The sequence below is a fragment of the Gossypium hirsutum genome, chromosome D11, assembly GCF_007990345.1.
Source record: "Gossypium hirsutum isolate 1008001.06 chromosome D11, Gossypium_hirsutum_v2.1, whole genome shotgun sequence".
NCBI classification, from domain to species: domain Eukaryota; kingdom Viridiplantae; phylum Streptophyta; class Magnoliopsida; order Malvales; family Malvaceae; genus Gossypium; species Gossypium hirsutum.
In genome coordinates, this window is record NC_053447.1 from 68,499,051 (window position 1) to 68,571,139 (window position 72,089).

Below are 72,089 nucleotides of genomic sequence, written 5' to 3' on the forward strand. Positions count from 1 at the left end.
GAAGACAACACATTTAGAAAAGTATTGCTGGTTTAGGCCAGATATTCAGTGTAGAAAGTGCAAGCAGTTTGGCCATGTGGAGAATGTGTGCAAGGGCAAACCAAGGGAGGCTGCTCTGCAACAAGCTAGACCTGCTGAGGACATTCAAGCTCAGGAGGAGCATGTGTTCACAGCAACTTGTTTTGTTGGCACAACCAAGGCCAGCAATGATTGGCTACTAGACAGTGGTTGCTCACACCATATGGCAGCAGACGAGAAGCTGTTCAAGGGCCTAGACAGAAGCTTCCACTCGAGGATTAGAATTGGAGATGACAAGCTGATTGAGGCTAAGGGTAAGGGCAGTGTGCTGGTTAGCACTGGTTCAGGTAACAAGCTGATCACAGATGTGCTTTTTGTACCTGATTTAGACCAGAATTTGCTTAGTGTAGGCCAATTAGTTGAAAAGGGCTATACATTGGTTTTTAAGGATGGTTGTTGTACTGTTCAAGACATGAATGGTCTGGAGTTAATCTCAGTCTCTATGACTGATAGATGCTTCATGTTGGATGTTAGCCAAGTAGAAAGAAAGGCATACACCAGCCTTGCCGATAACACTGATTTGTGGCATAAGAGACTAGGCCATGCCAATTTCAAATCTCTTGATTTGCTACATAGGCTGAATTTAGTTAATGACATTTCAAAAATTGAGGTTAGTGGGAATGTTTGTGAGGTTTGTCAGCTTGGTAAGCAAGGTAGACTGCCTTTTCCTGCTGACAGTGCTTGGAGAGCTCAAAACAAGCTCGAATTGGTGCACTCTGATGTTTGTGGCCCTATGAGAACACCCTCAATCAGTGAGAACAGGTACTTTGCCCTGTTTATAGATGATTTAACAAGGTTGTGCTGGGTCTACTTCTTGAAGCTAAAGTCAGAAGTGTTTGAAGCCTTCTGCAAATTCAAGGCTTATGCTGAAAATCAGTCAGGCTGTAAAATTAGAGCCTTGAGGACTGATAATGGCTCTGAATATGTGTCTGAGAGATTTCAGAAGCTTTGTGACAGTGCTGGGATTCACCATCAGCTCACAACAATCTATACTCCTCAACAGAATGGAGTCTGTGAGAGAAAGAATAGGACTGTACTGAACATGGCCAGGTGCCTCTTGTTTCAAGGCAAGCTTCCAAGCCAGTTTTGGGCTGAGGCAGTCAACACCTCAGTGTATCTGCTCAACAGACTGCCAACTCGAGCAGTCAAGGATAAGACTCCTTTTGAGGCTTGGCATGTAGTCAAACCTGTGGTAACACACTTAAAAGTGTTTGGCTGTGTATGTTATGCACTTATTCCAGTAGAGAAGAGGACCAAGCTTGAGAGCAGAGCAACTCCAGGAATCTTTGTTGGCTACAGCAGCAACAAGAAGGGCTATAGAGTGTATGATCCTACAGCAAAGAAGGTCTTAGTCAAGAGGGATGTAAATTTTGATGAGGAAAAAGTTTGGAATTAGAATGGTGTTGAAGCTGACATGTCTGAAATGGACCAGTTAGACTTGGTTGCTGAACCCATAGAAGAGGGACCAGGAGAAGATGTTGTGGATGACATACCAGTGAGGGGCACTAGAACTTTGGCTGATGTCTATCAGAGGTGTAATGTTGCTGTGATTGAACCCTCAGACTTTGAAGAGGCTGCTAAGAACAGAAGCTGGATGAAAGCTATGGAAGCTGAGTTGGAAATGATCAACAAAAATCAGACTTGGGAGTTGGTGAGCAGACCAGAAAACAAGAAGGTCATAGGAGTTAAATGGGTGTACCGGGCCAAGTACAATGCTGATGGCTCACTGAACAAGCACAAAGCCAGGCTTGTGGTGAAGGGCTACAGTCAGCAGTATGGTGTGGACTACCTAGAGACTTTTGCTCCAGTGGCAAGACTGGATACAATTAAGCTGCTGTTTGCTTTAGCAGCTCAGAAGCAGTGGAGAGTTCACCAATTGGATGTCAAATCAGCATTCCTGAATGGTTTTCTCAAGGAGGAGATCTTCATCGAGCAACCTGAAGGTTTTGAAGTTGTTGGACATGAAGACAAAGTGTACAAGTTGAGAAAGGCCCTCTATGGTCTGAAACAGGCACCAAGGGCCTGGTATGACAGAGTTGATGCTTACCTGACCAATCTTGGATTTGTGAAGAGTCTTAGTCAGCCTACCCTGTATGTTAAAAGGTCAGAACATGAAACCTTGCTGATTGTCTCCTTGTATGTGGATGATTTGCTTGTGACAGGAAGCAAAGTTGAGCTCATTGATGAGTTCAAGGTCCAAATGCAGCAAGTGTTTGAGATGACAGATTTGGGGATCATGACTTACTTCCTTGGCATGGAAGTGCACCAGTCTGATCGAGGTATCTTCATCAGCCAACACTCATTTGCTTTGAAGATCCTAGACAAATTTTGCATGCATAACTGTAAAGCAGTCAGCACACCTGTGGCTCAAGGAGAAAAGCTGACTAGCAGTGATGATAAGCAGAGGGTTGATGAGAGGCACTATCGAAGCCTAGTTGGTTGTCTGTTGTATCTAACAGCAACCAGGCCAGACATCATGTTTGGTGTCAGCCTGTTATCGAGATTCATGCATTGTTGCAATGAGGCACATTTGAAAGCAGCAAAGAGGGTCCTTAGATACATCAAGGGCACTGCTAGTTTTGGTGTAATGTTTGAAAGTGGGAATCAACTGAAACTAGAAGGCTACTCTGACAGTGACTGGGCAGGATCCCTTGATGACATGAAGAGTACCTCAGGATACTTCTTTACACTTGGATCGGGGATGTTTTGCTGGAGTTCAAAAAAGCAGCAAACTGTTACTCAGTCCACAGCTGAAGCAGAGTACATTGTTGCAGCAGGAGCAGTTAATCAGGCCATTTGGCTAAGGAAGCTGCTTCATGATCTTAATGAAACTCAAGATGAAGCAACTGAAATTTGGGTGGATAATCAGTCTGCAGTTGCAATAGCCAAGAACCCTGTGTTCCATGGTAAGACTAAGCATTTTAAAATCAAACTGTATTTTGTTAGAGAGGCTGAACAAGCAAAGGAAGTCAGCCTTGTGCATTGCAGCTTAGGGGCACAATTGGCTGACATAATGACCAAGCCCTTAGGGGCTGCTCGATTTGAATCTTTGAGAAGTGCAATTGGAATGTGTTGCATACAGTCCAAGGAGGAGTGTTGAAAGCTGGACTGCAATGCAACATGGAGCCAGAGGCATGCTACTGTCGAGACCAGCAGCTATCGAGCTCAGCTCATTTTGCTTGGTGTGCACGAATGGTTTTTGGACCAAATGAAGCAACTGACATTGCTGTTTTGTTTTGATGTAATTTAGTTCAGTTTAATTGCAACTAGCTTTAATAGTTAGTAAGATTAAGTTAGTGATTAGATAGCTGATGTAAAAGCTGATATGTTAGCTCATTTTGTATTTGACTTAAGCTTACATTGGTTGTAAATTAGTGGAGGCAGTTAGATTAGTAGGTAACTGTCAAATGAACAAATTGTAAATCCTTTTATTTCAAATTTTGAATGAAAAATGTAATGTTCAGTTACAACTTTGCTGAGTATTCAATTTTGCTCATTTTTGCTTTTCTTTGCTTTTTCTTTGCTTCGATTCTTCTTGCTTCAGTCTTGCAAACACTGTTTTGTAACTTTGTTTGATGATTGCTGCTGCCAATGTTCCAACACATTGCCCCATGACTTGAGCTCTATTATCAAAGCTCGAGAATTCCCTGCAGGATAAAAATGTGACTCTTCGATTAAGATACCGCTACCTATCAACCTTCGGAAAGATAGTTAATGGATTGGAGTTGCTTGTTGCTGCATTTTTGTCAATAATGATGCTTCATGCTATGACAAGAAAATCTGTTATGGAGCATTTATCTATTGTGGAAATTCTGAACAAGCCAGTCTTAATGGATCTATTTTTCTAGGTAGACATCGTCGATAGGTTGATTGGTAGGGCTATATTTTGCTGACGAGTAGGAATCAGCCCATAACGAAAGATCACCTTTTTCTTCGTTATTGGTCGCGTGATAAATTATTTCCATTTTCATTGGAGGATAAATATGGTGACTGTAAGCTTGGTGTCTTTCTTACATCCATGTAAAGCCAATGCTAAGGTGAAAAAGTGTGGTGTCAGAATAATGTATGAGAAAGATTTGGAAGAAATAAAAGAGTTGCAATGCCATACCACTCTATCTTCTCCAAGTTTTGAACACATCCACCAACACTCAGCTCACAACCATAGATCAGTAGGTAGCACTTCTCACATCAAACAGAAACTGTAAGATCTACGAGGAAGCAGAGGAAGAAGGGCCACAACCAAAATGGATGCAAAAAATTTTCAATTTTATGATGGGCCAATCGGGGAAGAAGCATTAATTGTGGTAAAGTACTTAACCAACCATGTACTATTACCAACCAAAAAAATTAATAAATAAAATTATAATAAATAAATAGGTCCACTATTCACCTAAACTCAATTCAAACCCAAGTATTCAACCCAACCCAATTACCCAACCCAACCCAATCATAAAAATTACAAATAATTTAATAAATAAAAATAAAATTCTAAAACTAAAACTAAAACTAAAACTAAAGTCTAAAAATTTAAAAATAATTTAATTATGTAGTGATTCAATTCGATTAATTCGGGTAATTCGAGTAATTCGGTTAATTCGGGTAATTCGGTTAATTTGGTTAATTCAGTTAATTTTTAACCAAAAATAAAAAAAAATATAATTTTCGGTTAATTCGGTTAACTGACCGAATTAAATGAAAAATCTCGGTTCGATTAACGGTTAAAAATTTTAAAAGGTCAGTTAGTTCGATTAATGTTATTTCGAGTCGGTTAACCGGTCGGTTAACCGAATGAACACCCCTAGTCATTATGTGCCCAGTATGATGATCATTATTTTATTTTCTAAATACTAATTAAAAGGGATAATACTTGATATGATATCAAATGTATAGGTTTATATAGTCGCATTAAAGTATATTAAAAGAATAAAAGAATATAAATATAAGTAGTGCTTACTTTATTATATTTGAGCACGTCTTCCACGTGTTTAAGATTCCATAGTCGACTACACTTACCAAGGGTTTTAGATTCTTGACAAACAATGTCCTTTCCCATCTCTTCAAGCGTATCATGCATATAAATTATATCTGGACGTCTGAAACTGCGCATTGTAGAATAACCAAAATAACCAAGAGAGAAATTAGTAGAAGATGAGACATTGATGAGGCATTTGTCAACCAATTTGTTTATTCCACACTCTGCACCCTTATAACAACCACTTAGAATAAGTTTTGTTCTTTTTATGGGTTCCCCTTTAAAGAAGCATGCAATGTCAAGAAATATATTCTGCTCTACTAAATCTAGCCCATCATAACTACTTTTCAAAGCCTCTTTGAAAAGTCTTAATCTTAGTGGTAACAATTTCATCACCATTCCTTTGGCTCTTACTCAACATTCCGGGCTGCAATCGCTTGTATTGTCAGATTGTAAGATGCTTAAATTTTTGCCTGCGCTATCAACAAATAAACGAGTGCAGATAGATGGTTGTTCTTCACTTGAAGTAGTTGCAAGTCCATCAAAAGTATTCAATTTAGTGGGTTGTGACATTCTTGCCATTAACTGCTTCAAATTGGCTGAGAAAATAAAAGCATTAACACTGCTGAAAGAACATTTTAAGGTCTATTAATCTATTTTTTCTCCCTTACAAAATCTCATACTTGAGAATTTATGGTTTTAGTTACTAGACGACTTGTGTTTTATTTTGCAGGCACTTCCAAATTCTAGAAAATGGTTTGATAATGACTTCTTTGATATTATGATGCCCGGAAGTGAAATTCCAGAATGGTTTACTGTTGGTGCAACAGCAGAATCAAACAGACTCAGCAAGTATCTTGTCGAGCAAGCCTCGAATCTTGTTGAGCAAACAAACAATTTCGAGTTGAAGAAAGAAGAAAATAAGCTGAGGAAATTTGAGAGAATATTGATGAACAAAGCTGATTTCATTCATATGTTGAACAATGGCATAATGCCAATACATAAACCAAGCAATTTGCTTGTCAAAATCTGCATAATAATACCTAATCATCACCTACTACCACTAATACATTGAAACTTGAAAAACTAAGCTTACACACTTAAACAAAGCTGACTTAACAGCTCAATTGTCATCAAAATTACATCAATCATAAACCTAACATAGTTCTAAATGAACTAAAGTACATTACATTAACTTAAGATTACTAGATGAACAAAATAGGAATAGTTCAGCTCGTTCCAGCAGCTCCTGCACGACTTGGTCTTCATGGCCTGCATGCTGTTGAGTTTGCTGCATGCTGAACCAACTTCATCACTCCTCCTTGGTTTGCATGGAGCAAACACCTAGCTTCTTTCTTAGATATTCAAACCTTGTGACATTAAGAGCTTTGGTTAAAATGTCAGCAAGTTGATCTTCTGAATTATAGTGGATCAGCTTTACTTCCTTAGCTTGCTCCATTTCTCGAACAACATGCAACTTGATGCTGAAATGTTTTGTTCTTCCATGGAACACTGGATTTTTAGCAATTGCTACTGCAGATTGGTTGTCACAGAAGATCTCAGTAGCTTCCTCTTGATGCACATTCAAGTCAGCCAATATTTTTCTTAGCCATATGGCTTGGTTGACAGCACTTGCTGTTGCCACATACTCTGCTTCAGCAGTAGATTGAGCTACTAGACTTTGCTTCTTTGAGCTCCAACAAAACATGGCTGAACCAAGGTTAAAAGCATACCCTGAGGTGCTTTTCATGTCATCTATCGAGCCAGCCCAGTCACTATCAGTGTAGCCAACCAGCTTCAGATTTCCTTCTTTGCTGTACTTCAAACCATAGTTTAAAGTGCCTTTGACATATCTCAGCACTCTCTTTGCAGCTTGGAAATGCTTCTCATTGCAGCAATGCAAGAACCTTGAGAGCAATCCTACAGCATACATAATGTCTGGTCTAGTGGCAGTCAAGTATAGCAAGCAACCAACTAGACTCCTGTAGGTTGTTTCACAAACTTTCTTAAAATCACCTTGGCTCGATAGTTTTTCTCCAACAGCAACAGGTGTTTTAGTTGCCTTGCTGTTTTGCATGGAGAACTTGGTCAGAATCTTTGTGGTAAAGCTTCTCTGGCTTAGAAATATCTCATTCTGTACTTGAGACACCTCTATTCCAAGAAAGTATGACATCTCCCCAAGATCAGACATTTCAAACACTTCCTGCATCTTGGTCTTAAAATCAGCCAGCACTACTCGATCTCCTCCTGTCACCAGAAGATCATCAACATACAGGGACACAATGAGTTGTATTTGTGTCCCTTGTTTCTTGACATACAGTGTTGGCTCACTCTTGCTTCGATCGAATCCTAGACCAGTCAAGTAGCCATCAATTCTGCTATACCAGGCCCTTGGAGCCTGCTTTAATCCATATAGGGCCTTCTTCAGTTTGTAGACCATATGCTCTCTGCCAGCTATTTCAAACCCTTGTGGTTGTTCAACATAGATGTCTTCATCTAAGAAACCATTCAGAAAAGCTGATTTCACATCAAGTTGATGGATCTTCCATTCAAGCTGTGCTGCTAAGGCAATCAGCAGTCTGATGGTGTCGAGCCTGGCCACTGGTGCAAAGGTCTCCAGGTAGTCCAAGCCATACCTCTGACTGAACCCCTTGACAACTAGCCTTGCTTTCAGCTTGTTCAAGGTACCATCAGCATTCTGCTTGGCTTTGTACACCCATTTCACCCCAATCACTTTCCTTTTGACTGGCCTTTCAACCAATTTCCAGGTCTGGTTCTTCTCAATCATGCTGATCTCCTCAGCCATTGCCTGCTTCCACCCTTGCTGAGCCTCAGCCTCTTCAAAGTTGCTTGGTTCAGCTATGGCTACATGAGCCCTTTCATAAATTTCAGCCAATGGCCTTGTTCCTCTGACTGGTTCATCATCAATATCCATTTCAGGGACATCTTGGTCTGGCTCAGCTTGGTCTGCTGCAAGTTCTTCAAAAACTTCTTCAGGTTCATGTCTTTCCCAGTTCCAACATGACCTCTCATCAAATACCACATCCCTGCTTACTGACACTTTGTTTGTTGAAGGATCTAAAATCCTATAGCCCTTCTTAACAGTGCTATAGCCCACCAAAACACCAGGTCGAGCCCTTTCAGACAATTTGTCCCTTTTAACAGCAGGTACATGTGCATAACAGATGCATCCAAAGACCTTCAGATGAGCCAGTGATGGCTTGAAGCTAAACCAGGCCTCGAATGGGGTCTTTTGATCCAAAGCCTTGGTTGGAAGTCTATTTTGAATGTATGTTGCAGTGTTAACTGCTTCTGCCCATAGTGCTTTAGGCAGATTCTTCTGAATCATCAAGCACCTGGCCATATCCATCAAACTCCTATTCTTCCTTTCACTTACCCCATTCTGCTGAGGTGTATATGTGTTGGTAAGTTGATGTTTGATGCCTGCCTTATCACAGAAGGCTTGGAACTGAGCTGAGGTGTACTCAGTCCCATTATCAGACCTTATGGTCTTCACCTTGCAGCCTGTTTCAGTCTCAGCAGCAGTTTTGAACTTCCAAAACACAGTGGCCACCTCTGATTTCTGTTTTAAGAAGTAAATCCAGCAATATCTCGAGAAATCATCAATGAACAGTATGAAATACCTGTTTCCACTCAATGACTCAGTCTTCATAGGTCCACACACATCAGTATGCACCAGTTGGAGTTTTTCAGAGGCTCTCCAGGCTTGATTCGAGGGAAATGGGAGTCTGGCCTGCTTTCCTAGCTGACATACTTCACATACATCATCATGGTCTACTGAGTTGATGAAGTTTTCAGCCAGGTCTTCTCTGATCATTCGGGCCATCGATCTGAAGTTGGCATGTCCCAGTCTTTGATGCCACAGCTTGGATTCATCTGAAGTGGCTGTGTAGGCAATGTCTGACTTTTTTGTCCAGTCAACCACAAAGCTCTTATCAGCCATAGGGACTGCCATCAGTTTGGATCCACGTGGATCACTGATTTGGCATTGGTGGTCTTTAAACACAACTGAGTAACCTTTTTCCAGCAACTGAGCTATGCTGAGCAGGTTTCTGTCAATTTCAGGCACCAACAGAACATTCGAAATCACTTTGGTACCTGTAAGGGTGCATATCAGAACATCACCCTTGCCTTCAGCTTGAATAAAATGACCATTTCCTATCTTGACTTTAGTTCTGCAGCTTCTGTCTAAAGACTTGAAGATTGCAGCATTAGGTGTCATGTGGTTGGTGCATCCACTGTCTAGGAGCCAACCAGATGAGGACCTTTCCTGAGCAGCTGAGCATGACACAGTAAAGACTTGCTCCTCTTGGTCACTGTCCTCCTTAGCTACTCGAGCCTCAGCTTTCATCTGTTGAGACTGATTGCGCCTTGATTTGGCCTTGCTCTTACAGACTCTCTCAACATGACCCTTTTTCTTACAATGCTGACACACAGCATCTGGATTAAACCAGCATTTTTCTTCTGAATGACCAGCCTTTCTGCAGTGCTTGCAAGTCTGACCTTCTCTCCTTGCAGCATCATCCTTTGGCTTGTCTCTCCAGGCCTTCTTGCCTTTGTAGGCAGTATTTGTTCTTGCCTGAAAGGCACCTTCTTGGTGCTCCTCCAGTCTGCTTGCTCTCCTCTGCTCTTGAGCATATAGAGCATTGATCAACTCTGTCAGGGAGATGGTGGACAGGTCCCTTGAGTCCTCGAGAGATGAGATTTTTGCCTCATACCTCTCAGGCAGAGTTGCTATAACCTTCTCCACTATCCTAGCTTCATTGAACTGCTCTCCAAGGAGCCTGATGCTGTTGACCACAGCCATAATCCTGTCAGAATATTGCTTGATAGTTTCTTCTTCCTTCATCTTCAAATTCTCGAAATCTCTCCTCAAGTTTAACAACTGTTGTTGCCTTGTCCTCTCAGTCCCTTGAAACTCTTCCTGCAACTTGTCTCAGGCCTGTTTTGGTGATTCACAGGCCATAATCCTTGTGAAAATCACATCAGACACTGAGTTTTGGATGCAAGACATAGGCTTGTGCCTCTTGGTCCTTTCATCAGCATGCTGCCTGATCTGAGCCACTGTTGGATTAGCTCTAAGTGGCTCTGGTTCAACATCAGAGTTGACCACCTCCCACAGATCGAAAGCCTGCAGGTAGGTCTTCATTTTGACCACCCATATGTGATAGCCTTCTCCATTGAAGACTTGAGGTGCAGCTGGTGAAAAGCTTGATGAAGCCATGGATTTGTATAACAGGTCCCTTAAGAAATAAGCTCTAGATACCAATTGTTGGTGCAACAGCAGAATCAAACAGACTCAGCAAGTATCTTGTCGAGCAAGCCTCGAATCTTGCTGAGCAAACAAACAATTTCGAGTTGAAGAAAGAAGAAAATAAGCTGAGGAAATTTGAGAGAATATTGATGAACAAAGCTGATTTCATTCATATGTTGAACAATGGCATAATGCCAATACATAAACCAAGCAATTTGCTTGTCAAAATATGCATAATAATACCTAATCATCACCTACTACCACTAATACATTGAAACTTGAAAAACTAAGCTTACACACTTAAACAAAGCTGACTTAACAGCTCAATTGTCATCAAAATTACATCAATCATAAACCTAACATAGTTCTAAATGAACTAAAGTACATTACATTAACTTAAGATTACTAGATGAACAAAATAGGAATAGTTCAGCTCGTTCCAGCAGCTCCTGCACGACTTGGTCTTCATGGCCTGCATGCTGTTGAGTTTGCTGCATGCTGAACCAACTTCATCATTTACCCAACAAAAAAGTGACTCTTCAATTAAGATACCCCTACCTATCAACCTTCGGAATGATAGTCAATGGATTGGAGTTGCTTGTTGCTGCATTTTTTCCAATAATGATGCTTCAAGGAATAAGGAGTCTATCAGCTGTGATGGATCTATTTTTCGAGGTAGAAATTATCGACCAATTGATTGGAGAAACCGGTGGGTAGGTCGATACTTTCACAAGCCCATAATGAAAGATCACCTTTTTCTTCGTTATTTTCCGCGTGATAAATATGGTGACTGTGAAACCAATAATTTATGGACAACAGATTGCTTAGATCAAATATGCGATGAGCCTGAGTTGTCTTTCAGTGCCTTTTTTGGACCAGATTACCGTTGTGTTAAGGTGAAGAAGTGTGGTGTTCGAATAGTGTATGAGAAAGATTTGGAAGAAATGAAAGAGTTGCAGTGCGATACAACTCAATCTTCTCCAAATTTTGAGCACATCCACCAACACTCTGCTCGCAACCATGGATCAGTAGGTAGCACTTCTCACATAAAACGGAAACGTAATATCTATGAGGAAATGGAGGAAGAAGAGCCGCAACCAAAACGGATGCAAAATTGTTTCAATTTTGTAAAGGGCCAATCAAGAAAGAAGCATTAACTGTGGCAAACTACTTAATCAACTTTGTCCAACCGACTTTGTCATATTAATTTTTTCTTTTTTACACATCTTGTACTTCATTTAAACAATTATTCTAGACTTGTTTTGCATATGCGTTATGAGCCTTCCATTATATGCCAAAACATGTATATATTAAAATTTTATACCATTTAAAATTTTAGTCACTTAATTCATTCCTTTTTACATACCGAAATGTGTATATTTTGATTAATTTTACCTTTTTTTATTAAAATTTTATTTCCACTATATATATTCACTTACATATATATTTTACTTATAGGTTGAAGATGAGGCAAATTAAAACAAAATTGTGAGACAAAAATGGAGACGAAGCAAGTAATGGTAAAATGAGAATCCTTTAATAAGGATCGATCATAATTTCAATTGAGTTAAAAATCATTTTATTTTTATTGGAGACCAACTTATGTGTTGGAGTTATTTAACGTGGCATTTTTGACATTGATGGTGTTGACACCATTTTTTTGATAAAAACGGGGTCAACTTGGATTTTGAAAAATGAAAACGAATGTGGGAGTCAACACCGATCTTTTTTTGATGAGGTGTGATCCTTTTTTGAGTGGGAAAGCTAAACTGTAATTTTATCATTATAAATTTAAAATTTTAGGAGTCCTCAAAGGAAAATTTCAATTTTAGGGGGTTGGTGCCATCTAAAAAGAAAATAAAATATAAATAAAAAATAAAAAAACAAAAAACAAAAAACCATGTAAGGCTTAGTCCTCCTCATTCATTCTGTAGGTTAATCTCTCCTTGCTAGACCTCAGGTCGAATGATTTATTTAACCATCAAATTTTATAAAAAATTTTTTTTAGTTATTTATTTAATTTTTTATTTTTTTTAGCTTTTTTTAACTTGTGTTTTATATCAATTCACTCTAAAATTTAATGGAAAAATTAAATTTTTTAAAATTTGTTGATATAACATACATGTAGATTGCCACATGAATGACATATCATCATTTAATTAATTTTTTAAAATTTAAAAAAATAAAAAAAATATTTAAAAATTAATTAAATACTAACATGTTATTCGCATGGCAATCTACGTGTATACTACATCAGCAAAGTAAATAAACATTAATTTTCCTATTTATTTTAAAGTGATTTGACAAAAAATTTAAAGTAAAACACAAACTTAAGAACACTTGCAATTATTGTAGGCTCCCTTTTATCAACTCCCACCTTCTTGGATTCATATGCATTACTCATTTATGACCCCCCAATTTCCACAACTACTCTCATTCATTTGGAAAATGAAAAGGTTATAGAGAAATTGCTTAGAAACCACCTTTATTCTTCCCTGGAAATTTGATCTGTTTCTAGTTTCTTTCAGACGTATTGAGCGATCAATTTTCTGATTTTCAACACTACATCCACATTTTTTTTCTCTCGCTCATCGTCATGTCGTCATTACCTTCAACTTCTTCCTCCATTTCTAGAAAGAAATATGATGTTTTCTTGAGTTTTAGAGGTGAAGATACCCGCAACAACTTTACCGATCATCTCTATGATGCTTTATATATGTAAGAGTGGGATCGTCACTTTCAGGGATGATCCAAAGCTGGAGGCCGGCGAAGAGATCGCGCCAGAACCCTTTACAGCAATTCAGCAATCATGGTGTTCGGTAATCGTTTTTTCACAAACTTATGCCTTTTCAAGTTGGTGCTTGGAGGAGCTTGCTGAGATTGTTAAACAACATAACAACGACGGTCATAAAGTGTTTCCAATTTTTTACGATGTTGATCCATCTGATTTAAGAAAACAAAAAGAGAAAGTGGAAGAAGCCTTTGCTAGACATGAAGAGAGATACAAAGAAGATAGTGAGAAGATCCAAAGGTGGCGAAATGCTTTAATTCAAGTGGCTGGAATCAAGGGATGACATTTAAATAACAGGTAACTCTCTCTTTTCTTCTCTATTTTCTACTTTTTCGGATATATATGTATAACATTTTTCTTTCTTTCTAATCCTATGTGTTTAATTGAAAAGTGTATTGGTTCTTGTTTGCTTCCGAACTATATTATGTTTCATGATTCATTGAAAAAGAAAGTGCATTTGATAATATGAAAAAAAATTATTCATATATAAAATTAAAATTTATTTTCTTGTAGGCATGAATCAGAATTTATTAGAGAGATTATTAAGAAGATATCAGCAAAACTATGTCACCCAGTTACTCATAGTGACTTGGTTGGAATGACTGAACGCTTGGAGGATTTATATTTGAAAATAAACATAGGGGAAAATGATGTCCGCATTATAGGGATTTGCGGAATGGGTGGTTCGGTAAAACAACACTCGCAAGACTTGCTTATAATCAAATGTCACATCATTTTGAAAGTAAAAGCTTTATTGCTGATATTCGAGAAGTTTCAGACAAATGTGGATTAGTTTCTTTACAGAAACAACTTCTTTCGGAGATTTTTCATGATGAATGCTTCAAATTTTTCAATGTTCATGAAGGGAATGATATAATTAGTCATATGTCGCGCCCGAGAAAAAGCGGCGTACATAATCCTTCTCATGACAAAATAAGCCAGTTAGTTATAGTGGAAGAGGATGCCTATGACCACTAACTCCACTTAGACTTTATACTTACGATTTAGAGGAACCTGACTCTAGCCAATCCTCACTTTCGTGGGACCGTCTTACATTAGATCATCATTTCTCAATGGCGAATGCCACGCCATTTTGTCTCTTGGGCTCAACAACCTTTGACGCAGTAAGTTAACAAACCGATTGTGCAACCTTTCCAAAATATACAAAGAGGTTACCTTTGCACAAGATAAAAAAATCAGTTTTAGAAGATCATGGACAGAAGCATCAGTCCCATAATACAGAGAAATGATGAATACTCGTTGAGAATGTTAAGTGCGGGTCCTAAGCCTCATGAACCTTTTTTGGGGAATCTCAACAACCTTTGGCTAGATAATTTAGTGGCTCATGCTTTTTGGGAAAACGAAGTAAGTTTAATGGAATGAAATTTTATTGGGAAATAAAATAAAAGGAACAAAAAGGCTAAAGCCTTAGGGGAAATGAGTGTTTTACAATAATTGATGAGTGAATAATTATGTCACTCCATCCTCTATTTATAGTAAATAAAAAACCTAGTTTGTTCCTATTTAAACTCTAAAAGATAAATAAAGATAAAAGTCGAATTTAGATCTAAATAATAATCCTAAAAAATTCAAATTTAAATAGAGTCTTATGTTTATAAATCTCTTCTTTGAATTTTTACCCCCAAGTCTTTCATAGTTTGTATTTTCGGCACCATTTCTTTTCTATTTTGCATGCTAACCTATTTTGTCTTTAAATTCACGCTTTTTGTCCCTAAATTTCCTTTTATCTTCAATTTAGTCCCTACAAGATGAAAAACATTTCCTTTTGTCTTCAATTTAGTCCCTACAAGATGAAAAACCATAAACAGCCCAAATTAGTAGGATCATGCTTAAAATATATATGTAATTAATACATAAAAATATGCCACTCAATCTTCTCCAATTTTTGAACCAAGGATTGATCAGTAGGTAGCACTTCTCACATAAAACGAAAACGTAATGTCTATGATGAAGTAGAGGAAGAAGGGCCCCAACCAAAACGGATGCAAAAATTTTTTAATTTTATAATGGGCCAACTTTGTCCTATTAGTTTTTTTTTACACATCTATGTAAACCTATTTGCTTATGAGATATAATCCTTCTTATATATAAAAATTTTTTTAATTTTTTTTATTTGTACTCATATTCAACATGAACTCAATGCATATCCAAATGTTGATAACATAGTATTTTTAGACCATTTAAAATTCTTCTTTATGTTTATGATTTTTCTATTTTTAAAAAAATTTATGTATTTTAATATTATATAACTTTTTAAATTATGATTGATTTTTTTGGGTAAACTACAAATATAGTCACTTTTGTTTCACTTAGATTAAATTTTAGTCACTTATGTTTTAGTCACTTGCGTATCGTTTTGTTACGAAGTGGTCACTCTACCATTAAGTTCCGTTACCTCCCTAACGGCAATTCTATGTGGCACTCTAAATAGGTTTTAAATGCCAACTTGGATGTCTAATTGGTACGACAATAGGTTTTTAATTAAATAAATTTAATTAATTAAAAATTTTAAATTAATTACATGTTGAACTGGAAAAGAAAAATCATTCATCTCTTTTTTCTTTTTAGTTTTCCTTTTCATTTTAACTGAAAAAATTATTCACATCCTAGTTGAAAATCCAAGTTGTCATTTAAAACCCATTTAGATTGCCACGTTGGATTGTCATTAGGGAGATAACTGAACTTAACTAAAGAGTGACTACTTCGTAACAAAACGATAATGTAAGTGGCTAAAACATAGCATTTTAAACATAAATGATTAAAATGTAATTTGCGGCAAACAAAAGTGACTATTTTTATAGTTTACTTTTGTTTGAATTTTAGAGTTTAGGTTCATTTTGTGAACTCTTTCTTAGAATCTTCGTGGAGAGAACATCTATCATCCCCCAATTTCCACACCTACGAGCTTGAGGGCAATGAGGTTGTTGTTTTGAGAGGTTCAAAGGTGAGGGGGAGCTGTTTGGGATGGTGGTCGGTAATGGAAGATGAGAGTGATGAAGCCCGGGTGTATTGGTGATGTTGGTGGTGAAGATGGGAGCCTCGAGTGATAGAGAGAGAATGGTGAAAAGGCCCCTGGGTTAGCTCAGAGATGAAATTTTCTGCTATTGTTGCCTCCAAACACAGAATTGCTAACCTACCCCGCTTGAATTTTGTAGATTGATTTTATTAACAGAAATCAGTGGAGCATGTTGTGTGTGCTTGCAGTGCAACAAAAGGAAATGGCATTTTGTGCTGCGGAAGATACCTGTAGGGGCTGAGGCAGGTGTACGGTGCAGATGGGTGGCCATTGACTGGCTACCACCTGTCCCAAGCTATTAGAAACACATTAGGATATTCTGTTTGTAAAGTTAATAAAAATTTGGGGACTTTTATTCAAAATTTTAACTTTTGATTTTTTTTTTCTATTCTTCTTGTATTTTTTTTGTAAAAAGCATATGGTAAAATTTTTTATACATACATAAAAATAAAAAAATAAAAAAAAACCTAAATGAGTGAAAAGTCCAAAATGTACTAAAAAAAGAGAAAAATTGGCCAAATCAAATTTAGCTTAGTCCAATCAACTTAAAATTATATCAAATTAGTAAGTTTATGATTTCATATTTTTTCAACATGTAACTCCAACACCAACATTAATTCGAAACATTTAACAAGTTAGTTAATTCTTAGAATTTTAAGCTCAACAATTAAAATCGAATTTATCAGAAAATAGTTATATGTATGTTACATAAGAAACTAGCAGTTAAGCATGTAAAACACAATTACTTAATAATTATAATGTAAAACACTTGAATTATTACTTACAATTATTGTAGGCTCCATTTTGTGGACTCTTTCTTGGATTCTTCCTGGAGACAACATCTATCATCCCCCAATTTCCACACGTGCCCGCTTTCATTTGGAAACAAAGGATTGTACATTAGGTGATGCTTATATCATTAAAAGGGACAAGTTTAATGTTCATCAATGCCTCAACATTGGTTTTAAGATTAAGGAAATGGAAAAAATCACTATGCTTATTACTTAATAATAATTGTTCATATACTTAATAATAATTGGTTTTATATGTGTAAAAATATTGCATATATACCCCCGAATTTCCACACCTACTCCCTTTCCTTTTGTCTACTCTCACCTTGTTGGAGTCCTTCCGGAAACATCTATAACCCCGAATTTCCACACCTAGTCCCTTTCATTTCGAAAAGTAATGTTTTTAATTATTATCTTTCATTAAGTACATAAAATGCAAACCGTCCAACATTTTTAACTCTCACCTTCATGGAAAGAACATATCACCCGGCCCTCTTCTATTTTTCATATGTTTTTCCTCATATATTCATTCTTTTCTGATTTTGAACACCAGATTGAAATATCCTTCTCCTTTCATACATCCTCATGTTGTCGTTACCTTCAACTTCTTCCTCCATTTCTAGAAAAAAATATGATGTTTTCTTGAGTTTCAGAGGTGAAGATACCCGCAACAACTTTACCGATCATCTCTATGATGCTCTAAGTAGGAGTGTGATCGTCACTTTCAGAGATGATCCAAAGCTGGAGGCCGGCGAAGAGATCGCACCTGAACTCTTTAAAGCTATTCAGCAATCATGGTGCTCGGTAATCGTTTTTTCCCAAACTTATGCCTTTTCAAGTTGGTGCTTGGAGGAGCTTGCTGAGATTGTTAAACAACATAACAACGACGGCCATAAAGTGTTTCCAATTTTTTACCATGTTGATCCATCTGATTTAAGAAAACAAAAAGAGAAAGTGGAAGAAGCCTTTGCCAGATATAAAGAGAGATACAAAGAAGATAGTGAGAAGATCCAAAGATGGCGAAATGCTTTAATTCAAGTGGCTGGAATCAAGGGATGGCATTTAAATAACGAGTAATTCTTTCTTTTCTTCTTTATTTTCTAGTTTTTTGGATATATATGTATAACTCTTCTTTTTCTTTCTAATCCTATGTGTTTAACTGAAAAGTGCCATATTTCAATAAAAGAGCAAACTTTGTATTCTGGCTCCGCAACAGATCTTCCTTTCTTATTCTTGGTTCTTGTTTGCTTCCAAACTATATTATGTTTGATGATTCATTAAAAAAGAAAGTTTGTTTGAAACATATCAACAAAATTTTATTCAAAAAATTAAATTTTCCTCTGTTTTTTTTAGGCATGAATCAGAATTTATTAAAGACATTGTCAAGAAGATATCAGCAAAACTATGTCAGACATATCCAGCTACTCATAGCGACTTGGTTGGAATTAGTGAACGCTTGGAGGATTTATATTTGAAAATAAACATTGGGGAAGATGATGTCCGCGTTATAGGAATTTTCGGAATGGGTGGTATCGGTAAAACGACACTCGCAAGAGTTGCTTACACTCAAATGTCATCTCATTTTGAAGGTAAAAGCTTTATTGCTGATATTCGAGAAGTTTCAGACAAATGCGGACTAGTTTCTTTACAGAAACAACTTCTTTCACAGATCTTTCATGGTGAATGCTTCAACTTTTTCGATGTTCATGAAGGGAGTTACATAATTAGCCATAGGTTGTCTCACAAAAAGGTTCTTGTTGTTCTTGATAATGTTGATAACATACAACACTTAAAATGCTTGGTTGGAAGGCACGATTGGTTCGGATTAGGAAGTAGAATCGTTGTAACAACAAGAGAAGAACATTTGCTTCGATCTTGGCCAGTTGATGATATGTATGAGCCCACAACATTGAATCCCAAAGATGCGCTTCAACTTTTCAGTCTGAAAGCTTTTCATAGTGATACAGTGCAGAAAGATGATTTCATTGAGCTTTCTAAACATGTTGTAAATTATGCTGGCGGACTCCCTTTAGCTCTTGAAGTTTTGGGTTCCTTCTTGTGCGATAGAGATAAGACTCAATGGAGAAGTGCAATTGAAAGACTTAAAAGAGATTCTAATAAAGAAATTTTCGATAAACTTCGAATCAGTTTTGAAGGACTGGAAGAAAGGGAGAAGAATATATTTTTAGATATAGCATGCTTCTTCAATGGGGAGAATAAAGATTTTGTAATCAAAGTATTAGATGGTTGTGAGTTTTTTCCTGATATTGGAATTGATGTTCTCGTTAAAAAATCTCTCGTAAAAGTTGATAAACACAACAAAATTTGAAGATGCATGACTTGTTACAAGAGATGGGAAGAACAATTGTTAGAGAAAAATGTATTGATGAACCTGGAAAATGTTGCAGATTGTGGGAGGAAAGAGACGTCCATCATGTCCTAACAAAAAACACAGTAAGTCATTCAACAAAAGTTACATACTATTTATTTTTTTATCCTGCATTATACATTATTTATTTTATTTTCTTATTTTATGTTCTTGATTTTTTTAGGCTACAGAAATGATTGAAGGTATGATCATCAATAATAAAAGGTAAGAAAACACTCATAATAAATTTATGTATACTGTAAATAATTACCATAAATAATTATTATTTTTAAATATGATAATAAACTATAGCAAAACCTTTGATACTCAATATTTCAATGTTTACATATAAAATTTATTTAGCAACATATTTACTTTTTCAAAAGAATCAAAAGGGAAATGTATGTATTTTTAAAATATTAATGGTATACTTTTTTTTGTGAAAATTAATGGTATATATTTAATGCACGTGTATATCAATGAATTATATTGTAACATGTCATCAAAAGTTTTTTTTAATGAAAATGGTTTCATTTTTAATTACGTGTCATTGTTCGGTTCATTAACTTATATAGAATTTGTATTGTTTGCGGACCAAATATAAATCAACATATTAATTCATTTTTTTAGGATTAGGTAATTTAAACTCGGATGTGACTGATAGATATAAGTATGTCTTTAATATGAGTATATTCAAAAAAAAAATTAAATAGGTTTTTTTCATGTATTTAAAAAGTTTTTAAAGGATCATATCTTAATACCCATATATGGATGTGCATTAGATATAAGTATTGGATAGGAGTACTTAAAAAACAATATCGATGCAACATAGCTTCTAGATATTAAATGTTTTTGTATATTTTGAAGCTCATTTTTTTTTTGCTCATGATTATTAGGGAATCGTGCAAGATACTCAATTTGAGTGCAGATACCTTCTTGAAGATGAAAAATTTGAGATTACTCAAAGTGCTTTGCTTATCAAATTGTGATGACCTCAAATATCTTTCTAATGAACTACGGCTTTTAGATTGGACAGGGTATCCTTTAAGATACTTGCCTTCAACCTTCCAACCGGACAATCTTGTCGCACTTCTTTTACCATGTAGTCACATTCAACAATTATGGAATGGAAATAGAGTAAGAATTAACTCAATATATCTTATCCTTGTGTTTTAGCTTATTTTAGTATAAATTATTAAACTTTGATTAAGGTAAAACAAAATAACAAAATTGAGCATTATTATGTTTTCTCATTTGTTTCTAATTTATTATGGTCTTCAACAGCCCTTGTTTAACTTGAAAATAATGAACCTCAAAGTGTCCCAAAACCAAATCAAGACACCAGACTTCACAACAGCATCAAATCTTGAAGTTCTGATTTTGGAAGGTTGTACCAAATTAGTGGATGTTCATCCATCAATTGGAGTGCTTAAGAGCCTTAAACTTTTGAATTTAAGAGACTGCAAAAGTCTTAGGAGTCTTCCAACCAAAATTGGAATGGAATCTCTTGAAACATTAGTTCTTTCGGGTTGCTCAAGTCTTGTAAGGTTTCCAGAGATTGATGGGCAAATGGAACGTCTCAAAACTCTTGATCTTTCCGGTTGTTATAGAGTGAAAATTTTATCGGAGAATTTGCAGCAAGCAAAGTTTTTGGAAGAGCTCGACTTGAGTGAAACAGCCATAACAGAACCACCATCCTTCATTTTTCAATTTAAAAATCTTAAAGTTCTGTCTTTCAGTGGGCGCAAGGGACCATCATATAAGTTACTACCAAATTTGCCTTCTCTTTTCAAGGTAATCCAAGGAAGAAGGACGAATCCCATGGCTCGGATGTTGCCTATGTTGTCAGGTTTGAGTTCTTTAAGAGAGCTAAAACTAAGGGACTGCAATCTTTGTGAAGGAGATCTTCCACGTGATATTTCTGGTCTATCCTCTTTGTGGCGTCTTGATCTTAGTGGTAACAATTTCATCAGCATACCTGCATCTCTTACTCGACTCTCAAAGCTTGCAGATCTTATATTGTCAAATTGCAACATGTGCACTTTTGGTGAAGCAGATACTGATAGTGATATTTCTGGTCTATCCACTTTGCGTCATCTTGATCTTAGTGGTAACAATTTCATCAGTATACCTGCATCTCTTGCTCGACTCTCAAAACTTCATGTTCTTGACTTGTCAAATTGCAACATGTGCACTCTTGGTGAAGCCGATATTCATAGTGATCTTTCTGGTCTATCCTCTTTGGTACATCTTTATCTTAGTGGTAAGAATTTCCTCACCATTCCTTTGGCTCTTACTCAACTTTCCAGGCTTAAATTGCTTAAATTGTCAGTTGCAAGATGCTTAAATCGTTGCCTGAGCTACCAACAAATATAAGAACTGTGACAATAGATGGTTGTTCTTCACTTGAAGTAGTTGCAAGTCCATCAAAAGTATGCAATTTAGTGGGTTGTGGTAAAATTAGTGCCATTAACTCTTCAAATTGGCTGAGAAAACCAATGCATTAACACTGCTGAAAGAACATATTAAGGTCGATTAATCTATTTTTTCTCCCTTACAAAATCTCATAATTGAGAATTTATGGTTTTAGTTACCAAACGACTTTATTTTGCAGGCGGTTCGGTATCCAAGAGATTGGTTTGATATTATTATGCCCGGAAGTGAAATTCCAGAATGGTTTAGCCAACAAAAAAGTGACTCTTCAATTAAGATTCCCCTACCTATCAACCTTCGGAAAGATAGTCAATGGATTGGAGTTGCTTGTTGCTGCATTTTTGTCAATAACGATGCTTCAAGGAATGGCGAGTCTATCAGCTGTGATGGATCTATTTTTCAAGGTAGAAATTGTGGACCAATTCATTGGAGAAAGCGGTGGGTATGTAAACAATTTAACAAGCCCATAATGAAAGATCACCTTTTTCTTCGTTATTTTCCGCGTGATGAATTATATCCATTTTCTTTGGAGGATAAATATGGTGACTGTGAAACCAAAAATTTATGGACAGCAGATTGCTTCGATCAAATAGGCGATGAGCTTGAGTTGTGTTTCAATACCAATTTTAGACCAAATGACAGTTGTGTTAAGGTGAAGAAGTGTGGTGTTAGAATAGTGTATGAGAAAGATATGGAAGAAATGAAAGAGTTGCAGTGCCGTACCACTCAAATCTTCTCCAAAATTTGAACACATCCACCAACACTCTGCTCACAACCATGGATCAGTAGGTAGCACTTCTCACATGAAACGAAAACGTAATATCTATGAGGAAACGGAGGAAGAAGAGCCGCAACCAAAACGGATGCAAAATTTTTTCAAATTTGTAATGGGCCAATCAAGAAAGAAGCATTAACTGTGGTAAACTACTTAACCAACTTTGTCCTATTAATTTTTGTTTACACATCTTGTATTTCATTTAAACAATTATTCTAGACTTGTTTTGCATATGAGATATGATCGTTCCATTATATGCCAAAACATTTTAAAAAATTTTATTCATATTCATATTCATATTCAACATCTACATATCTCAAATGTTGATAACATTGTTTTTTATACCATTTAAAATTTTAGTCACTTAATTCATTCCTTTTTACATAATCTAAATGTTTACATTTTGATTGGTTTCACTTTTTTTTAATTAAAATTTTATTTCCATTATATATATTCACTTACATCTATATTTTATTTGTAGGTTGAAGATGAAACAACTTGAAACAAGATTGTGAGACAAAAATGGAGACGAAGCAAGTAATAATAAAGTGAGAATCCTTTAATAAGGATTAATTATAATTTCAACTGAGTTAAAAATCATTCTATTTTTGTTAGAGACCAATTTATGTGTTCAATTTAATTAGTCAAAACTGTTTTTATATATTTGGAAGATTAAATATAAATCCTTAATGGTACTTAAATAGATTTAATCCCTTCTAATAAATAATCATTTAAATCCCATGGCTTGAAGTACAAATTAAATAGGTTTTCTGTCGAAACAGATAATAATAAGGTGAAAAATCCTTTAACGAAGATTAGATCATAATTTCAATTGAGTTAAAAACATGTGTTAAATTTAATCCGTAAAGATTATTTTTTACATATTTAGAAGATTAAACATAAATACTTAATAGTATTTAAATAGGTTTAATTCCTTCTAATAAGAGTGCCATTTAAAATTTATAGCTTGAAGTACAAATGATATTATTCCAACTCTTCATTTTATATTTTTTTGTAAAGTATTTATATTTATACATTTATTTTTAACACTTGCTCTTTTAATTAATTGAATTTTGTTTACAAATTTCAATAAATTTTAAAACTTTTACTCCACATAATATAAATAACATATAACATAATTATAAAAAAATAATATTATTATATTATCAATTAAAATAATATTCCATTCATTAATTTGAATATGATATCTCTGTCACCCATTGCTGGTGCATATAGAATAGCGCGGTGTCTGATGATCTTCAACCATGGCATAATTGCAACTTACTTGAAGGAACATCAGTATGGAAATTCGCTCAAAGTAATAAATGGTTCCAATGATTAATTTATTAATGGATTCTTGAGACTATTATATATTAACTTTTAATTTTATTATAACATTAAATTAGAACTATTCATTAGTCAGGCTACTTGCTCAAATTCGAAGGTTCGACTGAAATTTGAGAGGGTTTGGATAAAAATATTAGGCCCAAAAATGGACTTGGACAAAAAATTTAAGTTTATCTAAAATATAGGTCAGGCTCGAGCTTGAATCCGGCTCAGCTCGGCCAATTTTTAAGTTTATAATACTTTATATTTTATAATTCAGAACACATTAAAAAAATAAACCTATACTAAATATATAATATTATTCTAATGTAAACATTAAAATAATGTTAAGATAACTATAAAAAATTTCAATAAATAAAAAATGTATAAAATTATTAAATATTAAAATAATATAATATAAATATTTTAAAAATAAAAAATTATATAGGCAGATCTAAAATGGGCATGAGTTAGTCTTTTGCAAAAATGGGCGGGTCTTGAGTAAAATTTTAAGCTCATATCTAGGGTTGGGCAAGGTTTGAACAAGCATAAAATATGTTACTATCATGCTTAGGCCCGACCCGAACTCTTCCTAATCCGGCCCATCAGCACCTCTACATTAAATAAACAATAATTAATAATTAAACAAGCAAGTCTTTTAGGATTTAAATAACTCTTATAATGCCTAATTAGTACTGATTAATGTGATAATTAATATTTTATAAAACCATAATAATATATTAACTAGCCCTTATAGTACATGGAATAATTTAATCCTATCCCCATAATAGAGTGACCTCCCTAGTACTTTCATCCTGTGTGTCTTGTCCTCTAATTATTTTATTTTCTTAATTACTATTAAACTACAAAAATGATTGAATGTATAATTATTAACCGTAAAAAAAGTAAGAAAATATACATACACATTTATCGATGTCTATTATTAATATATATATATATTTTGTTATGTTCAAAGATTCAATAAAAAAAAGTCAAAAACCTTTAGAGCTTCATATTTCACTAATATCTTTATGAAATTTATCTAGCAATATATTATCCTCGAAAAAAAAAACATTAGAGAGATGTAGGTCTTTACAAATTAAGGGCTTATACAATGGTGAAATTAGGGGCTGACAGAGGTCTCGGCCACCTTAAAATGAAAAATTTTTCATATGGCTCCTTTAAAATTTTTAAAATTTTAAATTAGTAAAGGTAAAATTATGCTTTGGTCCTTTTATAAAGATATAATATATTAAAATGGTGAAATAGCATTTTTTTCTATCGTAAAAATTACAATTTAATTTCGACCCCTTAAATTTTTTTCTGATTTTTCCCTTGAGACTATACTGATATAAATTAAAACATTATTTGGTTCATTGAAAATATTTAAAAATACGCATTATCAATGCCCTAAATATAAATTAAAATATTAATTTTAGTAAATTTAGGTTTATGTAATTTAAAGTAAATTGTGAAAATGTTTTTGACATGATTATGTCTAGTTGTTCTTTTTTGATGTTCATGTATTTAAAAAGCTGTTGAAGGATTGTATTTCAATATCGAATGTGGTTATCCATCAAATACAAGTATTAGATATATTGAATGTTTTTGTATATTTTAAAGTTCAATTTTATTTTGTCTATTGTTTTTAGGGAATTGAACAAGAAGTTCAAATTGAGTGTTGATACATTTTCAAAGATAAAAAAGTTGAGATTATTCAAAGTCCTTTTTCACTCAAATTGTGATAATTTCAAATATCTTTCTAATGAGTTACAACTTTTAAATTGGAAAGGATGTCCTTCAAGATCATTGCCTTTAAACTTCCAACCAAACAATTTTATCGCATTTCTCTTAACATATAATGACATTGAACAACTATGAAAGGGAAATAAATTGAGAATTAAATTCATTTGATCCTTATGATTTACCTTATTTTAATATACGCTATTAAGATTTGAATAAAAAAATATGAATAGAAATGAGCTTTCTTGTGTTTTCTTTTTCCTCTTCAATTTATTATTGTTTTCAACATCCCATGTATAAATTGAAAATGATCAATCTCAAGGGGAATAATAAGATTAAATATATGTTAGGATCGACCCGATTAAACAACAAGTAAAAAATAGCGGAATAAATTGAGAAATTGAACACACAAATTTAACGTGGAAAAATCCCTCCAAAGAGGATAAAAAACCACTGGCAAATATAATTTTACTATAATGGCAAAAGAACGAAGAGTACAAAAGATGGAGATAAAAACTAAACCCCAAAAACCCAAAAACAAAGAACCATAAAAAACGTAAACAAAAAATTCTCTAAATGTGTTATGAGTTCTAATCTGTAATGGGTGTAATTTTTTAAGGTTGTAAAAGAACCTATTTATAGGCTAAATTAGTAAGTCAAATAAACTATGCTAATAAATGTTAAATATATGATACTAATAAATACTAAATCTTCTAAAAAGAAATTATATTTTGTTTAACTTAAATTGCAAGCAGTCTCTTAGAATTTGGATGACACAACTTTAACAATATATATATATATATGTAAAATTTAATCTGTTAAATATGATATGTGTCCAATTTAATCTATTAAAATTGTTTTTTATCTATTTGGAAGATGATATATATATATAAGTCAAACATAATATTAAATATAAATACTTTATGAAAAAAAAGGGAATAATAAGAGAAAATACCATTGGATGCCTGTAATGTGTTTAGGTGTGATTCAGTGCCTGCTTCTTTAGTATTTAAATAGCTTCATTTTGTAGTTTGTATGGGTGCTGAATAGTACTTAAATGGGCTAACAGAAGTATCATTTAAACTTCATGGCTTAAAGTAAAATTAATATTATTCAAGCTAAGGATATAGTTTAGATGAGAAAACAGTAATATATGTTTGAATGTATAAAAAGTAAGAATTAGCTTAGAAGTAGATGCATTTCATTGAAAGCAACATGCACTAATTGCTAGATTTAAGTGGTAATATCTCTTCTAACGGGATTGAAAACCTTTTCATTTATCACTGATTCTTGGTATGTCTTGTCCAATGTTAGAGTTTAGGGAAACATGTTAGGGTTTTTGGTTGAGACGAGCAAGGATTTTGACAGTTGTGTTTCTTGTGGGATTAACTAAAGCTGCTCGATCGGTTTGAGGTAAGCCAAAATATCAATAACATAGATGATCTGAGTGCAAGAAAATGATCTTGGTGCTGCCTAGATCAATAAAAGCATGGAAGTTCGCTCACTTAGTGGATGCATGGAAGTGAGGGACCAACAGAAGTTGCCCAGTTGAAATGGAAGCAGACACTAAAGTAACAATAGACTCGAGCGAATTGGGGTTTCAAAAATGGGTTATGTTATTAGATAATTACTTCTTTTTAATATGTAATGTAATATAAATTATACAACTTTTTTTAATATAAAATGTAAATTCAAATAGTAATTTAAATATGACGTTTATTAAAGTTTTTAATTTGTTTAATATAGCGTATTGAATAAATTTATTAATCTTAATCAAAATTAAATGAATTAAAGTAAACTGAAATAAATAAATTAAAGGCTGCCTTCACACTGTAATTTCATTTGTACTTCTCTACATATTAATTCCATGGTGACTTAAAATCCAATGAACCTCATCATCTTGGATGTCGAGGTAGCCTCCCATAAAAAAACATGTTATTGGAAATAATCTTAGAAATCCCTAATTAGGGAATTAATTTAAAAAATAATTTTCTAACTTGGCTTAATGGTTTAAAAAATTTTCTAAGTATTTTATAAAAATCATTTAAATCCCTCAGTTGAGTCATTTAAGTAACAAAATTTATCGAATAAATTCTTTCACGAACTGTTAAATGCCAATGATTCTGCTCAGGTGACAATTATAGCTTAAGAATATTTAAATTTCTACATTTTTCATTTCACATATTCGATTGAGTTGAGTCGAGTTGAGTTAAAAATTTCATATTAAACTGAAAATTTTGACTTTTAACTTTAGAAAATGTAAACATTTATCAAAACAATATAGTTTTACTTTTTCTTATTCGGATTTTCGGATAACTTGAATTGTATAATTCATATTTGAGTTAAACCGAAAAAAATGATTTTTTTTATTCGAGTTGATCCGAATAATTCGATTAACTCTAATAACTCGAACTATGTAATTCAAAAATTAAAATTTTTATTGCATTTTTCATATCGAATCGGATTTTGTTCACCCCTAATCTCACATGTATATTTTTTATGACGTGAAAATTGTAAGTTTTTAAAAGTGTAATAGATACACTTTTAATAAATATAAACAATTACTAGATTACATGATAATTGTTGGAATTTCGATACTAAAGAAGAAATAGTTATAGAGTATAAACAAGAAATTTAGCAACAAAATTGTTTGCTAAAGTTTTTTATATATTTTACTCACAACATTTGAACAATAAAAAAAAGATATTTATAATATAAAAAACTCCTAAATATGAAAAGAAATAACAAAGATTTTATATTAATAAATAAAAAATTTATTATGCTAATAAATACTAAATCTTCTAGAAAGGAAACATAATCTATAAACATATCTTGCATGCAAGTTCTTCAAATCCAGCTCATATTCTTAGTTCCCCAAAGTAATCGGGCCGCCACTTTGTGGTAACTCGCCAATATTAGAGAGTTCGCCGATATTGAAGGATTCGCCAATATGGGGGTGTTCGCCATAGAAAAAAACTCAAACTTGATTTGATAATAATTGAGACGATCTCGGACTTGAGCTATCAATTGAACCGAATACTAGCTTAGTAATACTCCGCTTGAATAGCTCACGAGCCTTACTGAGCTTTTCAATTTTAACATACATTTTTATTAAATTACATTATTATATATATATATATATTATTAGCCTTAAGTTTAATTATCGAGTCAAGCTCGAGCTCAAGTTAGATCTTGAGTATGAAAATTGATAAACAAGTTTAATCGAGTTCGAGTTTGAGTACAAAAATTGATAAATAAACTTATTTGGATTCGAGCTCGAGCAACTAGATTATCTCTTGAGCTTAGCTTGAACTGAATATCAAGCTTTAAATTTTGAGACAAGCTCGAGCTTGATAATATTTGAAAAGTAGAAAATAATTAGAGAACGAGATATATGTAGATATGTCAATTGAGTGAATTGAGTTAATATGGACCGAATCAAATCTGGCTTTAAGTTTTTGGCATAAAGACAAATTTAGCCCTTAATATTTACTCATTTTGTCATTAAAATTTAGTCAAATTATTTTGTTTTGAATGAAAAAGTTGTCTAAATTGTCAAAATTTTAATGACATTAACATGACAGTTTACGTGACAATATGCATGGATCATTTATATTCACAAAAGAGTCAAAAAAAAAATTCTAAAAAGGAATTTTGGATAACTTTTCTTTTATTTACCCAATAAGCAGAAAACGATAATTAGAAAGGGTGAAATGTTTACAAATATCTATAGTACCCATGCTATGCAAAGTTCTTACTGACTTAATCATTCATGTTCACATTAACCTCTATCATCCTCATTCTCACTAACTCCTTTATTTTTCCCAAGTAATATATTTCTTAAAGGTGTAATAAAACTAAAAAATAGTTAGAAAACAAGATATATGTAGATTTCTCAATTCAAGTTTGAAGTTTTTTTTAAGTTATTTTAGGTTTGAGGTAGAGTTCAATTTTTATGTGATAATTCAAATCATCTTGAGTTTAAATTAGTTTAGATTTGAATCTTAAATTTTTTAAGTTATAAATTTCTTTGATGATTATGAATTATTTTGGGCTTGACAAAAATATTACATAAATGTCACTCTTAGAATTAGGTTGATGGTGAATTGAAGGTGACAGTCTGGATTTGTTCATATTTTAAGGTTACATTGTTGTTCTCCTCACCTAATGTACTGAACAACCTACTGTGTAAAGAGTGTATTCAAAATTATATTCTAATTATTATTTTCATAATCTTATAATTAAAAACATAAAATACAAACCGTCCAAGCATTTTTAATTATTAGATATAAATATGGGTATGGATATTTTTTAAAAAGGTTTTTTTCTATGTATTTAAAGAGTTTCTAAAGGATCATATCTTAATACCCATATTCTGATATGCATAAGAATCTTATGATAAAATATAACTATCGGACACGGGTACTTAAAAAACTAATATCGAAACAACATAGCTTTTAGGTTTTGAATCCTTTGTGTACTTTGAACCTCGTTTTTGTTTTGTCCATATTTTTTTAGGGAATCGAATAATATGTTCAATTTGAATGTCAATGTCTTCTGGAAGATAAAAAAAAAATTGAGATTGCTCAAAGTGTTTTGTCTCTCAAATTATGATGATCTCAAATATCTTTATAATAAATTACAGCTTTTAGATATCAGACAAGATATCCTTTAAAATACTTGCCTTCAATCTTCCAACTAGACAATCTTGTCGCACTTCTTTTACCATATAATCACATTGAACAACTGTAGAAGGGAAATAAAGTAAGAATTAACTCATCATTTTAACTTATTTTAATATAAATGATTAAACTTTGATTAAGGTAAAAAAAAAACAACAACAACAAAAATGAGCATTATTATGTTTTCTCATTTGTTTCTAATTTATTATGGCCTTTAACGGCCCTTGAATAAGTTGAAAATGATGAACCTCAAAGGGTTCCAAAACCTGATCAAGACACCAGACTTCACAACAGCATCAAATCTTGAAGTTTTGATTTTGGAAGGTTGTACCAAATTAGTGGATATTCATCCATCCATCGGAGTGTTTAAGAGCCTTAAACTTTTGAATTTAAGAGATTACAAAAGTCTTAGGACTCTTCCGACCAAAATTGGAATGGAATCTCTTGAAACATTAATTCTTTCGGGTTGATCGAGTCTTATAAGGTTTCCGGAGATTAATGGGAAAATGGAACGTCCAAAAACTCTTGATGTTTATAGAATTGAAACTTTATCAGAGAATTGGCAGCAAGCAAAGTTTTTGAAAGAGCTCGACTTGAGTGAAACAGCCATAACAGAACCACCATCCTTCATTTTCCAATTTAAAAATCTTAAAGTTCTGTCTTTCAATGGATGCAAAAGATAATCTAAGTTACAACAAAATCTTCCTTCTCTTTTCAAGTTAATCGAAGAGGAAGGACAAATTCCATGGCTCCGATGTTACCTTCATTGTCAGGCTTGAGTTCATTAAGAAAGTTGAAGCTAAGGGACTGCAATCTTGGTGAAGGAGATATTCCACGTGATATTTCTTGCCTATCCTCCTTGACAGATCTTGGTCTTAGTGGTAACAATTTCATCAACATACCTGCATCTATTATTCGACTTTCCACGCTTCATTCTATTAGATTGTCACTTGTCAGATTGCAAGATGCTTAAATCGTTGCCTGAGCTACCAAGTATAAAAGAGGTGTGGATAGATGGTTGTTCTTCACTTGAAGTAGTTCCAAGTCCATTAATATGCAATCCAGTGTACGGGGCTACCGTTAAAGCCATTAGCTGCTTCAAATTGGCTGAGAATATCAATGCATTAACACTGCTGGAAAAACATCTAAAGGTCGATTACTCTATTTTTTCTCCCTTACAAAATCTCATACTTGAGAATTTATGGTTTTAGTTGCCAAACGACTTGTGTTTTATTTTGCTGGAATTTGCAAATTCAAGAAAACCGTTTGATATTGTTATGCCCGGAAGTGAAATCCCAGAATGGTTTGGCCAACAAAAAAGTGGCTCTTCAATTAAGATACCCCAACCTATCAACCTTCGGAATGATAGTCAATGGATTGGAGTTGCTTGTTGCTGCATTTTTGTCGATGATGATGCGTCAAGCGAGATTATCAGTTGTAATGGATCTATCTTGTATAGAAAATTTGAACAAGCCACCCGTAAATTATATCGAGGTAAAATTTCTCTAAATTTTGCTTGGAGTAGTTCGTCGGTGGATAGAGGATTTCACCTGCACATAATTAAATATCACCTTTTTCTTTGTTTTTGGCGGATAAAGCATATATTATATCCAATTTCCATGGAGGATAAATATGGTGACTGTGAAACCAATAATTTATGGACAACAAATTGCTTAGATAAAAAATACGATGAGCTCCGGATGTCTTTCTCAGGTAGATCTAGAGGGTAAGGTGAAGAAGTGTGGTATTAGAATAGTGTATGAGAAAGATTTGGAAGAAATAAAAGAGTTGCAGTGACATACCACTCAATCTTCTCCCAATTTTGAACACATCCACCAACACTCTGCTCAAAACGATTATCCATCAGTAGGTAGCACTTCTCACATAAAACGGAAACGTAATATCTACGAGGAAGCAGAGGAAGAAGGGCCACAACTAAAACTGATGCAAAATTTTTTCAATTTTATAATGGGCCAATCGGGAAAGAAGCATTAACTGTGGTAAACTACTTAACGGGCAAAATACCAAAAGCTCATTTTTTTAAATTACTGAAATAGGTCCGATAAAAAATTAATTACCGGAATGACCCAATTCCCCGAAAATTCGTCCATGTCAGCACATTGTCAGGTGACAAGGCAGGAAAACGCTTCCTTGAGGAAGTGTTTTGCCCGCGCGTGAACAGTAGCAACAGCTACTTTTTTGACCGTTGGTGACCCCCCCAACGGTAAAAAAAAACTATAAAACCCCCCCTTTCATTTTTTTTCACACCTAAATCCTTTCTTTCAATTTCTCTCTAATATTCTCTCAAATTTCTCTCAATTTCCTCTCAAATTCCTCTTAAAAAAAGCAAATAATTTTTTTAATTATTTTAAAAAAAGCTTTAATTTTATTTTTTTGAATTTTTTTTAAATCATAAAAATTTGATCGTGTTAGCAATGGCCGGAGAATTAATTCGTCTCGAGCACATATCCATCGAACAAATGAAAATGGTAAGTGTTAAATTTAATTTTTAAATATTATTTAAGATTTTTTTGATTTATGCAATTTTAAATAATTTTTATTTTATTATTTCTTATAAAAGTCTGTAGATCGGATATTGCAATGCTATATTCATAATATGCATGGTCCTCCATCATCGTTGGTAGAGAATTATCTGCGGGAAGCGGGTTTTTGGCACGTGGCGGCGGTAGGCCAAGGATGCAAGTTGGACCCGAAACTCATCAGTGCGTTGATTGAGAGGTGGAGACTCGAGACGCACACATTCCATCTTCCATGTGGAGAGTGTACTATAACGCTGGAAGACATCAATTTGCAATTGGGATTGCCAGTGGACGGGTACGTAGTCACCGGGTCAGTTCAATCTGGTGATTGGGGAGCGGTATGCTACGAGCTTTTGGGCGCTATTTCGGAGAATATTAACGGAGGTTGGATCGAGATGGGCTTGTTACGAGACACATTCCCGGAGCCGGATGATGATTCTACCGAACTAGAAAGAATCCGATATGCTCAGGCATACATTCTTCAGATAATTGGAGGTTATCTGATGTCGGACTTGTCATGGAACCTTGTACATCTAAGATGGCTGCTGACACTCGTTGATTTTAGAGCAGCTGGTGAATTTAGTTGGGGGTCTACCGTGTTGGCAACATTGTACCGGGAGATGTGCGGGGCGACGCGACCAAATAAAGCAAAAATCGAAGGTTGCCTATCACTACTGCAGTCATAGGCACGGTTTCGCTTTCCATTTTTACGTCCTCGAGTGGACCACCCATATACATTCCCACTCATAACGAGGTAAATTTTATATTAGATTTTACAATTATTACGTAGATTTAAAATATAATCGTATGCTAAAAATTTATTTAATTAGGTGGAACCATTCGGCAAGTTATGCTCGATTACCTACCTCTCTTGAAGATATACGGCTTCTATTAGACCAATGGTTGGAAGCACAAGTAAGTATTAAATAAAATAGATATTTCCATCATGAGATAGTCGATTGGTATTTAGTATTTAGTATTATGTATTATGTATTATGTATGTAACTAATATTTCCATCATGTTCATATAGTTTCAATGGACACCATATGAGGATCCGGTAATTCGGGCAGTAATTCCGGATGAGTACTTCCAAAATCCAAACGCTTGGCATATGAAAGTCCCATTGGTCAACTTTGCGACCGTGGAGATGCACCAGTCGGACAGAGTATTACGGCAATTTAGACTCCGACAACCGATTCCCGTGGCACCTGAGGTGTTGGATGATCATCACAAAATTGACCTACGACAATTGCATACGGATTGGCCGAGATTCTGGTCACACTGCAACCAAATGTGTTAAGATCAGTATGATTATATACCTACTCGGGAACCGATCATCGTTCCAGAGTTAGTGTACGTGCCGAAATACATGTCATGGTTTAGGATCCATGGCAAGCCATATTTACTGTCGGCAGAGGAGAGGCAGCGGCAATTGCGTGTCCAAAGGGAACAACGTGGCCTTTTAAATCCAAGAAGAAGGGACGACGACGCAGGCCCATCAACAGCGCCCACACAATCACCCGGCCCATCAACAGCGCCCATACAATCACCAGGCCCAGCAACAGCACCGACACAGTCACTCGACCCAGCACTTCAACTGACGATACCTACGACACAGCCTTTTCAAATGATGCCAGGTGTGTATCCTAGCCCTTTTATGTATCCTAACCCTTATATGTTTCCTTTTTCTAGTCCTATGGCAGGTTGGAGTCCATGGCCCGGTTCATCTCCATTTTTGATTATGCCGAGTGGATCGCCGATGTATAGGCCTCCATTGCACGAGGGATCGCAAGAGGGGCGGGGAGCTCTTCTTTTTACCAATTCTCATCACCATATGGGTTTTAAACAGCTTCGCCGTTCGTGATGCAAACACCTCCACAGTCACTATTCTATCAAGGTGGCTCATCATCCCAACACCGACAACCAGATCCCCTACCGAAGGAACTAGAATCCCCGCCGGAGCAACCACAACCTCCGCTGGAAGCTGGACAAAGGAGGAATCCAGCGCGTAACCGTCGACGGCCGCCATGTGACACTGAATTCGGTGGGCACGGAGATTGATTTTTATTTTTATATATTTGTACAAACATTTTGAATATTTTGATATTATTTGATGTAATAAAATAGAAATTCTTCTATATGATTTATGTAATAAAATAGAAATTTACTTTTACATTTTTAATATAATAGAAATTCTTTTAAATAAGGCAATATTTTGAATATTTCTATACTATTTCATTTAATAAAATAAAACGTTGTTTTGAATAAAGTAATTGTAATTTACTTTAATATTTTTAATAAAATAGATTTTCTTTTAAATAAGTCAATATTCTGAATATTTCTATATTATTTGATTTAAAAAAATATTAAAGCGTTTTTGACACTATTTGCTCAGAAACGTCTTCTCGAAATTATTTTTTTCAGGAGCTACTGTAGCAAAAGAGCGTCCATGTACGAGCTTTTTTAAATTAACAAATAATTTAATTAAGTAAACCTAAACCCCAAGCCCTAATTTATTTGAATTTTTCCTTAAAAATCCTAAACACTAAACCCTAATCTATTTTTTAAAATTTATAATTAATTTACTCAAGTAACCCTAAACCCTAATTTATTTGATTTTTCCTTAAAAACCCTAAACACTAAACCCTAATATGATTTTTTTAAAATTTTTAATTAAATTACTCAAGTAACCCTAAACCCTAATTTAATTGATTTTTTCTTTAAAAACCATAAACACGAAACCTAATCCAATTTTGAAAAATTTATAATTAATTTAATTAAGAAACCTTAAACCCTAATCCCTTATTTATTTAATTTTTTCTTTAAAACCCTAAACTTAAAAACCCCAAAACCCTAACCCTAACCCCAAAATTAATAGCAGGAGACACGGGCAAAACGCTTCCTCAAGAAAGCATTTTCCTGCTTCGTCACCTGACAACGCGCTGACGTGGACATGTTTTCGGGGAAATAGGGCCATTCCGGTAATTATTCTTTCAATAATTTTTTTTAGAAAAAAATACTTTTATTTGTATTTTGCCCCTACTTAACCAACCTTGTCCTCTTAATTATTATTTTTTACACATTTACGTTGTTTACATCTTTTATTTAATTTAATCATTCTAGACTTATTTACATTCCTTCGTATATATCAAACAAATTTGAATTTTTTATTCATACTCATATTCAACATGAGCTCATATTCTATACATATCCCAAATGTTGGTTACATTCTTTTATACCATTTAAAATTTTAGTCACTTAATTCATTCCTTTTTACATAATTTAAATGTGCACATTTTAATTGGTTTTCATTTTTTTATTTATTAAAATTTTATTTTCATTCTAGTAACAAAACCATAGAAATTTGAGAGGAGATTTTCACCGCTTAAAATGTCCCCAGTGTTTCACCTAAAACCTCTGGGAAAAGCTTGTAAAATTACTTGTGGGATTAAAACTTCATTAGTCAGTATATCTCCTAGTCACAGTTCACTTTGACTTTGACATTTCGTGTATCAACTCTTTGATTCCTGAAATTAGGGAGATTTGAATATATACTTTTATCCTTAATTCCTCACTCTTTTATTTTTATTTATTCATCTATATATCTTTGATTAGTTTGATTTTCGCGGAAAAGAATTATTGGAATTTGGAACCCAGGTCGCCGGTTCTGGAAGTAATTGAGCTTGTCAAATCCCAAATGTTTAAGATATTTGAGAAATTTGAGTGTCTTTTGTCTACTCTCACCTTCTTGGAGTCTTCCCGGAAACAACATCAATAACCCCGAATTTCCACACCTACTCCCTTTCATTTCGAATACTAATGTTTTTAATTATTATCTTTCATTGTTAAGTACATAAAATGCAAACCGTCTCACCTTCATGGAAAGAACATATCACCCGGCCCTCTTCTATTTTTCATATGTTTTTCCTCATATATTCATTATTTCTGATTTTGAACACCAGATTGAAATATCCTTCTCCTTTCATACATCCTCATGTTGTCGTTACCTTCAACTTCTTCCTCCATTTCTAGAAAAAAATATGATGTTTTCTTGAGTTTCAGAGGTGAAGATACCCGCAACAACTTTACCGATCATCTCTATGATGCTCTAAGTAGGAGTGGGATCGTCACTTTCAGAGATGATCCAAAGCTGGAGGCCGGCGAAGAGATCGCACCTGAACTCTTTAAAGCAATTCAGCAATCATGGTGCTCGGTAATCGTTTTTTCACAAACTTATGCCTTTTCAAGTTGGTGCTTGGAGGAGCTTGCTGAGATTGTTAAACAACATAACAACGACGGCCATAAAGTGTTTCCAATTTTTTACCATGTTGGTCCATCTGATTTAAGAAAACAAAAAGAGAAAGTGGAAGAAGCCTTTGCCAGACATAAAGAGAGATACAAAGAAGATAGTGAGAAGATCCAAAGATGGCGAAATGCTTTAATTCAAGTGGCTGCAATCAAGGGATGGCATTTACATAACAGGTAATTCTTTCTTTTCTTCTTTATTTTCTAGTTTTTTGGATATATATGTATAACTTTTTTTTCTTTCTAATCCCATCTGTTTAATTGAAAAGTGTCATATTTCAATAAAAGAGCAAACTTTTGTATTCTGGCTCCGCAACAGATCTTGCTTTCTTATTCTTGGTTCTTGTTTACTTCCAAACTATATTATGTTTGATGATTCATTGAAAAAGAAAGTGTATTTGAAACATATCAACAAAATTTTATTCAAAACATTAAATTTTCCTCTTTTTTTTTTAGGCATGAATCAGAATTTATTAAAGACATTGTCAATAAGATATCAGCAAAACTATGTCAGACATATCCAGCTACTCATAGCAACTTGGTTGGAATTAGTGAACGCTTGGAGGATTTATTTTTGAAAATAAACATTGGGGAAGATGATGTCCGCATTATAGGAATTTGTGGAATGGGTGGTATCGGTAAAACGACACTCGCAAGAGTTGTTTACACTCAAATGTCATCTCAGTTTGAAGGTAAAAGTTTTATTGCTGATATTCGAGAAGTTTCAGACAAATGCGGACTAGTTTCTTTACAGAAACAACTTCTTTCACAGATCTTTCAGGGTGAATGCTTCAACTTTTTCGATGTTCATGAAGGGAGTGACATAATTAGCCATAGGTTGTCTCACAAAAAGGTTCTTGTTGTTCTTGATAATGTTGATAACATACAACACCTAAAATGCTTGGTTGGAAGGCACGATTGGTACGGATTAGGAAGTAGAATCGTTGTAACAACAAGAGAAGAACATTTACTTCGATCTTGGCCAGTTGATGATATGTATGAGCCCACAACATTGAATCCCAAAGATGCGCTTCAACTTTTCAGTCTGAAAGCTTTTCATAGTAATACAGTGCAGAAAGATGATTTCATTGAGCTTTCTAAACATGTTGTAAATTATGCTGGTGGACTCCCTTTAGCTCTTGAAGTCTTGGGTTCCTTTTTGTGCGGTAGAGATGCGACTCAATGGAGAAGTGCGATTGAAAGACTTAAAAGATATTCTAATAAAGAAATTCTCGATAAACTCCGAATCAGTTTTGATGGACTGGAAGAAAGGGAGAAGAATATATTTTTAGATATAGCATGCTTCTTCAATGGGGAGAAGAAAAATTTTGTAATCAAAGTATTGGATGGTTGTGAATTTTTTTCTGATATCGGAATTGATGTTCTGGTTAAAAAATCTCTCCTAGAAGTCGATGAACACAACAAATATTTGAAGATGCATGACTTGTTGCAAGAAATGGGAAGAACAATTGTTAAAGAAAAATGTGTTGATGAACCTGGAAAACGTTGCAGATTATGGGAGGAAAGAGACGTCCATCATGTCCTAACAAAAAACACTGTAAGTCATTCAACAAAAGTTACATACTATTTCTTTTCTATCCTACATTATTCACCATTTATTTTAATTTCTTATTGTCTATTCTTGATCTTTTTAGGCTACAAAAATGATTGAAGGCATAATCATCGATAATAAAAGGTAAGAAGACACACATAAACTTATATCTATGTGTAATGTAAATAATTATTATTTTTAAATATGATAAAAAAAAACTATGATAAAACTTTCGACATTCAATATTTCAATGTTTAATTATAAAATTTATCTAGCAACATATTTACTTTTTCAAAAGAATCAAAAGAGAAATTTATGTATTTTTGAAATATTAATGGTATATATTTAATGTACTAAAAGTGTATATCAACGAATTAGATTATAACATGTCATCAAAATTTTTCTAATGAAAATGGTTTCATTTTTAATTATGTGTCATTTTTTAGTTCATTAACTTGTAAATTATGCATTGTTTGTGGACCAAATATAAATCAACATATTAATTCATTTTTTTAGGATTAGGTAATTTAACATCGGATGTGATTGTTAGATATAAGTATCTCTTTAATATGGGTATATTCAAAAAAAATTTAAAAATTATTTTTTTCACGTATTTAAAAGGTTCTTAAAGGATCATATCTTAATACCCATATACGAATGTGCATTAGATATATGTATTAGATACGAGTACTTAAAAAACAATATGGATGCAACATTTCTTTTAGATATTGAATGTTTTTGTATATTTTGAAGCTCATTTTTGTTTTGCTCATGGATATTAGGGAATCAAACAAGATGCTCAATTTGAGTGTGGATACCTTCTTGAAGATGAAAAAACTGAGATTGCTCAAAGTGCTTTGCCTTTCAAATTGTGATGATCTCAAATATCTTTCTAATGAACTACGACTTTTAGATTGGACAGGATACCCTTTAAGATACTTGCCTTCAAGCTTTCAACCGGACAACCTTGTTCCACTTCTTTTACCATATAGTCACATTCAACAACTATGGAAGGGAAATAGAGTAAGAATTAACTCATCTTATCCTTGTGTTTTAGCTTATTTTAATATAAATTATTAAACTTTAATTAAGGTAAAACAAAAAAACAAAAATGAGCATTATTATGTTTTCTCATTTGTTTCTAATTTATTATGGTCTTCAACAGCCCTTGTTTAACTTGAAAATAATGAACCTCAGTGGGTCTCAAAACCTGATCAAGACACCAGACTTCACAACAGCATCAAATCTTGAGGTTTTGATTTTGGAAGGTTGTACCAAATTAGTGGATGTTCATCCATCAATCGGGGTGCTTAAGAGCCTTAAACTTTTGAATTTAAGATATTGCAAAAGTCTTAGGACTCTTCCAACCAAAATTGGAATGGAATCTCTTGAAACATTAATTCTTTCGGGTTGCTCAAATCTTGTAAGGTTTCCGGATATTGATGGGAAAATGGAACGCCTAAAAACTCTAGATCTTTCCGGTTGTTATAGAGTGGAAAATTTATCGGAGAATTTGCAGCAAGCAAAGTTTTTGGAAGAGCTTGACTTGAGTGAAACAGCCATAACAGAACCACCATCCTCCATTTTTCAATTTAAAAACCTTAAAGTTCTGTCTTTCAATGGGCGCAAGGGACCATCATATAAGTTACTACCAAATTTGCCTTCTGTTTTCAAGGTAATCCAAGGAAGAAGGACGAATCCCATGGCTCGGATGTTGCCTTTGTTGTCAGGTTTGAGTTCTTTAAGAGAGCTAAAACTAAGGGACTGCAATCTTTGTGAAGGAGATATTCCACGTGATATTTCTGGTCTATCCTGTTTGGAAGAACTTGATCTTAGTGGTAACAATTTCATCAGCATACCAGCATCTCTTACTCGACTCTCGAAGCTTGCAAATCTTATATTGTCAAATTGCAATATGTGCACTTTTGGTGAAGCAGATACTCATAGTGATATTTCTGGTCTATCCTCTTTGAGTTATCTTAATCTTAGTGGTAACAATTTCATCAGCATACCTGCATCTCTTACTCGACTCTCAAAGCTTCATGTTCTTGACTTGTCAAATTGCAACGTGTGCACTCTTGGTGAAGCAGATATTCATAGTGATCTTTCTGGTCTATCGTCTTTGATACGTCTTGTTCTTAGTGGTAAGAATTTCATCACCATTCCTTTGGCTCTTACTCAACTTTCCAGGCTCAAATTGCTTAAATTGTCAGGTTGCAAGATGCTTAAATCGTTGCCTGAGCTACCAACAAGTATAGGAAGTGTGATAATAGATGGTTGTTCTTCACTTGAAGTAGTTGCAAGTCCATCAAAAGTATGCAATTTAACGGGTCGTGGTTACATTAGTGCCATTAACTGCTTCAAATTGGCTGAGAATATCAATGCATTAGCACTGCTGAAAAGACATATTAAGGTCGATTAATCTCTTTTTTCTCCCTTACAAAATCTCATACTTGAGAATTTATGGTTTTAGTTACCAGACGACTTGTGTTTTATTTTGCAGGCACTTCCAAATTCTAGAAAATGGTTTGATAATGGCTTCTTTGATATTATGATGCCCGGAAGTGAAATTCCAGAATGGTTTAGCCAAAAAAAAAGTGACTCTTCAATTAAGATACCCCTACCTCTCAACCTTCGGAAAGATAGTCAATGGATTGGAGTTGCTTGGTGCTGCATTTTTGTCAATAATGATGCTTCAAGGGATGACGAGTATATCGGATGTAAAGGATCTATTTTTCGAGGTAGAAATTGTCGACGAATTTATTGGAGAAGCCAGTGGGTAGGTCGATCCTCTCACAAGCCCATAATGAAAGATCACCTTTTTCTTCGTTATTTTCCGCGTGATCAATTATATCCAATTTGCTTGGAGGATAAATATGGTGACTGTGAAACCAATAATTTGTGGACAACAGATTGCTTAGATCAAATAGGCGATGAGCTTGAGTTGTCTTTCAATGCCGAACTTGGACCAAATTCCCGTTGTGTTAAGGTGAAGAAGTGTGGTGTTAGAATAGTGTATGAGAAAGATTTGGAAGAAATGAAAGAGTTGCAGTGCCATACCACTCCATCTTCTCCAAAATTTGAACACATCCACCAACACTCTGCTCACAACCATGAATCAGTAGGTAGCACTTCTCACATGAAACGAAAACGTAATATCTATGAGGAAACGGAGGAAGAAGAGCCGCAACCAAAACGGATGCAAAATATTTTCAATTTTGTAAAGGGCCAATCAAGAAAGAAGCATTAACTGTGGTAAACTACTTAACCAACTTTGTCCTATTATTATTATTATTATTTTTTACACATCTTGTATTTCATTTAAACAATTATTCTAGACTTGTTTTGCATATGAGATATGATCCTTCCATTATATGCCAAAACATTAATTTAAAAACTTTTATTCATATTCATATTCAACATGTACATATCTCAAATGTTGATAACATTATTTTTTATACCATTTAAAATTTTAGCTACTTAATTCATTCCTTTTTACATAACCGAAATGTGTACATTTTAATTGGTTTCACTTTTTTATTAAAATTTTATTTCCATTATATATATTCACTTACATATATATTTTATTTGTAGGTTGAAGACGAAGCAACTTGAAACAAAATTGTGAGATAAAAATGAAGATGAAGTAAGTAATAATAAAGTGAGAATTATTTAATAAGGATTGATCATAATTTCAGCTGCGTTAAAAATCATTTTATTTTTATTGGAGACTAACTTATGTATTCAATTTAATCAATCAAAACTGTTTTTATATATTTAGAAGATTAATTATAAATCGTTAATAGTACTTAAATAGATGTAATTCCTTCTAATAAAGTATCATTTAAATTTGATGGCTTGAAGTACAAATAACATTATTCCAACTCTTCAATTTATATTTTTTTATAAAATATTTATGTTTAGACACTTATTCTTTTTTTTTTCTTTTAAAAAATTCAATAGATTCATTTTTTGTTCTTGGCAACAGTTGTGTTTTCTGTGATATCAACAAAATTATCTCGATTTGAGGTAAGATAATATACAAGTGATATAGATGATCTCAATGGAACAAAAATAATCTTGTTATTTTTTATGTTTGTCCCCTAGACCAATAGAAGCATGGCTCAAAGGATAATGCAAGTGAGGAATCAACAAAAGTGATCAAGTTGTGTTTATGTGTCAAACATAAATGTTGAAAATGGCCAGCTATGCTGCTGTTATGTTTTTGTTAAAGTGCATGCTACTATGATGATTTTGTTGAGTGCATACAGCTTGTATGGATACTGCAACAATTGTGCATGTTGCAGCAATATTTTCTATTTTAGTTGCACTATAATTTAGTTTGGATGAAAATGAACTTAGTTGTTGAAGTTTTGATGGGATGATTGAGTTGATAAGTCAACTTATTCATGTGTACAAGCAATGTTTTAATAGTCCCAATGCTGATTAGTGGAATTAGTTGAGTATTTGGTGATGTTTTGTGATTATAAATGTATTGTTTTTATATTGAATGAGCAAACATATCAGTTGTGTAAAGCAGATTATTGCTTCCTTGCTGCACATTTGTGAGCAAGTAAATTGTTCTTTGTTTCTTCCTCCTTTGTTCTCTGTCTTGTTCTCTTCTTTTGTTGCTGTCAAAACCCCAACAATAAAGGTTAAATATAAGACAATCTTCTGACTCCCTACCCCAAGCAATAATAAAGGTTACGATAATATAGTAAAAACATAGATCACCACTACCACCCACTGTAAAAATTCTAAAATCACATGCAAAATTCTTTCAAATTCCCCCTACTTAGCCCATGCTTGCCCTCAAGTATGGTTCCTATCTACTGTGAAAGTTAGATTCTATCATAAAAGAAATATCACTCCAAAGTTTTATAAAAATCAGTCAAAAATGCATATGAAAAATAAAGAGAACCCTAAGCTTGCTTTAAGTAAAACAGAAAAAGTTTTCCAATTAATACACACAAAAATTAGAATCGACTTGAATTATTTAATGAAAATTAGGTAAATTACCAAACCTACCAAGACACCCTATTTGTTTCCTCCTCTAGTCTCCAAATTATATTTTTCTTTTTTCTTTTTTATTTATTTTGATTTTGATTTATTTATTATTTATATTTTTAATGCTTTAGGAATATACTGAACCTTTTGACGCAAAGAGAGATGACAGCCAAGCACCCCACCCTGGTTACTCAGCCTAACATGTTCTTAAAAATTAATTCCGGTTAGCGGAGTTTTACCTAACACGCCACATAACCTTTTGGCGCGAAATAGAATGACAACCCAAGCACCCTACCCCGGTTACTCAGTCAGTCACGCTTTTAAGTTGCACTCATAACCACGGAAACATTAAACGACATTTTAATAATAACTTTTTTATGAGGACTTTAGAGAAAAAAAATAATCAAGTGTCACAAATAAGTTTCAGTAATTACCTTAATAGTAATGAACATATTTTAGCATGCAAACATATTAAGTGTCCACTTTGTATTAAACTTGATCAATTTTACGAAAAGCAAGATAAACTCTATGAATCACAATTATTTTTAGCCTAATAAGAATAAAACAGTGGAGATGACATCAATTATGGAAAATCCATAATTTCCTCAGAAAATAAGAATCATGCTTGTAGGTCAAACAGTAGGCAATTCTTGGTAAAAATCTTGGGCATGAAAAGAGGTAGGAGATTCTAAAAAAATAAATATGGACAAAATGGAGCCTCAAGCAGCAACACCAACCAAAACTAATCACAATAATAGCAACAACAACCAAAATCACAGCAGAAAATGATAGTAATAACGAAGAGTACCTCCCCCTTCTGAAAGCACATTGTCCTCAATGTAGACGAAAAGAAATAAATAGGTACAAAAGTTTAGAAAAACTCCATGTGTTGTTACTGTTGATCGCATATGATGGCAATGAGCTCGGTCAGTTGCTGGCCAAAGGTTTCAAGTCGAGCCTCAATGCGCTCTAAGCGTTGCTCAACGGTTTTCTTTGCATTTTTGCTCTGTTTTATCTAAGCAAAAGAAAAAAAATTATTAATATCCAAATAAGTAATAAATAATAAAATAAAATAAAGTAATAAATAAAGTAAATAAAATAAAATAAAAAAATAAAAATTGGGTTGCCTCCCAACAAGCGCTTGTTTAACGTCATTAGCTCGAAGCCGTTATTGATTCTATGGTGGTTCCAAATGGATTTTCTCAACCGTGTGGGCTTGAAAATTCTCATAAAATGGCTTCAACCGTTGGCCATTGACTACGAACCGCTTTCCAGATTCTTCACTCTCTATTTCAATTGCTGCATGTGTGAACATTTTAGTAACAATAAAAGGTCCTTGCCATCATGATCAAAGCTTACCTGGGAATAACTTTAACACGGAGTTATAAAGTAAAACTTTTTGTCCTACCGAAAAATGTTTCTGAGCTATTCTCTTCTCGTGAAACAACTTTGTCTTGTCTTTATAAATGCGAGCATTCTCGTAGGTATCATTGCGAATTTCTTCTAACTCTTGAATGTCTAATTTCATTGCCTTTCCTGCGGGTTCTAACTCCAACTCTGGTGCCTGTATAACAGAAGGTAACAGTTTAGTATTTGGAGATAATAACTCATTAACAAATTCAAATTCATCAAGTTCAGAATTATCTCTACAAATTGACTCAAAATTCTCTTCCACTAAAGAGTCAATTATGTCAATACGATTTACGCTCAAGATTTCGCTTGGATGGCTAATGGCGTCGTAGACATTAAACTTTACAATCTCCTCATCAAACTCCATCGTGAGAGTTCCACTTCGAATGTCGATTTTAGTACTAGCCGTACTAAGGAACGGTCGACCTAGCAGGAGATCTGAAGATCTAGGAGTGCTATCCTCCTCCATTTTGATCCTTAGCAGGAGATCTGAAGATCCAGGAGTACTATCCTCCTCCATTTTGATCACATAAAAATCTGCAGGGAAAATAAGCTCGTTAACTTTTACCAGAACATCCTCAAGGACTCCTTCTGGATGCATAATAGACCTGTCCGCCAATTGAATGATAACATATGTTTTTGTCAAAAAACCCGCGTTAAGTGATTCATAAATAGAATATGGCATTACATTTATAGAATCCCCTAGATCACACATAGCCTTCTTAATTCCCAGATGGCCTATTTTGCATGGTATTGCAAACATGCCCCTATCCTTGCATTTTGCCGGCATTTTTCGCTGAACACTGCGGATACATTCTCACCAACATTCACCCTTTCATTACCTGTTAATTTTCGCTTGTTGGTGCAAAGCTCTTTAAGAAATTTAGCATATCGCGGTATTTGCTTGATGGCATCCAACAGCGGAATGTTGATGTTGATCTCGACATTCCTAAATGTTTCGAGGATTTCCTTGTCCTCTTTACCTCTTCGACACTGGTTGAATCGTTTTGGAAATAGAGGTTGAATTTTAGGCAATGGAGGCTTCGGTCGGACCTATTCCTCCTTCTCGAGTTTTTCCTGGGCGATTTCTTGGCCAAGATTCCTATTAGGAATCGGTTCCAGTACCTTTTCACTTTGCAACGTCACTGCATTTGCATTTTGTCTAGGGTTTGGTTCTGTTTGTGACGGTAGCTTCCCTTGAGAGGTCAATTTCTCAATTGATGTGGTCAACTCTCTGATGGACAGCTCGGTTTTCTATTGGAAATCCTTTGTCTCTTTTTGGTAATTAAGAGTTTGCTATTGAAAATCAAGAACATTAGCTGCTAACTTATTGACCATGGTTTCTAGAAAATTACCTGAACCTTGTAGCTGTTGCGGAAACCGATTTTAGTATGGCTGGTTATTTCGTGGATTGGCCCCATAACTTAAGTTAGGATGGTCTTTCCACCCTAGGTTGTAGGTATTAGCGTAGGGGTCGTATCGCCTTTGTGGCGGCCCAGGGAAATTTTCCACAGTATCTAGATTGGCTATGGTATCATCATACAAATTGGGATATGCATCAGTTGCATGATCAAGTGTAGCACATATTCCACATAACCGGGTTGTCTTCGTTTTTTCTGCAATAAGAGAGTTTATCATATTAGTAAGTCTATCAACTTTATCCTCTAAGGTTGAATTACTTAATTAGCTGGTGAACCCTTCTAGGGGGTTCAGTATTGGCTCGGAACTGCTGAGAATTTGCAACCATCGTGGAGATCAAGTCTCTCGCTTGTTGGGGAGTCATGTTGACCAATGCTCCTCCACTAGCGGTGTCTACCATGTTCATCTCCATGGGCTTCAGACCTTCGTAAAAGTATTGGAGGAGAGATTGCTCCGTTATACCATGTTTCATACAATCTATTCTCTAATATGTATTCATAATTCTCCATATTATACAAAGTTGTTATTGGCTTGATCACTCATTCCCACTAACTCCTTTATTTTTCCCAAGCAATATAAGGTGTAATAAAAAATAGATCTCTCAATTGAGTGAGTTGAATCTATCTAGATTGAATCAATTCAAGTTTTAAGTTTTTTTTAATTCAATTTAAATTTGAGTTATTTTTTTATTTGAACTTGAGTTAAGTTTTCATACCATAGTTAAAATCAATTCAAATTTAAATAATTTTAGATATGAAACTTAAACTTTTTAAGTTTAATTATTATGGATTATGAATTTTTTAAATGATTATGAATTAATTTGGGTTTGAGGAAAATAATACATAAATGTCATTCTTAGAATTGGAGGTGACAGTAAAGAGTGCATTCAAACTGATGGTCACATGCTAATATACTAAACAACCTACAGTGTACAGAGTGTATTCAAACTGATAGTCACATGCTTTAAAATTATATTCTAATTATTATTCTCATAATCTTATAATTAAATACGTAAAATACAAACCGTCCAACATTTTTAATTATTACTTATAATTAAACTAGCATCCATTTTGCCAACTCTCACCTTCTTGGAAAGAACACATCCATAGCTCATCTTTGACCCCTAATTTCCGCCCCTATGCTCATATACTTACTTTTTCTAGTTTCTTTGTGGGTATTGGTCGATCTATTTTCTGATTTTGAACTACCAGATTGAGATATTCTTCTCTTCTCATACATCCTCATGTTGTCATTACCTTCAACTTCTTGGTCCATTTCTAGAAATAAATATGATGTTTTCTTGAGTTTTAGAGGTGAAGATACCCGCAAGAACTTCACCGATCATCTCTATGATGCTCTAAGTAGGAGTGGGATCGTCACTTTCAGGGATGATTCAAAGCTGGAGGTCGGCGAAGAGATTGCGCCAGAACTCTTTACAGCAATTCAGCAATCATGGTGCTCGGTAATCGTTTTTTCAGAAACTTATGCCTTTTCAAGTTGGTGCTTGGAGGAGCTTGCTGAGATTGTTAAGCAAAAAAACGACATGGGACATAAGGTATTTCCAATTTTCTACAATGTGGATCCATCCGATTTAAGAAAACAGAAAGAGAAAGCTGAGGAGGCCTTTGGATACAAGGAAGATAGAGACAAGATCCAAAGGTGGCGAAATGCTTTGACTCAAGTGGCAAACATCAAGGGATGGCATTTAAATAATAGGTAATTCTTTCTTTTCTTTTCTCTTCTCTAGTTTAATTGAGAAGTCTCATATTTCACTAAAAGAGCAAATTTTGTATTCTGGTTCCGCAACAGATCTTTAAATTTCTTTCTTATTCTTGGTTCTTTGCTTCCAAACTATATTATGTTTCATGATTCATTGAAAAAGAAAGTGCATCTGAAAGATATCAACAAAATTTTATTCAAAAAATCAGATTTTCTTTCTTTGTAGGCATGAATCAGAATTTATTAGAGACATTGTTAAGAAGATATCAGCAAAACTATGTCAGACATATTCAATTACTCATAGTGACTTGGTTGGAATGACTGTACCCTTGGAGGATTTATATTTGAAAATAAACATTGGGGAAGATTATGTCCGCATTATAGGGATTTGTGGAATGGGTGGCATCGGTAAAACAACACTCGCAAGAGTTGCTTATGATCAAATGTCACCTCATTTTGAAGGTAAAAGCTTTCTTGCTGATATTCGAGAAGTTTCAGACAAATGCGGACTAGTTTCTTTACAGAAACAACTTCTTTCACAGATCTTTCATGGTGAATGCTTCAACTTTTTCGATGTTCATGAAGGGATACCATAATTAGCCATAGGTTATCTCACAAAAAGGTTCTTGTTGTTCTTGATAATGTTGATAACATGCAACACCTAAAATGCTTGGTTGGAAGGCATGATTGGTTCGGATTAGGGAGTAGAGTCATTGTAACAACAAGAGACGAACATTTGCTTCGATGTTGCCGAGTTGATGATGTGTATATGCCCACAACACTGGTTCCCAAAGATGCGCTTCAACTTTCCAATCTGAAAGCTTTCCATAGTGATATAGTGCTGAAGGATGATTTCATTGAGCTTTTTGAACATGTCATAGATTATGCTAGTGGGCTCCCTTTAGCACTTGGAAGTTTTGGGTTGCTTTTTGTGCGGTAGAGATGCAACTCAATGGAGGAGTGCGATTAAAAGACTTAAAAGAGATTCTAATAAAGAAATTCTCGATAAACTACGAATCAGCTTTGATGGACTAGAAGAAAGGGAGAAGAATATATTTCTAGATATAGCATGCTTCTTCAATGGGGAGAAGAAAGATTTTGTAATCAAAGTATTTGATAGTTGTGAGTTTTTTTCAGATATTGGAATTGATGTTCTCATTAAAAAATCTCTAGTAAAAATCGATGAACACAACGAATATTTGAATATGCATACTTGTTGTAAGAAATGGGAAGAAAAATTGTTAGAGAAAAATGTGTTGATGAACCTGGAAAGCGTTGCAGATTGTGGGAAGAAACGGACGTCCATCATATCCTAACAAAAAACACGGTAAATCATTCAACAAAAGCTACATACTATTTCTTTTTTGTATAAAATTCTAATCAATATATGATATAAATTCAAAGCTTAGTCTAATTAACTGATACAGATATTTTGTACTTTTTGAGATAAGTTATGTTTGATGTTTACAAATATTAAGAACTTGTAAAAGTAAATATTTAATTTCATTGCATTGCATTGCATTACCCTAATTAGAAACTATTTTACTTTGTTTAAAATGCTTTATTTATTATATTTCGAGTATAATAATGTTAAATAAAAATGTAAATTTTCAAAAGTTTATCCTACGTTATGCATCATTTATTTTGTTTTCTTATTTTCTATTTTTGATTATTTTAGGGTACAGAAATAATTGAAGGCATGATTATTGATAATAAAAGGTAAGAAGATAATACACATAAATATGTGTATTGTAAATAATTTTTTATTTTTAAAAAATATAATTAGAAACTCTAGCAAAACCTTATACGCTCAATATGTCAATGTTTAATTATCAAATTTGTCTAACAACGTATTGCTCTTTCAAAATAATCAATAGAGAACATGTATGACTTTTTGAAATATTAATACTGTATATAAGTGGATTAGATTATAACATGTCTGCAAAAGGTTTTTTCTCATTTCTTCAAAAGGTTTTTTTTTAATGAAAATGTATCATTTTTAATTATGTGATATCTAATTATAAATCAAAATATTAATTCAATTGTTTTTAGGATTAGGTAATTTTATGTGCATGTGACTATTAGATATAAATATGTTATTTATATGGGCATGTTCAATTTAAAAAAGAAAAAGTTTTTCCATGTATTTAAAGAGTTTTTAAAGGATCATATCTTAATACTTATATTCGGATATGCATTAGATATAATTATCGAATACAAGTACTTAAAAAAATAATGCAGATGCAACATATATAGCTTTTAGTTATTGAATGTTTCTGTATATCCTAAAGCTCATTTTTGTTTTGCTCATGGTTATTAGGAAATCGAGCAAAATGCTCAACTTAAGTGTCCATGCCTTCTCAAAGATGAAAAATTTGAGATTGTTCAAAGTGCTTTGCCAATCAAAATGTGATGATCTCAAATTTCTTTCTAATGAGCTACGGCTTTTAGATTGGAAAGGATACCCTTTAAGATCGTTGCCTTCAAGCTTCCAACCCGACAACCTTGTGGTACTTCTTTTACCATATAGTCACATTCAACAACTATGGAAGGGAAATAGAGTAAGAATTAACTCATCTCATCCTTGTATTTTAGCTTATTTTAAACTTTGACTAAGGTAAAAAAAAAAAAACAAAAATAAGCATTATTATGTTTTCTCATTTGTTTCTAATTTATTGTGATCTTCAACAGCCCTTGTGTAAGTTGAAAATGATGAACCTTGAAGGGTCCCAAAACCTGATCAAGATACCAGACTTTACAACGGTATCAAATCTTGAAGTTCTAATATTGGAAGGTTGTACCAAATTAGTGGATGTTCATCCATCAATCGCAGTACTTAAGAGTCTTAAAGTTTTGAATTTAAGAGATTGCAAAAGTCTTAAGAGTCTTCCGACCAAAATTGGAATGGAATCTCTTGAAACATTAATTCTTTCGGGTTGCTCAAGTCTAGTAAGGTTTCCGGAGATTGATGGGAAAATGGAACGCCTAAAAACTTTAGATCTTTCCGGTTGTTATAGAGTTAAAAATTTGTCGGAGAATTTGCAGCAAGCGAAGTTTTTGGAAAATCTCGACTTGAGTGAAACAGCCATAGCAGAACCACCATCCTTCATTTTTCAATTTAAAAATCTTAAAGTTCTGTCTTTCAATGGATGCAAAAGATCATCAAAGTTACAGCAAAATCTTCCTTCTCTTTTCAAGTTAATCCGAAGAGGAAGGACAAATTCTTTGGCTCCGATGTTACCTTCATTGTCAGGTTTGAGTTCATTAAGAGAGTTGAATCTAAGGGACTGCAGTCTTTGTGAAGGAGATATTCCTAGTGATATTTCTAGTAAGAATTAGCTTAGAAGTAGATGCATTTCATTGAAAGCAACATGCACTAATTGCTAAATTTAAGTGGTAATTGCTCTTCTAACGGGATTGTAAGCCTTTTCGTTCATCACTGATTCTTGGTAGGTCTTGTCTTCTAAAGGGATTTTGACAGTGGGATTAACTAAAGCCAAAATATCAATAAGATAGATGATCTGATCAGTGCAAGAAAAATGATCTTGGTGCTTTATGTTTACCGCCTAGATCAATAAAAGCATGGAAGTGGAGGACCAACAGAGGTTGCCCAGTTGAAATGGAAGCAGACAGTAAAGTAATAATAGACTCGAGGGAATTGGGGTTTCAAAAATGGGTTATGTTATTAAATAATTACTTCTTTTTAAGATGTAATGTAATATAAATTATACCATTTTGAATGAACATTTTGAATTTGTTGAATATAAAATGTAAATTGAAATAATAATTAAAAACTTTTGTTTAATATAGCGTATCTTAATCAAAATTGAAATAAAAATGAAAGGCTGCCTGATATTTCATTTGTACTGCTCCACATATTAATTCCATGGCGAATTAAAATCCAATGAACCTCATCATCCTGGATGTCGAGGTAGCCTCCCATATCTTAGATAACCCTATTTAGGGAATCAATTAAATCCCTGATCAGTCGAACCATTTAAGTACAAAATTTATAAAATAAAATCCTTTCACCACCACCATTTATTGATTCTGCTAAGGTGACAATTACGGATTATAAAACATTTAAATTTCTACAGTTCACATGTATGTTTCTTATGACGTAGAAATTTTAAGTTTTTAAAAGTTAATAAATAGTTGGTAATAACTTATATAATAATCAAATCGGAATATTATATTTTTTGTTGTAATAACAATTCTTTTACCCTCTTCATCATCTATTGATAAGTCAATGGCTACTTGTTAGTTTTTAATTATTATTTTTCATTGTCATATCTACTCTTTAATTGTTAAGTACATAAAATACAAACCGTCCATCATTTTTAACTCTCACCCCTCTTCTGTTTCTGATATGTTTTTCCTCATATATTCATTATTTTCTGATTTTGAACTCCAGATTGAGATATCCTTCTCCTTTCATACATCCTCATGTTGGCCTTACCCTCAACTTCTTCCTCCATTTCTAGAAAGAAATATGATGTTTTCTTGAGTTTCAGAGGTGAAGATACCCGCTACAACTTTACCGATCATCTCTATGATGCTCTTGTTAGAAAAAAGGCAGCAGCAACAATGAACAACAAAGAGCATAAGCTCATGAAAAACAGCAAGCAAAACAATTGATAGGCTAAAGAAAAAAAATAACCGAATAAGAAAGTCCCATACTGCTTTCATTTCCATTTCAAAATATATAAGAGTTACAAAAGCAAGTCAGTTACCTAAACGTAACTACTCCCACCAAATTTGGCAAGTTGCCAACTAAAATATTACAAAAGAAAAGCTGAAAAAATTCAGCTGTTACATCCATCAATTTCAAATCTAAAAGTACTAGCTTTAGATATCAAGCAACTTGCCAACTTGTTAACATCACAAAAAATACAAAATTTAAACAAAAGAAAGTTTCTTCTGGTTTAATCTTCAAACAGACATGTAAGCATTACTGCTGCTGGAAGTTTGTTGCATTGCAGGCCAATGCTCAACACTCCTCCTTGGACTGTAGGCAACAAACACCGATTGAATCCCTTAGAAATTCAAACCTGATTGTGCCAAGAGGCTTTGTCAAAATGTCAGCCAATTGATCTTGTGAGCCGCAATGTATAAGACACACTTCTTTGGATTGAACAACTTCTCGAACAAAGTAAAACTTGAGCTTAAAATGTTTGGTTTTGCCATGAAAAACAGGATTTTTGGAGATGGCAACTGCTGACTGGTTATCCACCATAATTTCAGTAGGCTTGAGCTGTTCTTCATTCAAATCACATAGCAACTTCCTAAGCCAAATGGCTTGATTCACTGCTGCAGCTGCTGCTATGTATTCGGCTTCAGCAGTAGACTGAGCAACAGTTTGTTGCTTCTTTGAACTCCAACTGAAAACTCCCGAACCAAGTGTAAAGAAGTAGCCTGAAGTACTTCTCATATCATCAACTGATCCACCCCAGTCACTATCTGAGTAGCCAGTTAATTTCAGCTCACTTCCTTTCTTAAACATTACACCAAACTTCAAAGTACCTTTGACATACTTGAGTATTCTCTTTGCTGCTTTCAAATGAGTTTTATTGCAGCTGTGCATGAATCTAGACAGTAGACTAACTGAATGCATAAGGTCAGGTCTGGTTGCTGTCAAGTAAAGTAAACAACCAATCAAGCTTCTATACTCCTTTTCATCTACCTTTTCTTCATTTCCAAAGCTACTTAGTTTCTCTCCCACAGCTAATGGTGTGCTCACTGGTTTGCTGTTTTCCATATGAAACTTAGTGAGAATTTTCAAGGCAAATGCATGCTGGCTGATAAAAATGCCTTGATCAGACTGGTCTACTTCCATACCAAGGAAGTAAGTCATGATTCCTAAGTCTGTCATGTCAAACATGTCTTGCATATTCTTCTTGAACTCCTGAATCAAATCGACCCTGCTTCCAGTCACTAATAGATCATCCACATATATTGAGACAATCAGCAAAGTCTCATCTTTGGACTTTTTTATAAACAAAGTTGGCTCACTCAAACTTTTCTCGAAATTGAGCCTAGACAGGTAAGCATCTATCCTGTCATACCAGGCTCGAGGAGCCTGTTTTAGTCCACAGAGTGCCTTCTTCAACTTGTAAACCTTGTCCTCCTTTCCTTGGACTTTAAATCCATCAGGCTGTTCAACATAAATTTCTTCTTTAAGAAAACCATTCAGGAAAGCTGACTTGACATCAAGTTGATGGACCCTCCACTACTTCTGTGCTGCGAAGGCAAACAAAAGCTTTATGGTATCCAGCCTTGCCACTGGAGCAAATGTCTCCTCAAAATCATGCCAAACTGTTGATTGTACCCTTTCACTACAAGCCTTGCCTTGTGTTTGTTCAAAAAGCCATCAGCATTGAATTTGGCCCTGAAAACCTACTTGACACCTATGACCTTCTTCTGATCAGGTCTGTCTACCAGATCCCAAGTGTCATTTTTGTGGATCATGTCAATTTCAACCTCCATAGCCTTCTTCCAGCTCTTGCTTCTTACAGCTTCTTCATAGCTTGAAGGCTCAACAATGGCCACATTGCATCTTTGGTAGATATCAGCAATAGACCTGGTCCCTCTCACAAGAGCATCATCTAGATTGGCATTACTGACTTCATTTTCTGCCAATTCCAGATTGCTATCAATCTGCTCTTCTTCAAACTGACTTGTGTTAGAGCCATCTAGACTCCAAAACCTTCCTTCATCGAATTTGACATCCCTGCTTACCAAAATATTCTTGGTTGAAGGATCAAATACTCTGTAGCCCTTCTTGCAGCTACTGTAGCCAACAAATATACCAGGAACTGACCTCTTCTCGAGCTTGGTTCTTCTTTCTGCAGGGACAAGTACAAAACACATGCAACCAAACACTTTTAAATGGGAAACAATTGGTTTAAGATCATACCATGCTTCAAAAGGAGTTTTATCATTCACAACATGTGTTGGCAGCCTATTGAGCAGATGCACTGAGGTGTTGACACCTTCAGCCCAAAAAATGCTTGGAAGCTTGCTTTGAAACAACAAACACTTGGTCATGTTCATCACTGTTCTGTTCTTCCTTTCACATACTCTATTTTGCTTAGGAGTATACACGGTGGTCAATTGATGATGAATCCCAGCCTGCTCACATAGCTTCTGAAATCTTTCAGACAAGTATTCAGAACCATTGTCTGTCCTCAAGGCCTTAATCCTGCAGCCTGTTTGATTTTCTGCCAATGCCTTGAACTTTCCAAAAACTTCAAACACTTCTGACTTCTGTTTCATGAAATAAACCCAGCAAAATCTGGTCAGATCATCAATAAACAGTATAAAATACTTACTGCCATTCAGTGAAGGGGTCTTCATTGGTCCACAGACATCTGAGTGCACCAACTCAAGTTTTTCTCGAGCCCTCCATGCTTGGTTTACTGGAAAAGGCAACCTGGCCTGCTTACCAAGCTGGCACACTTTACAAACAGATTCATTTGCATCAACCTTAATCATGTCCTCTGTCAAACTTATCTTGTGCAGCAAATTGAGTGACCTGAAATTGGCATGGCCAAATCTTCTATGCCATAGATCAGCATTGTCAACTGAACTTGTATAGGCTCTTCTCTCAAGTTGGCTCACATCCAGCATGAAACACCTATCTGCCATGGGTGCTGAAACAACTTCTCTACCAAGAACATCATTAATAACACAAAAATCATTCTTGAAAACTAGAGAGTAGCCTTTCTTAACCAGCTGACCTACACTAAGTAGATTTTGATCTATTTCAAGTACATAGAGCACATCTGAAATAACCTTGTTACCTGAACCAGTGTTGATCACAACATCACCTCTGCCTTTAGCTTCAATAAGATTCCCATTGCCTATTCTGACCTTTGAAGCAAAACTCCTGTCAAGGTCCTTGAACAGGCTCTCATTTGATGCCATGTGATGTGAGCAGCCACTATCCACAAGCCAACTGCATTTGGATTTGCTTGTGGTTGTAGAACATGAGGCAGTGAAGACATGCTCCTCTTGAGCTTGAAGATCTTCAGCAGTCTTGGCTTGTACTGGCAGAGTTTGTGACTTTTCTTGATTTCTACAAATCTTTTCATGGTGACCATACTGCTTGCAACTCTTGCATTGGATGTCTGGTCCGTTCCAGCAATACTTCTCCAAATGGTTAGTCTTCTTGTAGTGAACGCATGGTGGAAACCTCCTTCTACCAGCATCTTTCTTTGATCTTTCCCTCTTTTCAAACCAAGGCTTCTTAGCTTTTTGACTTGAGCTAGAGCCTTCTCTGACCTTTGCTTAAAAAGCACCTTCAGGACTCTCCTCTTGCCTACTTGCTCTTCTCTGCTCAAGTGCATAGAGTGAGTTAACCAACTCAGACAAAGAAATGGTTGTGAGATCTCTCGAGTCCTCTAATGAGAAAATTTTTGACTCAAACCTTTCAGGTAAGGTGGTAATAACCTTCTCAACAACCCTGCTGTCACTGAAATCTTCTCCAAGGAGTCTAATATTATTGACAGTAGCCATAATCCTATCAGAATATTGCTTGATAGTTTCTGACTCTTTCATCTTCAAATTTTCAAACTCCCTTCTAAGATTAATTACTTGTTGCTGCCTAGTCTTGTCTGATCCCATGAACTCCTCTTTTAGCTTGTCCCAAGCTTGTTTGGGTGAGTCACAGGCCATGATGCGAGTAAAAATCACATCAGACACTCCATTCTGTAGGCAGGCCATGGCTTTATGCTTCTTGGCTCGCTCCTCACCATGTTGCCTGATTTGAGCAATGGTTGGATTTGCTCTCAATGGTGGTGGCTCGACATCATTTTCAACTACACTCCACAGATCAAGTGCTTGGAGGTAAGTTTTCATTTTAACTACCCAAATGTGGTAGTTTTCTCCAGCAAAAATTGGTGGTGGAGGAGGTGCAAAGCTCATGTTGCTGAAACTGGTTTGACAAACACGATTTTTTAAGTTTATTTTGAAACAAAAAAACTTAAACAACAGAGGTCCTCAAAGACAAGAGGCTTTGATTACCATTTGTTAGAAAAAAGGCAGCAGCAACAATGAACAACAAAGAGCATAAGCTCATGAAAAACAACAAGCAAAACAATTGATGGCTAAAGAAAAAAATAACCGACTAAGAAAGTCCCATACTGCTTTCATTTCCATTTCAAAATATATAAGAGTTACAAAAGCAAGTCAGTTACCTAAACGTAACTACTCCCACCAAATTTGGCAAGTTGCCAACTAAAATATTACAAAAGAAAAGCTGAAAAAATTCAGTTGTTACATCCATCAATTTCAAATCTAAAAGTACTAGCTTTAGATATCAAGCAACTTGCCAACTTGTTAACATCACAAAAAATACAAAATTTAAACAAAAGAAAGTTGCTTCTGGTTTAATCTTCAAACAGACATGTAAGCATTACTGTTGCTGGAAGTTTGTTGCATTGCAGGCCAATGCTCAACAGCTCTAAGTAGGAGTGGGATCGTCACTTTCAGGGATGATTTAAAGCTGGAGGTCAGCGAAGAGATCGCGCCAGAACTCTTTACAGCAATTCAGCAATCATGGTGCTCGGTAATCATTTTTTCACATACTTATGCCCTTTCAAGTTGGTGCTTGGAGGAGCTTGCTAAGATTGTTAAACAACATAACAACGACGACCATAAAGTGTTTCCAATTTTTTACCATGTTGATCCATCTGATTTAATAAAACAAAAAGAGAAAGTGGAAGAAGCCTTTGCCAGACATAGAGAGAGATACAAAGAAGATAGTGAGAAGATCCAAATATGGCGAAATGCTTTAATTCAAGTGGCTGGAAACAAGGGATGGCATTTAAATAACCAGTAATTCTTTCTTTTCTTCTTTATTTTCTAGTTTTTTGGATATATATGTATAACTCTTTTTTTTCTTTCTAATCTTATGTGTTTAACTGAAAAGTGCCATATTTCAATAAAAGAGCAAACTTTGTATTCTGGCTCCGCAACAGATCTTCCTTTCTTATTCTTGGTTCTTGTTTGCTTCCAAACTATATTATGTTTGATGATTCATTGAAAAAGAAAGTTTGTTTGAAACATATCAACAAAATTTTATTCAAAAAATTAAATTTTCCTCTGTTTTTTTTAGGCATGAATTAGAATTTATTAAAGACATTGTCAAGAAGATTTCAGCAAAACTATGTCAGACTTATGCAGCTACTCATAGCGACTTGGTTGGAATTAGTGAACGCTTGGAGGATTTATATTTGAAAATAAACATTGGGGAAGATGATGTCCGCGTTGTAGGAATTTGCGGAATGGGTGGTATCGGTAAAACGACACTCGCAAGTGTTGCTTACACTCAAATGTCATCTCATTTTGAAGGTAAAAGCTTTATTGCTGATATTGGAGAAGTTTCAGACAAATGCAGACTAGTTCTTTACAGAAACAACTCCTTTCACAGATCTTTCATGGTGAATGCTTCAACTTTTTCGATGTTCATGAAGGGAGTGACATAATTAGCCATAGGTTGTCTCACAAAAAGGTTCTTGTTGTTCTTGATAATGTTGATAATATACAACAGTTAAAATGCTTGGTTGGAAGGCACGATTGGTTCGAATTAGGAAGTAGAATCGTTGTAACAACAAGAGAAGAACATTTGCTTCGATCTTGGCCAGTTGATGATATGTATGACCCCACAACATTGAATCCCAAAGATGCGCTTCAACTTTTCAGTCTGAAAGCTTTTCATAGTGATACAGTGCAGGAAGATGATTTCATTGAGCTTTCTAAACATGTTGTAATTTATGCTGGTGGACTCCCTTTAGCTCTTGAAGTTTTGGGTTCCTTCTTGTGCGGTAGAGATGCGACTCAATGGAGAAGTACGATTGAAAGACTTAAAAGAGAATCTAATAAAGAAATTTTCGATAAACTTCGAATCAGTTTTGAAGGACTGGAAGAAAGGGAGAAGAATATATTTTTAGATATAGCATGCTTCTTCAATGGGGAGAATAAAGATTTTGTAATCAAAGTATTAGATGGTTGTGAGTTTTTTCCTGATATTGGAATTGATGTTCTCGTTAAAAAATCTCTCGTAAAAGTTGATAAACACAACAAAAATTTGAAGATGCATGACTTGTTACAAGAGATGGGAAGAACAATTGTTAGAGAAAAATGTATTGATGAACCTGGAAAACGTTGCAGATTGTGGGAGGAAAGAGACGTCCATCATGTCCTAACAAAAAACACTGTAAATCATTCAACAAAAGTTACATACTATTTCTTTTTTTATCCTGCATTATACATTATTTATTTTATTTTCTTATTTTATGTTCTTGATTTTTTTAGGCTACAAAAATGATTAAAGGTATGATCATCAATAATAAAAGGTAAGAAAACACTCATAATAAATTTATGTGTACCGTAAATAATTACCATAAATAATTATTATTTTTAAATATGATAATAAACTATAGCAAAACCTTTGATACTCAATATTTCAATGTTTACTTATAAAATTTATTTAGCAACATATTTACTATTTCAAAAGAATCAAAAGGGAAATGTATGTATTTTTAAAATATTAATGGTATACTTTTTTTTGTGAAAATTAATGGTATATATTTAATGCACGTGTATATCAATGAATTATATTGTAACATGTCATCAAAAGTTTTGTTTTAATGAAAATGGTTTCATTTTTAATTATGTGTCATTGTTCGGTTCATTAACTTATATAGAATTTGCATTGTTTGCGGACCAAAGATAAATCAACATATTAATTCATTTTTTTAGGATTAGGTAATTTAACCTCGGATGTGACTGATAGATATAAGTATGTCTTTAATATGAGTATATTCAAAAAAAATTTAAATAGGTTTTTTTTCATGTATTTAAAAAGTTTTTAAAGGATCATATCTTAATACCCATATATGGATGTACATTAGATATAAGTATTGGATACGAGTACTTAAAAAACATTATCGATGCAACATAGCTTCTAGATATTAAATGTTTTTGTATATTTTGAAGCTCATTTTTGTTTTGCTCATGATTATTAGGGAATCGTGCAAGATACTCAATTTGAGTGTGGATACCTTCTTGAAGATGAAAAATTTGAGATTACTCAAAGTGCTTTGCTTATCAAATTGTGATGACCTCAAATATCTTTCTAATGAACTACGGCTTTTAGATTGGACAGGGTATCCTTTAAGATACTTGTCTTCAAGCTTCCAACCGGACAACCTTGTCGCACTTCTTTTACCATGTAGTCACATTCAACAACTATGGAGGGGAAATAGAGTAAGAATTAACTCAATCTTATCCTTGTGTTTTAGCTTATTTTAGTATAAATTATTAAACTTTGATAAAGGTAAAACAAAATAACAAAATTGAGCATTATTATGTTTTCTCATTTGTTTCTAATTTATTATGGTCTTCAACAGCCCTTGTTTAACTTGAAAATAATGAACCTCAAAGGGTCCCAAAACCTAATCAAGACACCAGACTTCACAACAGCATCAAATCTTGAGGTTTTGATTTTGGAAGGTTGTACCAAATTAGTGGATGTTCATCCATCAATTGGAGTGCTTAAGAGCCTTAAACTTTTGAATTTAAGAGATTGCAAAAGTCTTAGGAGTCTTCCAACCAAAATTGGAATGGAATCTCTTGAAACATTAGTTCTTTCGGGTTGCTCAAGTCTTGTAAGGTTTCCAGAGATTGATGGGCAAATGGAACGTCTCAAAACTCTTGATCTTTCCGGTTGTTATAGAGTGAAAATTTTATTAGAGAATTTGCAGCAAGCAAAGTTTTTGGAAGAGCTCGACTTGAGTGAAACAGCCATAACAGAACCACCATCCTTCATTTTTCATTTTAAAAATCTTAAAGTTCTATCTTTCAGTGGGCGCAAGGGACCCTCATATAAGTTACTACCAAATTTGCCTTCTCTTTTCAAGGTAATCCAAGGAAGAAGGACGAATCCCATGGCTCGGACGTTGCCTTTGTTGTCAGGTTTGAGTTCTTTAATAGAGCTACAACTAAGGGACTGCAAACTTTGTGAAGGAGATATTCCGCCTGATATTTCTGGTCTATCCTCTTTGGTATCTCTTGATCTTAGTGGTAATAATTTCATCAGCATACCTGCATCTCTTACTCGACTCTCCAAGCTTGAAGAGCTTATATTGTCAAATTGCAACATGTGCACTCTTGGTGAAGCAGATACTCATAGTGATATTTCTGGTCTATCCTCTTTGGGTGTTCTTGATCTTAGTGGTAACAATTTCATCAGCATACCTGCATCTCTTACTCGACTCTCAACGGTTTATGTTCTTGACTTGTCAAATTGCAACATGTGCACTCTTGGTGAAGCCGATATTGATAGTGATCTTTCTGGTCTATCCTCTTTGGTACATCTTTATCTTAGAGGTAAGAATTTCCTCACCATTCCTTTGGCTCTTACTCAACTTTCCAGGCTTAAATTGCTTAAATTATCAGGTTGCAAGATGCTTAAATCATTGCCTGAGCTACCAACAAGTATAAGCAGTGTGAAAATAGATGATTGTTCTTTACTTGAAGTAGTTGCAAGTCCATCAAAAGTATGCAATTTAGTCCGTGGAAATGAAATGTGTGCCATTAACTGCTTCAAATTGGCTGAGAAAACCAATGTATTAACACTGCTGAAAGAACATATTGAGGTCTATTAATCTATTTTTTCTCCCTTACAAAATCTCATACTTGAGAATTTATGGTTTTAGTTACCAAATGACTTGTGTTTTATTTTGCAGGCACTTCCAAAATCAAGAAAAAATTTTGATGATGGCTTCTTTGATATTATGATGCCCGGAAGTGAAATTCCAGAATGGTTTAGCCAACAAAAAAGTGACTCTTCAATTAAGATTCCCCTACCTATTAACCTTCGGAAGGATAGTCAATGGATTGGAGTTGCTTGTTGCTGCATTTTTGTCAATAACGATGCCTCAAGGAATGACGAGTCTATCTGCTGTCATGGATCTATTTTTCGAGGTAGAAATTGTTGACCAATTCATTGGAGACTCCGGTGGGTAGGTCGACGATTTAACAAGCCCATAATGAAAGATCACCTTTTTCTTCATTATTTTTCGCGTGATCAATTATATCTATTTTCCTTGGAGGATAAATATGGTGTCTATGAAACCAATAATTTATGGACAACAGATTGCTTAGATCAAATAGGCGATGAGCTTGAATTGTCTTTCAATGCCGAATTAGGACCAAATTACCGTTGTGTTAAGGTGAAGAAGTGTGGTGTTAGAATAGTGTATGAGAAAGATTTGGAAGAAATGAAAGAGTTGCAGTGCCATACCACTCAATCTTCTCCAAATTTTGAACACATCCACCAACACTCTGCTCACAACCATGGATCAGTAGGTAGCACTTCTCACATGAAACGAAAACGTAATATCTCTGAGGAAACGGAGGAAGAAGAGCCGCAACCAAAACAGATGCAAAAATTTTTCAATTTTGTAAATGGCCAATCAAGAACGAAGCATTAACTGTGGTAAACTACTTAACCAACTTCGTCCTATTAATTGTATTTTTACACATCTTGTATTCCATTTAAACAACTATTCTAGACTTGTTTTGCATATGAGATATGATCCTTCCATTATATGCCAAAACATTTTAAAAAAAAATATTCATATTCATATTCAACATGTACATATATTTATTCAAATATGAATATAAAGTATGCACTAATATTCAATTAGAAAATCTTTTGTGCGTGAGTGTTAAACAGTTGTTATGAAGGGTTAGTTTGATAGTTTGTTACAAAATCTGTTAAGCAGTTCATTAGCCAGATGGTTCTCTTATATGTATAAAACCTTATCAGTGTATTCATTCAACAAGATATCATAAGACTAAAGGATTCTTCTATACTTCATTTTTCTGTTTATACGTATTTTGAGCATGGTACCAGTCACCTAGTTGTTGGTGCAAGAGGCAGCAACAAAAGAGAGAACAAGAGCACAGAACATGAAGCAAGGTGCAAGAAGCATTTTTACTTGCTCACAAATGTGCAGCAAGGGAGCTAAAGGCTGATAGCTCATTCATTCAACTAGAAAAAACATACATTTATAGTCAAATACATCACCAAATAGTCAACTAACCCCACTAATCAGCATTGGGACTATTAAAACATTGCTTGTACACATAAACAAGCCACCTAAACTAGTCATTCAACACCTAATGCATCAAGTTGTCATCAACTTGTCCATTTTAAACTAGATTAATTAGAATGAAACTAAAGAGAAACCTTGCTGTTACAGCAAGCATATGTGCTGCAGCATGTCATCAAGCTGCATGCACTTCAACCACAAAATGTAACAGCAGCATGGTTGGCCAATTTCCAATACTCCTCCTTGGACTCCATGCTGCAAATACCAGTCATTCATCAAGTTTTTTGAACTTGGCAGCTCTTAGATGCTTTGATTCAAGCTGACCAATTCATTTTCTTCTTGCACAAACAGTTCGTGAGTATAGTTGCTTGCCTTCATTCTGCCATTTTGGCTTGCAATTCGATAGGCTCACACTTTGCTTACTGTCTTCAAGAGGCTTGCAACTATACAACACGCATTGAGCTTCCACATGTTGCTGAGCTCACACCTTTGACAGACTCACATCTTTGCATATTGTCTTCAACAAGTGTCTTCATCAGGCTCGCACTTTGCTAAGCTTGCAGATTTGATATCTTGCTAAGCTTGCACATTTGGAAAGCTCACACCTTTCCTTTAAACTCCTCCTTCAGCTTATTCAAGCTAGTTTGGGGATCTTATAAGTTTGAGCCGATATTATCTTCTCTACAAGCAGTCCTTAATGACTTGCTTGTGCTTTGGCAGCTTCTTTCTTTTCAACAAGCAGGGGAAGCAAAATCAATGGTCCCGTAAGACATAGGCTCTGATACCAATTGTTGGTGCAAGAGGCAGCAACAAAAGAGAGAACAAGAGCACAGAACATGAAGCAAGGTGCAAGAAGCATTTTTACTTGCTCACAAATGTGCAGCAAGGGAGCTAAAGGCTGATAGCTCATTCAGCTCATTCATTCAACTAGAAAAAACATACATTTATAGTCAAATACATCACCAAATAGTCAACTAACCCCACTAATCAGCATTGGGACTATTAAAACATTGCTTGTACACATAAACAAGCCACTTAAACTAGTCATTCAACACCTAATGCATAAAGTTGTCATCAACTTGTCCATTTTAAACTAGATTAATTAGAATGAAACTAAAGAGAAACCTTGCTGTTACAGCAAGCATATGTGCTGCAGCATGTCATCAAGCTGCATGCACTTCAACCACAAAATGTAACAGCAGCATGGTTGGCCAATTTCCAATATCCTGGTACGTGCTTCCGTTGTTGTGTTATGGCACCATCAGCCATTTCTAACTCTGCTGATCCTATGAGTCCGACGTTTTTCGATCAACGCCTGGTCCAATCTTTCCCTTGTCATGACACGGTGAAACTAGAGGCAGAAAACTTTGTTCAATGGCAGCAACATAGCCGGTTGATAATGGAGGGATATGAGCTACAAGGTTTCTTGGAAGGTACGCTGTCTGCTCCGTCTCGGTTTATTGTGTCTCCAGACGGTGCTCTTATTCCGAATCCAGAAGCGGTTGCGTTCAATCAACAGGATAAGCTGTTAGCTTTTTGGCTCCAAAGTATGATTAGTTCGTCACTTTTGTCATGTTTTACCTCTGCTCAATCAGCGTGTGACATCTGGAGCACCGCAAATCGTCTTTTCGCTGCGTCAACCAGTGCGAAAATTTCTAGCATCAAGCATGATCTTCATTTTACAAAGAAGGGTGAGTTAACTGTCACAGATTATATTGCGAAGATAGAAAATACCTGTGCCTTACTTGCAGCCTCTGGATCGGTGGTGTCAGAAGCCAAAAAGGATGAAGTCGTTTTGGCTGATTAACTGCAATGGAAGAAAAAAAAAACAAAAGAAGTGCAAGAATTGTCAGCTCTTTGAGGCAATTTAGTGAAGGAAAAGATCAGGCAAGAAAATGATCCATTACCAGCAGTGGATTGTTAGCTTGAAGATATTGGTTGTCCACCATAACCTCTTTTCCATCGGACCTGTCAAAATGTGACAAACAAAATTTATCATCGACAACATGAACTTTAAGAAAGTGCAGCATAAATTTGAGGACTCTCAGAGACTCCAACAACAGAATTACATCTAAGATCAGCAAGCTAAAAATTTTAGCATTCTAGCAGTTCATGTCCAAAGTTACTTGCTGTGTTAGGGGCCACAAGTGATAGCATCATCAATTTCTCGTAAATAAAATCCTCGGCGGGAATGAAACAAAAAACTGTTATTTGAAGGTAAAAAGAATATTCTGAAAGCCAAAAAGAAATGTCTATATCAGGTCATACATACTCAATCAGCACATAGTGCTTATGAATTGTAGGACATTCTCCCAAATCGAGAACTAAAGAAAAACATGATGATTTCTATAAAACTATATCCCAAATACATGTGCAAACATGATAGTTACAATAGAAAAGACTACATAAAATGCCCCAACAACAACCGAAACTCTAAAGAGCGACATGAATGATGAAAGTACATCAAGTGTTAATACATCGCAACATGATAAGTTGATAACTTACGCAAGCAAGAACCGAACTTCAGTCCAATAACACCACACACCAATAGCAAAGCAAAATTATTTTGAAGTCAGCTGAACTAAAACTTTAGAAATTTTTTAGAGTAATTAAATTGATTAGGATCTGAATGAGGAGTATATGTTGAAGGCTAGAAGTTTCAGCCTAAAAGGTACTAAGCAATGCATGGATATAATTTCAAAACACGATACGTCAGCCAATTAAGTTACAAAGGCAAGAAACCGTACATTTTTGCAAGTTATTTGCATTCCATTTACTTCTTATAGAAAAAGAGAATGAAAAATCATAGCAATGCTCAAAATATAGCTGCAAGATTCATTCGGTTCAAAGGTGATTATTGTAACAAACCTGATTGCCAAGAAGGTTACTGACACATCTTGAGTGTTGGTTGATACGGCAGCCGAAAATCTACAGGCTTGAGGATCTTGGTTATGACAGGTACACTTAAAGAATTATCAATCGGGGACCTATGGCTCGAACTATCTGCTGCTAAACCAAGATTTATGATTTCCATCTCTGCATCTGTAATTGCATAGCCAACATGGACATTTGTAGCATTTTGAGTCAAATTAGGTCAGAAGAGGCTGGATCCTATTTAAACCTCTTAACAGAACCAGACTTTCTCCTTTTAGCTCTCGTGCGACTCTAATCTGATTCCCCACGGTCAACCTTTGGTAACCCATTTACAGGTCCATCACCTTCAGCAGTGTTGAGAGTTGGACTGCAGTGCAACATGAAGCCAGCAGCAAGCTATTGTCGAGACCAGCAGCAGCTATCGATCTCAGCTTATTTTGCTTGGTGCGCAAGATTGGTTTTTGGACCGAATGAAGCAACCAGTTTTTTGTTGTTTTGTTTTAATGTTATTTAGTTTAGTTCTCTTGTAACTAGCTTACAAAGTAAGTAGGATTAAGCTAGTGATTGGATTGATGATGTAAAAGCTAATATGTCAATTTATTTTGTATGTGACTTAAGCTTGTATTAGTTAAGCATTAGTGGAGGCAGTTAGATTATTAGGTAACCGTCAAATTAAACCAAATTGTAACACTTTTATATTTCAAATTTTGAATGAAAAAAATGGAACGTTCAGTTACAATTTTGCTGAGTATTCAATTTTGTTCACTGCTTTTCTTTGCTTTGTTTCTTTTTGCTTCGATTCTTCTTGCTGCAGTTTTGCAAATTCTGTTTTGCAACTTTGTTTGATATTTGCTGCTGCCATTGTTCCAACAAATGGTATCATGAGCCCGAATCTTTGAGGGTCCTTTGTTTGTACTTTGTTGAGTTCAAATCAAAACCAACAGCAAAGCTTAAAATTAGAAAGGATCGAAGCACTTAAAATCAGTTTAGCAGAATGAGTTTCACTCCACCACCTCCACCAGTGTTCAGTGGAGAAAACTATCACATTTGGATAGTCAAAATGAAGACTTATCTCCAGGCACATGATCTCTGGAGTGTGATCGAGAATGATGCTGAACCGCCTCCATTGAGAGTCAATCCCACCATTGCACAGATGAGACAGCATACTGAGGAGCGAGCCAAGAAGCATAAGGCTATGGCCTGCTTGCAAAATGGAGTCTCTAATGTGATATTCACTCGCATCATGGCCTGTGACTCACCAAAGCAGGCTTGGGAGAAGCTGAAGGAGGAGTTCATGGGGACTGACAAGACAAGGCAACAGCAAGTGATTAACCTTAGGAGAGACTTTGAGAATTTGAGGATGAAGGAGTCTGAGACCATCAAGTAGTACTCAGACAGGATAATGGCCATTGTCAACAGCATAAGGCTCTTGGGAGTGGACTTCACAGAGAGCAGAGTTGTTGAAAAGGTCATTACAACTCTCCCTGAGAAATTCGAGTCAAAAATCTCTTCACTTGAGGACTCGAGGGACTTATCAGCCATTTCATTGTCTGAGCTGATAAACTCCCTATATGCACTTGAGAAAAGGAGGGCAAATAGGCAGGAGGAGAATGCTGAAGCTGCCTTTCAGGCTAAAGCCAGTGAAGGCTCGAGTGTGAGTGCAAAAGGCAAGAAGCCTTGGCACAATAGAAGGGTCAAGTCAGGAAGAGATGAAGCAAAAAGGGTGTTCCCACCATGTGTTCACTGCAAAAAGACAACACATTCAGAAAAGTATTGTTGGTTTAGGCCAGATATTCAGTGCAGAAAGTGCAAGCAGTTTGGCCATGTGGAGAAGGTGTGCAAAGGGAAACCAAGGGAGGCTGCTCTGCAACAAGCTAGACCAGCTGAGGACATGCAAGCTCAGGAGGAGCATATGTTCACAGCAACCTATTTTGTTGGCACAACCAAGGCCAGCAATGATTGGCTACTAGACAGTGGCTGCTCACATCATATGGCAGCAGATGAGAAGCTATTCAAGGGCCTAGACAGAAGCTTCCACTCGAGGATCAGAATTGGAGATGGCAAGCTGATTGAGGCTAAGGGCAAGGGCAGTGTGCTGGTTAGCACTGGTTCAGGTAACAAGCTGATCTCAGATGTGCTTTTTGTACCTGACTTAGACCAGAATTTGCTTAGTGTAGGCCAATTAGTTGAAAAGGGCTATACATTGGTTTTTAAGGATGGTTGCTGTACTGTTCAAGACATGAATGGTCTGGAGTTAATCTCAGTCTCTATGACTGATAGATGCTTCATGTTGGATGTTAGCCAAATAGAAAGAAAGGCATACACCAGCCTTGCTGATAGCACTGACTTGTGGCATAAGAGACTAGGCCATGCCAATTTTAGATCTCTTGATCTGCTACATAGGTAAAATTTAGTTGATGACATTTCAAAAATTGAGGTTAGTGGGAATGTTTGTGAGGTTTGTCAGCTTGGTAAGCAGGCTAGACTGCCTTTTTCTGCTGACAGTGCTTGGAGAGCTCAAAACAAGCTCGAATTGGTGCACTCTGATGTCTGTGGTCCTATGAGAATGCATTCAATCAATGAGAACAGGTACTTTGTCCTGTTTATAGATTATTTAACTAGGTTGTGCTGGGTCTACTTCTTGAAGCAGAAGTCAGAAGTGTTTGAAGCCTTCTGCAAATTTAAGGAATATGCTGAAAATCAGTCATGCTGCAAAATTAGAGCCTTGAGGACTGATAATGGTTCTGAATATGTGTCTGAGAGATTTCAGAAGCTTTGTGACAGTGCTGGGATTCACCATCAGCTCACAACAGTCTATACTCCTCAACAGAATGGAGTCTGTGAGAGAAAGAATAGGACTGTGCTGAACATGGCCAGGTGCCTCTTGTTTCAAGGCAAGCTTCCAAGCCAGTTTTAGGCTGAGGCAGTCAACACCTCAGTGTATCTGCTCAACAGACTGCCAACTCGAGCAGTCAAGGATAAGACTCCTTTTGAAGCTTGGCATGGAGTCAAACCTGTGGTAACACACTTGAAAGTGTTTGGATGTGTGTGTTATGCTCTTATTCTAGTGGAGAAGAGGACCAAGCTCGAGAGCAGGGCTACTCCAGGAATCTTTGTTGTCTACAGCAGCAACAAGAAAGGTTATAGAGTGTATGATCCTACAGCAAAGAAGGTTTTAGTCAGCAGGGATGTAAAGTTTGATGAGGAAAAGGTGTGGAATTGGAATGGTGTTGAGGCTAACTTGTTTAAATTGGACCAGTTAGACTTGGTTGTTGAATCAGCAGAAGAGGGACCAAGTGAAGATGCTGTTGGTGATACACCAGTGAGAGGCACCAGAACTTTGGCTGATGTCTATCAGAGGTGTAATGTTACTGTGATTGAGCCTTCAGACTTTGAAGAAGCTGCCAAGGACAGAAACTGGATGAAAGCTATGGAAGCTGAGCTGGAAATGATCAATAAAAATGAAACATGGGAATTGGTGAGCAGACCAGAACATAAGAAGGTTATTGGGGTTAAATGGGTGTACAGGGCCAAGTACAATGCTAATGGCTCACTGAACAAGCACAAGGCTAGGCTTGTGGTGAAGGGTTACAGTCAGCAGTATGGTGTGGACTTCTTGGAGACTTTTGCTCCAGTGGCAAGACTGGACACAATCAAGCTGTTGTTTGCTTTAGCAGCTCAGAAGCAGTGGAGAGTTCACCAATTGGATGTCAAATCAGCATTTCTGAATGGTTTTCTCAATGAGGAGATCTTCATCGAGCAACCTGAAGGTTTTGAAGTTGCTGGACATGAAAACAAAGTGTACAAGTTGAGAAAGGCCTTCTATGGCCTGAAACAGGCACCAAGGGCCTGGTATGACAGAGTTGATGCTTACCTGACCAAGCTTGGATTTGTAAAGAGCCTTAGTGAACCTACTCTATATGTTAAGAGGTCAGAATTTGAAACCTTGCTGATTGTCTCGTTGTATGTGGATGACCTGTTAGTGATAGGGAGCAAAGTTGAGCTCATTGATGAGTTCAAGGTTCAAATGCAGCAAGTGTTTGAGATGACAGATTTGGGGATCATGACTTACTTCCTTGGCATGGAAGTTCACCAGTCTGATCGAGGTATCTTCATCAGCCAACACAAATTTGCTTTGAAGATTCTAGGCAAATTTTGCATGCACAACTGTAAAGCAGTCAATACACCTGTGGCTCATGGAGAAAAGTTGACCAGCAGTGGTGATCAGCAAAAGGTTGATGAGAAACACTATCGAAGCCTAGTAGGTTGTCTGTTGTACCTAATAGCAACCAGGCCAGACATCATGTTTGGTATCAGTTTGCTATCAAGGTTCATGCATTGCTGTAATGAGACACATTTGAAGGCTGCAAAAAGGGTTCTAAGATACATCAAAGGCACAGCTAACTTTGGTGTAATGTTTGAAAGTGGGAAGAAACCGAAACTAAAAGGCTACTCTGATAGTGACTGGGCAGGATCCCTCGATGACATGAAGAGTACCTCTGGATACTTCTTCACACTTGGATCGGGCATGTTTTGCTGGAGTTCAAAGAAGCAACAAAAAGTTGCTCAGTCCACAGCTGAAGCAGAATACATTGCTGCATCAGCAGCAGTCAATCAGGCCATCTGGCTTAGGAAGCTGCTTCAGGATCTCAATGAAACACAAGCTGATGCAACTAAAATTTGGGTGGACAACCAATCAGAGGTTGCCATAGCCAAGAACCCTGTGTTTCATGGTAAAACCAAGCATTTTAAAATTAAACTGCATTTTGTTCGAGAGGCTGAACAAGCAAAGGAAGTCAGCCTTGTGCATTGCAGTTCAGGGACACAATTGACTGATATACTGACCAAGCCCTTAGGGGCTACTCGATTTGAATCATTGAGAGGTGCAATTGGAATGTGTTGCATACAGTCCAAGGAGGAGTGTTGAGAGCTGGACTGCAGTGCAACATGAAGCCAGCAGCAAGCTATTGTCGAGACCAGCAGCAGCTATCGAGCTCAGCTTATTTTGCTTGGTGCGCAAGATTGGTTTTTGGACCGAATGAAGCAACCAGTTTTTTGTTGTTTTGTTTTAATGTTATTTACTTTAGTTCTCTTGTAACTAGCTTACGTAGTAAGTAGGATTAAGCTAGTGATTGGATTGATGATGTAAAACCTGATATGTCAGTTTATTTTGTATGTGACGTAAGCTTGTATTAGTTAAGCATTAGTGGAGGCAGTTAAATTATTAGGTAACTGTCAAATTAAACCAAATTGTAACACTTTTATATTTCAAATTTTGAATGAAAAAAGTGGAACGTTCAGTTACAATTTTGCTGAGTATTCAATTTTGTTCAGTGCTTTGCTTTGCTTTGTTTCTTTTTGCTTCGATTCTTCTTGCTGCAGTTTTGCAAATTCTGTTTTGCAACTTTGTTTGATATTTGCTGCTGCCATTGTTCCAACAAGTAGCTCTGCCTTCTTGAAACCAAAGTGCAAGCTTATCTGTATTGCCCCCTTCAGAAGATAATGCACCTTTTAGCTCACTAAGTTTGGTATCATAATCATTTTCATGCTTTGTCTCGTCAATTTTCTTTGAACCGTTTGTAGAATTGTTATCCTTAAGCTTTCACCGTTATTTGTTTCATTGAAAAGACCAAGATGCTGGACGGGATAAGCTCCAGGAATTCCTTTGTTAGGCGAGATTACAAAGACTATTCCATGGCCATGGAAGTATCCCGGTACAATTGCAAAAATGGATGTGGTAGAAAAGGAGGAAACACTACCATTTTTGGAGACCAAATGGTAGCAATGATTTCTATTTTGATATTTGTTTTGTATTATTCATAAAGTTAAATTTGGTCCATATTTTTCAACTTGACTCAAGCTCAATCTG

At 35.1% G+C, this 72,089-nt stretch overlaps 4 protein-coding genes and 1 pseudogene across 5 annotated transcripts; all 5 read left to right on the forward strand.

Annotated features, from left to right (window-relative positions):
- The first annotated feature begins 17,413 nt into the window (after positions 1–17,413).
- LOC121223281 (disease resistance protein RPV1-like) lies at positions 17,414–19,273 on the forward strand. The gene is made up of 2 exons (XM_041104438.1): positions 17,414–18,017; positions 18,298–19,273. Exons 1-2 carry the CDS (start codon positions 17,530–17,532, stop codon positions 19,271–19,273), a joined length of 1,464 nt encoding a protein of 487 aa, XP_040960372.1. The 5' UTR covers positions 17,414–17,529.
- Positions 19,271–23,155, forward strand: LOC121223485 (disease resistance protein RPV1-like). 2 transcript variants are annotated; one of them, XM_041105016.1, is made up of 6 exons: positions 19,271–19,398; positions 19,497–19,537; positions 20,209–20,449; positions 20,597–21,842; positions 21,927–22,664; positions 23,002–23,155. In XM_041105016.1, the coding sequence occupies exons 1-4, from the start codon at positions 19,276–19,278 to the stop codon at positions 21,686–21,688; spliced, it is 1,497 nt and encodes a 498-aa protein (XP_040960950.1). In that variant the 5' UTR covers positions 19,271–19,275; the 3' UTR covers positions 21,689–21,842; positions 21,927–22,664; positions 23,002–23,155. The 2 variants fall into 2 exon arrangements, with proteins under 2 accessions (XP_040960950.1, XP_040960951.1); XM_041105017.1 differs by having other exon boundaries at positions 20,597–21,575.
- Positions 23,156–36,762: 13,607 nt separating this feature from the next.
- LOC107963181 (TMV resistance protein N) lies at positions 36,763–42,367 on the forward strand. The gene is made up of 7 exons (XM_041104439.1): positions 36,763–37,294; positions 37,574–38,675; positions 38,773–38,813; positions 39,452–39,692; positions 39,835–41,082; positions 41,173–41,924; positions 42,264–42,367. The coding sequence occupies exons 1-6, from the start codon at positions 36,807–36,809 to the stop codon at positions 41,917–41,919; spliced, it is 3,867 nt and encodes a 1,288-aa protein (XP_040960373.1). The 5' UTR covers positions 36,763–36,806; the 3' UTR covers positions 41,920–41,924; positions 42,264–42,367.
- A 5,218-nt stretch (positions 42,368–47,585) lies between these two features.
- LOC121223282 (disease resistance protein RPV1-like) lies at positions 47,586–51,563 on the forward strand (annotated as a pseudogene).
- Positions 51,564–57,327: 5,764 nt separating this feature from the next.
- LOC121223283 (disease resistance protein RPV1) lies at positions 57,328–62,722 on the forward strand. Its single transcript, XM_041104440.1, has 9 exons — positions 57,328–57,412; positions 57,671–58,061; positions 58,342–58,666; positions 58,777–59,442; positions 59,541–59,581; positions 60,254–60,494; positions 60,638–61,885; positions 61,976–62,213; positions 62,385–62,722. The coding sequence occupies exons 1-9, from the start codon at positions 57,328–57,330 to the stop codon at positions 62,720–62,722; spliced, it is 3,573 nt and encodes a 1,190-aa protein (XP_040960374.1).
- Positions 62,723–72,089: the final 9,367 nt, after the last annotated feature.

Coding starts and splice junctions, on each gene's coding strand:
- LOC121223283 (XM_041104440.1), top strand. CDS start 57,328: ATGGCTAAAGAAAAAAATAACCGACTAAGAAAGTCCCATACTGCTTTC. Junction 58,062..58,341: donor GGATGGCATTTAAATAACCA/GTAATTCTTTCT, acceptor TGTTTTTTTTAG/GCATGAATTAGAATTTATTA. Junction 62,214..62,384: donor TCATGGATCTATTTTTCGAG/GTAGAAATTGTT, acceptor TATGGACAACAG/ATTGCTTAGATCAAATAGGC.
- LOC121223485 (XM_041105016.1), top strand. CDS start 19,276: ATGCATGACTTGTTACAAGAGATGGGAAGAACAATTGTTAGAGAAAAA. Junction 19,399..19,496: donor ATGTCCTAACAAAAAACACA/GTAAGTCATTCA, acceptor TGATTTTTTTAG/GCTACAGAAATGATTGAAGG. Junction 20,450..20,596: donor AATTATGGAATGGAAATAGA/GTAAGAATTAAC, acceptor GGTCTTCAACAG/CCCTTGTTTAACTTGAAAAT.
- LOC121223281 (XM_041104438.1), top strand. CDS start 17,530: ATGTTGTCGTTACCTTCAACTTCTTCCTCCATTTCTAGAAAAAAATAT. Junction 18,018..18,297: donor GGATGGCATTTAAATAACGA/GTAATTCTTTCT, acceptor TGTTTTTTTTAG/GCATGAATCAGAATTTATTA.
- LOC107963181 (XM_041104439.1), top strand. CDS start 36,807: ATGTTGTCGTTACCTTCAACTTCTTCCTCCATTTCTAGAAAAAAATAT. Junction 37,295..37,573: donor GGATGGCATTTACATAACAG/GTAATTCTTTCT, acceptor TTTTTTTTTTAG/GCATGAATCAGAATTTATTA. Junction 41,083..41,172: donor TGCTGAAAAGACATATTAAG/GTCGATTAATCT, acceptor TTTATTTTGCAG/GCACTTCCAAATTCTAGAAA.